Here is a 70,240-nt window from a genome sequence, read left to right as displayed (position 1 = left end):
ATCTCGATTAGGAGTCATATGCCACGTTGCTTCTGAATCCATTAGCCAGACCTCAGTGAGCTCTTCTCTATCTGTAGAGATTGTCGCTGCTTCACTATATAAAACCTCTCCATCTTCTGAGGTGCTTGCAACACATCCTTGAGGTTTTGATGACTCTGCAGTATTCTCTATACCCTTTTTAAACCAACAATCCCTTTTGAAGTGCCCTTTTCTACCACAGTTGTAGCATTTCACAGTCTTCTTGCTTCTTGATTTGGACCTCCCTTGCCTTTGACTCCCACTAGAGCCACACTCCGTTGATCTCCCTCTTTACACCAATAATGCCTCTGCTTGGTTTGAACTATTTCTGTCTCCTTTATTTTTGCGCCTATTTTCTTATTCCAAGATGGCGGCTGCAACATCATCAAAGACTAAATAGTCTGTGAGGATATTATTGGTCAAGTTGATAATGAGTTGATCATACGAATCTGGAAGACTTTGAAGTAGAAGCTCTGCACGTTCACTTTCCTCTATTTGTTGACCCAACGTAGTGAGTTGTGAAAATAGAGTCCTTATTGTGTTGATGTGGTCAGTCACCGCCGTGGTTTCTGCCATTCGAAGGGTATAAAGTCTCCGCTTTAAGAAAATCTTATTGTGTAAAGACTTGGATTCATATAGCTTTGTTAGAGTCTCTCATATCTCTTTAGCTGTTTTCTTCTCAACCACACTTGATAATACTTCATCAGCTAATGCTAAATGTATGTTAGCAATAGCATTGCCATCCATCTCATTCCATTTTGCATTATCAGTGATCTCCGCGGGTCGATCCCCAATTGCTGCCAAACAATTGTCTTTCCTTAAGATTGCCTTGATTCTCATTTTCCACAATGAAAAATTGCTCCCCTTGAACCTCTCAATCTCGTACTTTGCTGCCATTTTATTCACCGTGATCTATTCAGCTATCACCATTTCACAGATCTATAACGTATATAGAACTAGTATCGTGTAAATAACACTTCACTAAGTAAGTTCCCAGGAAAGATTGGAGGGGTCACAAACGGTCCCGCTTAAAACCTAATCTCCTTAGACAGAACTTCCTAGCCTGTATTTATTCACCGCACTGATTTTCTATAGACGCCAACAGTATCGTATGTAAACAGTATCGTATGGGTGACTAGTGCCGTATAGGTGAATAGTGCCGTAGACGTGAATAGTAACCATATACACGAATGACTTTTGTGTATTAACAACACCAACCAAGAAGGCTCTGATACCACTGTTAGGATACTGGCATGCAAACCTGACAAGATAAAAGGCACGAGATAGGATAAAATGAGAAATGAGACACACAAGAATTTACGTGGTTCACCCAATTGGGCTACATCCACAGGCAAGTATAGAAGAATTTTACTAAGTAATGTGGGAATTACAACCTCTCTCAGATAATAGGAGAACAACTAAGAATCTCTCTATTATTAGGAGAAAACACCTCACTTACTCTCTCACAAATACCTCACAATTTTGTGGGATTACTGATGCAACCATATTATTCAATAGTTTCACCCACATTTAACTAGTGTTTTGCCTATGTTTTATATATAAAATGCCTTGATATTCTTTGTTTTATGTTTTGAAGGCACTTTTGGATGAAAGATGCAAAAAGGAGTAAATTGGAGATAATTGGCAGATTTGACCTTCAGTCGATGTTTTGTGCAGAGCATGAGCTCTAGAGGTTGAAATGAAGTGATTCCAGTGGAATTAAAAAGGTAACATCCATACCTTTCTAGACATCTAAGGCAAGAAAATAAAATAAGGAAGAGCATGGAAATCGCAGCCTTCAAAGTCAAATCTCGCAATCTGCCAGTGTTGACCTTCGGCCATTCCAACTTGAATATCTGGAGCTACAGAAGTCCAATTGATGCAAACTCAATTTTGTTGGATTCATGACTCAAAGTTATATAAACGCTCAAAAGTTCAGAAAAAAACGATGTCATATGAGGGAGATATGATTTTTCAAAGATGACATCTGAATTCTGCCAGCAAACAGGTTTCGTGAAGAAACGAGTCCAAATGACATTCCGAAGCATTTAAACCGATATCCAAGTTTTTATTTCAGCAATTTAGCTCCTCTAAATCAAAGCTTGAAGATTTCATGCAAGGCTATTTCTCCTTTTTAGGAAAATAGTTATTGAAGTACTTAAATGTAAACAATCTACTTAATGGAGGACTATTTTGTAAAATAGAGACCTAGGGTTTCCTAGGATATAAAAAGAATGAGAGAAGAGAAGGGGAGCAGCCAGCCAAGGAGAGAAAAACGCCCCCTTCCTCTAAGAAACCCTAAATTATGCATTCTTCCTTCTTTTTGATTAGTTGTTCAACAAACATGCAAGGCTAAACACTTTTTCTTGGTTGCAAGGACACGGAAACCTTCGGATTTCAAGAACTGTGAGATTTATTTTACCTTTTCTTTTCAGTTTATATGATGAATATGTTTGTTCTCTTATGCTTATTTTTCCTATGATTGTTTATTTTAATTGCTAGAGCGGACTCTAAGTTATTATTGTAGACAATCTATTGTTAAGTTTGATATCAAAACCGGAGTTGTGGTATATGAACTTGTGAAGCAACTGAGTTTAATAATTGTGGCGGATCTACGTTATTAATCTTAGGGAGAACATTCAATCAAATCAAACATAGACTGCGGACAGTTATGTTTTCTTGATTAATCAACTTATCTAGTTCTTAAGGCTGCCATTGAATTAAATTACTAGTGCGGACACTGTGGTTGTTTGATGGTTAGGGCTAGTTATACGGCGGATCCGTTAACTAACCAATGTTAAGAAGAGATAAATATTCAGAATATAAATTGATGTTTCGTTTCCATGATCAGTTCTGATTTCTGTAGGTGGATGTGTGCATGTGACCAAGGTTTGTTCTCTTGATAATTTTCTGATTTTATTAAATTTAGTTTGATAGTTTTCTGTTTTCTTTTGCTTTAGCCTAGATAACGTCCAACCCCCCCCCAATTGCATATCATCTAGCATAAAAATCTGACTTGAATCTTCCTCGTGGGATCGACCCCTTGCTTGCTCTATACTATCTTGTGTGTTGTGTTTGAAGCTAGGGTAATTAATTTGTGCGACCGCGACATCGCAACAATTACTCTCTCTTCACTCTCCTTTTCTCTTCTCTTACTTGGTGTGTAAAATAACCTTGAAGGCATTGTCTATTTATAGGCAAGAGTGAGGGGACAAATGCCATAAATCATGGCACCAATTATGCCACAAATTATGCTATAAATCATGACACCAATTATACAACAACTCCTCTAATATTTGTCTTCCACACCAATTAATTAAGTGGTAGCTTCACAGCATTCATTAACCTAATAAAAAGAAATGTAAAGGAAAATAAAAAAAAGACAGAGATGGCTATAATAAATGGAAGTGTATTGGAAGGAACGCCATTTGAATTCTAATTGGATATAACAGATCAACGGCGTTGGTATTGCTAGAAATATTTGAAGGAGAAAAGTAAAAATAGAAATATAGAAAACATGGTGAAAAATAAATCTCATTTATATAAATATTACTCTCTTAAGAAAGGAAGTCTCAATGGATTTGAACTTGGATTTATAATACTCTAAATATATATTTATACTAGTCTAAGATAATTCAAGAAATTTAAAAAATAAATATTTATTTAATAGTTCAATGTATAAATCTAGAAAATACCTTTAAAAAATAGAAAACAAAGACTTCAAAATTAATTCCAACGTTAATGACCTTACACAGTGCAGTTCTGAGGTAGATACGTTTGTCACCGGGGACAATATCGAGAATATAAGAGTACACGGCATAACAATAGAGAAACAAAATATCAACACCGACAACATTAAAAGCAATCTATCTTGGTTCTAACTCTGAAACCGAGCATTCGTTAACTGAACATGGTTTGCTGAGGCTGGATGAACAGTTTGCTCCAATCACATCCCTTTCAGTGAAGAAACCTGGTTGCTTAGGCTGAGGCAGTACATCATCATTACCTAACATCAAAACTACATTTGACATGGTTGGCCTAATTTCTGGATTTTCTTGCACGCACAATAAACCCACGTGAATTGATCGTAGCACTTCTGATAAATTGCATGTTATAGCTATTGAATCTGCAGCCAGTTCCAAAGACCTGTTTTCTTTGAACAGTATCCAAGCCTAATAAACAAAACCATGTTATTATAACAGATTTGGTATCTAGAAATAAGAAAATATTTGCATTGACTCCATCTCCCCATGACTCTTTGATCCAAAACCATCATGCATATCATTTTCAGACTGGATTAGTTTACAGACTCTTACAAATATTTAAAGCATTTGAAGTGTCCGAGTGTCCAAAACATGCCAAGCACCTGCAACCTAACATAGGTGCTCAAGAGTAAAATGAAAAGAAGAGTAAATAAAATAGTTTTGAAACTTACATGCCCAAGAAGGTTGAGATGGTGGTCTGGATGACTGAATCCTCTGTTCTTGTTCCCACTCACTATCTCTAGCACCAATACACCGAAGCTGAAGATGTCTGATTTTACCGAGTAGAGTCCATAATTTGCATACTCAGGGGATATGTAGCCGCTGCACTCATTCATGGAATGTTAAGAGGTGTATGTGAAAAAAAAGAGATAAAAATCACATGTCAGAGGAGACACTTACTATGTACCAGCCACTTTATTAGTATTGGCTTCAATTTCATTTCCTCCAAAACTTCTAGCCAGGCCAAAATCTGAAATTTTCGGGTTCAGCTCATAATCCAATAAAATATTGCCGGCTTTCAGGTCTCTATGAATTACTCTTAATCTTGAATCCTGGTGAAGATAAAGAAGTCCACGAGCAATACCATTGATAATGTTGTAGCGCTTAGGCCAATCAAGTAGAAAGCTTCGTGTTTTTTCTGTCAATTATTTGCCCAAGTCAAATCATTATAGCATCAGATTCCTAAATGGATATGAAAGGTACGAAAGAAAGGAAATGAAAACTTAAAAATCAAAGAATGTTCAAATAAAATCACAAATTGGTTTGCCATTTTCCCAAGAGTTTTGAAGGAAACACAACAGATGATTGTTTTGGAGCTTATGGCTCCCCATTTGTCCCAGTAATTAACTTGTATCCCCGACTCATCTAGTGTGCTTTTTTTTCTTCTTAAGCCACAGCTCATGGCCTTGTTCACTGAGATTTGGTTACGGTGCAATGACTGCCCTATATTGCCATTATATAAATGGAAAGAATTTGTAGCGGTTTTGAGAGATTCATACCGAAAATAAAAAAGTCCAAGCTTTTGTTAGGCAAGAATTCATAGATCAACATCTTTTCATCTCTTTCGATGCAGCATCCTAGAAGCTTCACTAGATTCCGGTGCTGGAGTTTCATAATATAATTGGCTTCATTTTCTAACTCATCAAGACCTTGTCTCGAAATCTTAGAGAGCCTCTTCACTGCTATTTCTCGTCCATCTGCTAATGTTCCCTGCAAACAATCACTCAGTATCATAAGCAATCATTTGTCTTGTGAAATTCGGGAATCACAGTGTGATGTTCCGCACTACTTGCATCTGTTGTGACTATAAAGTTTGAACACTTTCCAAGCAGTCATTGTTTTATGTTTAAAGGCTGTCCGTGGTAGAAGTTCCAAGCAAAGTAATAACAACATATTATAAAAATCAGAGCTGCCATCAGTTTGTGCCATGAAAAATTGAAGCAACCTAGTTGCATGATTGTTTTTAGATTAGTACCTTATAAACTGTTCCGAAACCCCCTTCTCCAAGTTTATTGTCGGTAGAGAAATTATTTGTTGCACAAGCCAAGGTACTGAAATCAAACAATGGAAGTTCCAGATCTTCCTTCCTCTGCATCTTATTTGAACTTCTTTCCAGAGCTTCTGTCATTTGTCCTGCACGCAGAACAGACTTGAATAAGAAAGAAGCATGGGAACAATATTTTTGGTTACAGTAAGCCACCAAATACTCTTTTAGCATTTTGACGATGCCTTCCATTTTTAAAAATCAAAATTCAAAAGAAACAAAACATCTTATCTGAAAATTGAGAGACAGAGTACTTGTTAAATGTTCATGGTGTGAATTACGTACTGTTTTTCTGATGCTTCTTCATCCAAGCATACAAGACCAAGGCTAGGCCAAGGAACAGAATCCCAGTAGATAACACAGAGCTTATTATGATCCTATTCTTGGTTTCGCCTTTTTTATTTATCCTGGCACCATCTCCAATATCTACAACATGGAAGAGAAAAACTGGAGTTAAAAGACAACAATAGGAAAGTCAAGAGGTATTAGCTACGATTTGTCCGTGTTGACAATGGTTATCTATTAGCTACGATTTGTCCGTGTTGACAATGACTTCTATTTAGTCTGCCCTGTGGATAGTGCATATTTTGATTCATTTCCAAATTCGTTCTTAGTAAAGTCTCTGTATCCCGTGTAATATAGTTACAAGGAAACACGGTTTGCAACGAGATTGAAAATGAAGATTTTTGAGAAATATACTATAATGGAAAAGATAGCTGCAGAAGCGCAGGAAAAATAAAGTGAAGGAAAATCTTCTTCTATATCTAATATGCTTGATTTCCTATTTTAGCTTTAAATTGGCAGTTACTATTTAAAGAATGACTCAGCCACAAGTTGCTAGATAGTGAGTTTTCTTGTCTTAAGATAAATTCATACCTGGTTCTGATTCGGCCATTCGTATATAAATCTCTTGCTCGTTTTCAGCAAAAACTCTAATGTCAACCAGGTCGCCGAACCAGAGCAAGCACCCACTTCCTCCGTTCCTGATGTCCAGATTTGAATATGCTGTACAGTTGCATTTCTCCAAGCACGTGTTCCTGCACTCCTCAAGATTCATCGTCTTGCTAAACCACGATGATTTTGTCTCAGGCATCTTCACTCCAGCGAGCTTTCGGAACTCATCTCCAGAACAATTTAGTGGAGTCCTTCTAACACAACCATTTGCCCAATCAGTCACGTCCCAATCTCTTGGGGATTTTGGTACAAATCCATTCAAGCAATCACACATTGGAGAGCTTTGAATATCACAGAAACCATTTGCACCACATAGTGCATATCCATCACAATTATCTGTATTTGCTGTTTCATAAAGCAACCAACTTTGTGTTTTCTCAATCCAAGTAAAGCTCGCGATATCACCATTCTGTCTTGTCACGAGCCTCCAATGCATCGACTTATCAACAAGACTTTCTCTGTAAAATATCTCCTTCTCATTGAAAACAAATTCATATTTGTATATCGGATTTGGTTTTGTGCTAGGCACGCCACTGAACCGCAGACCATCCCAGAGTCCAGATCGGTACTTCACTTGCGAACCTTCCATCACAACAATGTCAGGATATCCATAAGGAGCAAGTTTACATGTAATGTTACCTCTGGAAGGATCATCTTCTGATTTCCATGATGTCATGGACCATTCCATTCCTGTTATTCTACTCCTTCCTAGCTTCATGCCTGGCAGTATCGTATCAGTCGGATGTTCAAAACTCTGCCACAAGGAATTTTCAAGGTTGTTATCGCCCTCCTCTTTCACAACAAGGTTTCCTGACTCCAAAAGTTGAGCGGTTGGATTCCTCGCAGGTCTTGCTGTGTTGGAAGACCAAATCACGCTCCCACTGCGATCGAGAAGGATAAGAATTCCTTTGTTTGTTATCTTTAAGACCCCCAACGAATCATTAAGGGGAGTTTCTCTATTGGCAACCCAAACTACAGTTTGAACTGGTATTTTCCCATACCATATGCCCAGGTATCTGTTTTTGGACTTTCCAGGGCTGAAAAATCCTAATTCATAGGTTCCATCTGCTGAAACTATGGTATCGCCATCCCTGATGAACTGAGTTGTGTTTATGATGTCAATGGCTGTGGCCGTTACTCTATTCAGCAATGAAAAGAAGCAAAAAAGAAGTATGGGAATGTAACCCATCGTTACTTTCTATGGTTTTTTTCTGTAGCTCAGTTAATGAATGGCTTAGATGTGAAAATATTCATATTTATAGCCACAACTTCTTCACCACGAAAGCGATGTTCCATTTTTCATGTATGAGTGAACAATCATCTTCAAGGACTCCATTTTCTCATTCTTAACGAATAGAGGATTGCATTCACATGTTTATTCAGACAACTTCTCTCTCCTCACATTCTTAAGGGGGAGATTAAGACATTTTTAGATTATTATTATTATTATTTTATTATACTCAACCAATGAATCTCACTGTTCATTGAACAATAGGCAATTTTTTATATGAAAATACCTTTTTGATCCCTTAATTTTTTGAATTTCTCATATTTGATCCTTGTAGTTTTGAATATTTACATTCCAATCCAAACTTTATTTCCCTTATATTTTAGTTCTTGTGAGATGGAAAAAGAGTAGAAAAGTTCAAAAAAAAAAAAAAAAAAGAAGAGAGAAAGTTTTGAGCATCCATATTCTTACCACAAAAAAAATTGATTTTAGCAATAATAAATTTATATTGGAGAAGAGAGTTTTATAAAAATGGTTTTACTCTTTAATCATATTAAAAAAAATTAGATCGGGATCCAAAAATATTTTTCATTTGATTTGATTTTAAGTTTTTAAGCTAATTAGAGGGTGCTTTAAGATTAAAAATAAAGTTATTGAAGTTTTTATAATATTTTTAAATAAAAACTTGTTGAAAATTAGGTTTATACTTTATAGGACCTAAAAACTCACAGCCTCATTTTCTAGACATAGGATTGTTGCTATACTTCACCTGCAAAATTATTTTAAAAAATATTTTTATGAATAATTATATTATATATGAACCTAATATGTGGATTTTTTTAAAAAAAATGTTCATGAATATTCAACAAGTCATATATCTGTTTAATTTTTAGGAATAGCTGTCAGTTTTTACTCGAAAATATATCTGTTTTTGGACTTTCCCGGGCTGAAAAATCCTAATTCATAGGTTCCATCTGCTGAAACTATGGGATCGCCATGCATCCCTGATGAACTGAGTTGTGTTTATGATGTCAATGGCTGTGGCCGTCACTCTATTCAGCAATGAAAAGAAGCAAAAAAGAAGCATGGGAATGTAACCCATCGATCGTTACTTCTATGGTTTTTTTTTCTGTAGCTCAGTTCATGAATGGCTAATTAGATGTGAAAATATTCATATTTATAGCCCCAACTTCTTCACCACGAAAGCGATGTTCCATTTTTGACATAAAAGCCGAAGCTATATAGTTTTCTGTGAGGTCATATTCTTCATCCATGACTGAACAATCATCTTCAAGGACTCCATTTTTCTCATTCTTAACGAACAGAGGATTCCATTCACATGTTATTCAGGCAACCTCTCTCTCCTCACATTCTTATGGGGGAGATTAAGACATTTTTAGATTATTATTATTATTATTTCATTATCTGTGGCATCACCCTTTCCGATGGACTGAGTTGTTTTTATAATGTCAATGGCTATTGCAGCTTCTATATTCAGCAATAAAAAGAAGCACAAAAACTGCATGTTGTTTCTAAGACTGCTTGTAAGTGTAGTTGCGATTATTTTTTAAATAATTTTTTATATCAAAATATATATTATTAATATTTTTTTATTTAAAAAAATTATTTTTAATATCAGTACAATAAAATAATTCAAAATATATTAAAATTTTTAAAAACACGTGAAGCGTCGGTGTAAGCCCAGATGGAGAGCAAGGATCCATTTTTATAAAGGCAAGCTGTAGTAGTTTTTCAACTGCACATTGATGAGGGATCGTACACTTTTATGAAACTCGTTGGATTCTTGACTTTATGGTGTTGTTTGGTCACTTTCTAGGATTTTCCTTTTGCTTTGATTGGTTTTGGTTGCTGGAACATAGATAATCCCCAACAATTTGCCCTTTCTCCTTGTTTGGAATACTAGTAAGTTTTGTATGAGGAAATATTTTGAGAAGATGCAAAATATCTAAAACGTGTAGTCAGTGCAAAAATGTATTGTTTATCCTTTTATATTTTACTATGGAACAATTTTATTTTTTTTAATTTAATTCTCAATTTTTTTTTGTAAGTTTATATATTTTTTTAGCCAAATTCCAAGGAAATTAAATCAAACTATGGATAAAATTGAAAGATAGGGGACTAAATTTAGTCCTCATACTTTAAAAATTATACTTACTCGGTATCTCAATATTTTTTCAATTTAATTTTGATATAAAAATTTATTTTTATTTAGTTTTTAGTTTTTAATTTGAGAGAAAAAAAAGAAAGGCCGTTGAATTCCTATGATAGAGAGAGAAAAATATCATTTGCTTCAATTTTAGCCACCAAAACAATCGGTCTTTGTATCAAATGGATCCATTCGATGAGAAGAATTCATATTAGGTGATTGTTTTTACCTTGAAAATGCCTAAAAAACATATGAGCCTAGGATGATTTTTTGTTTATGGTTGATTTCAGGTTTTGGGATGGTTTTTTAAGGTCATTGATAGGTTTTTTTTGTAATTATTTTTTATTTATATTTAAAGTAATAAATTTTCTCTCTTTTGTTTTGTTTATAGAGTCTCTTTTAAATAATGATTAATTTTTAGTAATTTTGTATGTATTTATTTTTTGAAGAATTTTTTTTGATTCATCTATAAGTTTTTTTTCTTTTAAATAGATGAACTTTGTTTTTTAAAATAAAAAATATTTATTTTCATATAATATTTATAATATGTATAGCCTTGTATAATATTTATTTTTTCTCTTTTATTTTATTCAATCAATTTAATGTATGTATGTCTATTTATATTAATGTTTGATTGAATAAAAAACTATTTTAATAAATAAGTTTAGCAAACATAACCCGGTAAATATCTTTTATTACAAGATTAAACATCTTGATTTACACATGTCTCTCGATTTTTTTAGTTTTAGTTATCATTTATAACTAGTTTTTTTATTTATTAAAGCACATAGTTCTTAATTTATCTGATTATATATTTATATAAAATTATTTTTTATTTAAATATTTTTTTAATTACAAATACGCAATGAAAAATTTTCTATATATAAGTTTTTTAATTAAAAAAAATATCTAACCAATAATGAAATACAGATACAATAACTAGTTAATTAGCTATCACTTGTCATTTGACCCACTTGAATTCAATTCTACCACATGAAAGAAGGCGTTAATCACGTTGAATTTGCTGGACCTTACACAGCAGAATAAATGCAATCCGACATGTTCCTCAGTCCTTACAAATCATGGAAGGAGGCGTTGAATGTTAATCACGTTGAATTTGTTGGACCTTACTACGCAGAATATATACAATCCACGTGTTCCTGCCTCGATAATTAAAACGTGTTACAATCCAAGTGTTTCAAAATATTTTTTAATTAAAAATATATAAAAAAATATATTTTTTATTCTTTAACTCCGGGATATTAAAAACATCAAAATATACTTAAAAAGAAATTACCAATTTAACATATTTTTATATAAAAAACAACAAATTAAACCGCAATAATAAAAGTCTCAGGACAGCATGTTTCTCGTATAGAATAAGGAATACATTTAATTATCATTGACAAATATTCTTGTACGAATACCTAACCTATAGGTCCTGCGATATTTCGGATCATGAGTAATATATCAATAGATGGCGTTAATGCTGTTAAATATTTGCATGTGTTAATTCTAAAAGATGTAATTTAATTAATTAAATTTTAAATTTATTTTTCAGAGATTAGGATAATTAAAAACTTACATGACTGTTAATTTTAAAATTTGTAAGATTAGTCGAGGTATGCACAAGATAGCCCGAATATCCACATTAATTTTTTAAAAAATTAACATGTGTCACTTGCTCACAACATGAATCTTTCACTTATATATTTTTGGTCTATAAATGTTTTTGAGGATTTTATTTTGGTCCCTATATTATACTTTGTTTTGCAGAAGAGTCCTTCATTGAAAGTTTTTTGTCATATCTTACAGTCATATACAATTTAGTTCATAAATGATTTATCTAAGTTAAATCCCTACATATCAAATTATAAATTTAGTTAAAATTAGTCAAATAATTAAAATGAATTGATGAATAAGGCATGATTTAAATGGATTTAAAAATATATACTCATTGAAATAAATAAACAAAATGAAGTAAAAACAATTCTCATATCATAATATCAAATCTTCCAAGGCTATTGGCTTGATAATATTATTTATATCGATCCTATAGGTTTCTTTGGTGAAATACGGTGCCTGTAGCAGAGCTCTAGTGTTCAGCCTCAAGTTCTCCTTGCTCATCATCTATATTTGTATTTTATTATTATTTGCGACCATTGTGCTTTTATATTTCTTATCACGTCAGATGGTAATCTCCGAAGTACTTAGATATACGTTTCGGCTAATAGTAGAGCACTTTAGTCTATTTTTGATAAATTTGGAAATTTTCATGGAGTCACTTCATTAAAAAAAAAAAAAAAACTTATTTCGAATCCATATAATAATCTTAAAAAATATAAATATTTAAGATTTCTTCGTGCCAATTAGAATCATATAGAACTCACAAGATTAGTGACCCACATGACATTCCAAAAAAATTTCAACTCAAAAAAAAAATTTAGAAGACAATTATTTTTTTAAAGAGGTAAAAAAAAATCAATAATTGAGTTAAACCTTGATTAATATGATAAAACAAACTAGGCAACAACAAGAAAAATAAATTAAAAAATAATTAATATTGCCCCTGACAAAGCTGGGTTAACAGGCGAAACACATGATCTGGTACATGAAATCATAATAACCTTATAAAAAAATAATATCAACAAAAATCAACTATAAAAAGCACATGAAAAAAAAAATCAAAGTAAACTTGACCTTACCTTTCGAACCTGTGACCTAAATAGTTAATGAAAGTTCCAACAAAAACAGGATTACAAACAAAACAAATAATAATCAAGAAAATAACAACCAAAGCTAACATAAAGTAAAATGAATTGAAATATTAAAAGATGCAATTGAAAACATTATCTAATTAAGAGAATGATATAAAATATTGAGGGATGAAATTAAAAATATAATTTAATTAAGAGAATAATTTTAAAAAAATAAAATTAAAAGTACGAGTCCAAATATGAAAGATGAAAAAAATCAAAGAAGGATTAAATTGAAAGAAAATTCTAATTCTATGGATAATCTAAAATAAAATAACTAGTAATAAAAAAAATAGCGATCAATTTGAAAATTCCCGAGACCATGGGAACTATGCCTCTTCGCCTTGACACTATTCATATATAGTGTTCATTACATATAGATATACCAATGAAATGTGTCTGTCACTATATTTTAGAGACCATGAGACTTGTTCACTTCTCAATGCGGTGATAATTAATGATTTTCTAACTATTCATTTTTTTTTCCAACAAAATCATCGACAAAATAAAAAATCGTTGGTAATATTTGAAAGGCTTTCTGAAAAATTCCGTGCAAGTTAAAAATTTGCATTTGACTTAACAAACGGAGTCGCTAAGAAAAATATTTAAAATATTAATATTTAATTGCCCTTTGGTAAAAACTAAAATAAAAGAATGGAATCATAATAAACAAGGCTTCATCTTCTTCTTTCTTCTTCTCTCACACACTTGTTTCTCTTCTCATCTCTTCTTCCTCTGCTTCTCATCCAAAATCAAGCATTGTCTTCTCTTCTCATCATAAGGTATTCTTGGGTTTATTAACAATGTTTTTTTTTTATTTTGCTTTTTTTTTTTAATTAAGAGCCTACATAAAGCACAACATTAAGGTAAGAATTTTTCATTCCTTATCATTATTTTTTTGTGTTTTTGTTTTTTTGCATTATTTTTGTTCAATTTGGGGTTCTTAATAATATTATGAATTAAAAAATGACATGAATTTTAGTTATTATTGAAATACTTTTTTCATTGTTTTGTAGAATTTTAGTACTTATTTTTCAAATTTGTTGTTCAATTTCAAATAAATGTGTAGGATTGATTTTAATTATTATTTTTAATTAATTACATTTAGAATAATTTTTTGTAAATTTAGGATTAAAAATATTATCACTTAGAAATAATTTTATTTAATTTTAGTTGTTATTGTAATAATTTTTGCATTGTTTTGTTGAATTTTAGTAATTGTTTTTCAAATTTGTTCAAAATTCAAATAAATATGTAGGATTTATTTTAATTATTATTTTGAATTTATTCCATTTAGAATAAATTTTTTAAATTTTGGATTAAAAATATTATCACTTAGAAATAATTATGTTGAATTTTAGTTGTTATTGTAATATTTTTTGCATTATTTTGTTGAATTTTAGTTTTTTTTTCAATTTTGTTGTTCAATTTTAATATTTAAATGTGTAGGATTAATTTTAATTATTAATTTGAATTTATTCCATTTAGAATAATTTTTTTTAAATTTAGGATTAAAAATATTATCACTTAGAAATAATTGTGTTGAGTTTTAGTTATTATTGAAATAATTTTTGCATTGTTTTGTGGAATTTTAGTAATTTGTTTTCAAATTTGTTGTTCAATTTCAAATAAATATTTAGGATTGATTTTAATTACTATTTTTTATTTATTCCATTTAGAATAGTTTTTTGTAAATTTAGGATTAAAAATATTATCACTTAGAAATAATTTTGTTGAATTTAGTTGTTATTGTAATAATTTTTGCATTATTTTGTTGATTTTTTTTTCAATTTTGTTGTTCAATTTCAATTAAATGTATAGGATTAATTTTAATTATTATTTTGAATTTATTCCATTTAGAATAATGTTTTTTTTTGTAAATTTAAGATTAAAAATATTATCACTTAGAAATAATTGTGTTGAGTTTTAGTTGTCATTGTAATAATTTTTGCATTATTTTGTTGAATTTTAGTTTTTTCTTTCTTTCAATTTTGTTGTTCAATTTCAATTAAATATGTAGAATTAATTTTAATTATTATTTTGATTTTTTATGTTAATTTGAACTGTTTATTGAAATTACTAAAATTTTTTTTATAAATTTTTATTTTAAAGAAAAATTTAAATGAGAAAGATTTGATAATAATATTGTTAAGAGGGTTTAAAAAAATTACATCGCAATTAGATAATATGGAATTCATAAGAAAATTAGAAGACATGTTTCATTGAAATTTCTAAAAATTCAAAGAAATTATAGCACGATGCTCATTTTATAGATGCCTTGCTGGAAACCTGTAGTGTGTAAATAAAGATTTATTTATGTTTAATTATTTTAGTTTGTATTTAGATTTAAAAGATGTTTTGTCCGTAACTGGTTTGCCAAATAGATGAAGAACCAGTTTCAGGTATAGATCTTAGTGGTGAAGAGACATGTATGCAATATTTTGGTATTGATGGCTGTACAACGTATAAAGATAGAGCAGAGGCAAGAAAAAGAAAATCCTCTGTTCATATGTCTTGGTTGAAAAAAGAAATTCAACATATTCCTAATGACATTGACATGAACAACCCAGATCTTGTCACAAACGCGAGAAAGGAAAGGTTCGTTGTTTTATGAAGATCAACTTGGTCACAGCAGACCCTTGTTAACTCGAAAATTAATTCGTTTGTTTCCCAACCTAACTTGAACAAGTAGATAACTTATTGGTGGTTATGGCAGTATGGCTTCATGGCTGTGAAAACTACCTAGATTAAAATGTGTTTTCCAAATGTAATCTATCATCATCTTTCACTCTTCAGGAATTTGATAGGCTATCAGAGAACAACTAACAGTAACCAGCTTGGGTCAGGACCTTCTTGCATTAAAGATAACATATCTGATCACTTTTACGAGGCTAAATATTCATGTAAGATTCCAAGTTCAAATATAATTTACAATTTCAAATCATTGGAATGTGACTCTTCAAATGATAGTGTACCTATTACAATTTTAGTTCCCTTTTTGTTCTGATAATACCAGTTCCTACAACAGGACACTCTCCCTTGAATGGATGCTCTCTAACAATCTAAAAGTAATGGTGCAGTTGGCTACTAATCATACATTATCTCATAAGTATAGATTAGATGGGACTTGAGAAAATATACATTCAAGAGAGAGGGTAACCACCACAAGAAGGAACCCGTCTTTAAGTCATGTGTTCAATCTCTAGACCATCCCATCAAAGCAAGAATTATGTCAAATATGCCACCATTCATCACAGCCCTAATTAGCTTCTGCTTTTCTGGTGTATATGGTGGATATCTGACAGATGCATCTCCACTGAAACTTCTGTACAGAACTGCCTTCTTGTGACTGAAAGCATCAAAAGAAAATTTACCATGGTATGATCCCATTCCACTCTCCCCAACTCCTCCAAAGGGTAAACTGGAAACTGTAACCTGCAGAATTTGAAAGTCTAGCTTCAAATAGACAATTCGGTCGTGCATAACAGTATTACTTACTGTACAAATTTTGGAACTGCTTCTAACTATAAAAAATTGAGTCCTATTCCCTCCCCTTTTCTTTACAGGAGTGAGTACAGTTGGACTCGATGCAGAGTGGTACTGTCTGTCAGCACTAACAACACTGCAGACTATTTAATAGTTTGGGGATCTTACAATCTATTTGAGGAGACAAGTGACTTAGGCTGCATTTCAGCATCAATACACGATACTAAATTTTTTTGGAAAGCGCATCATTATATGTGGGTCATAAGTAAGAGATGAATACATACATGCAGCACAGTGTCATTGATGACCATTCCTCCAGAGGACACACTTTGCACAAAGTTATTCTTTAGCTTCTCATTGTTGGTGAAGAGATATGCAGTAAGAGGCTTTGGTTTTGAATTTATCAGATCAATACTGTCTTTCACATTTTCAACCTATCAAATCACAAATAAAATGATTAATAGTTGAAGCGTATTGTCTCTGATTATATCAAGCATGATTGCATAGTGTCACTCTTTACTCACAGTGATAATAGGAAGCAATGGCCCAAATATCTCTTCCTGCATCAGTTGAGAGTCTCCAGGAACATCTAAGAATATTGTTGGAGCAATCTTTCTGCAATAGAAGGAGAAGTCTTGAAGTCATGTTTTGTCCTATGTATCATTGTTGAGTTATATTCTAGAAGCATCAGTCTGCCAAGAAATGTATCAAACCCACAATTTCTTCTGATTCCTTTGTCCTCCAACAACAATTTTGTTGTAAACCTTGTAATCATCCATGAGACTTTCCAAACGTGAAAAATGATTTGAGCTCACAATACAGGATATGTCTTTTGATTCCATTGGATCTGTTCCAAAAAATTCCTCTATCCCTTTCCTTAGTGCATCTATCTGTTCAGCAGGCATGCATCAAGAATAAATCAGTTGGAACCGACCTTCTGTTAAAGCGAACAGAAAGGGTAAGATTTAACTAATAACATCTAACATATGAAGCAAAATTCTCATTTATATTGTAACTAATGACAAAAAAATGGAGTAAATGATGAATCAAATGATACCCTTGTTTCTTAAAATGGATGTAATTTTCTTGACAAAATAGATAATCGTACCAACTTTGGGGCAAACTCTTTTGTTGTTATGATATAATCAACACTAATGCAAGCTTGTCCATTATTCAATTGCCACTTGCCTGCAATGATCCTCCTTACAGTAACCTTCACATGAAACCAATTAATTCTGTAGGGAAAAGAATCCATGATTGATGCATACTCAAGCTATGAACTTCATGTTCTTACTTGTAAGTCAACATCAGAATCAATAACAGCTGGGCACTTCCCTCCAAGTTCTAGGACAACAGGAGTAAGGTGCTTCGCTGCAGCAGTCATGACAATGCGCCCTACTCTTGGACTCCCTGAAAAGTTAAAAAAGGGCCACTTTAGCTAAATGTCAGATGTAGAGACCTTTCTTCATAAATAATGGCTGGCTAGCGGCATCAAGTCTTAGACTTTGTACTTGCACAGTTGTACCTAGTATGCAAAATCAAATGGACGATATTAGGAGTAATGAAAATTCAAAACATTTTTTATGAAATGCCTTTGGAACAACAGTCAAAGATACATTTTCCTTAAATTTTTTTTATGCAACATTTTGGAAAGTCATGAATAATAGCAGAGGTATTCTGATACAAGAACTAGTGCAAGGAAAAGTAAATGGAACAACAAGAATTTCAATAAAAGAATCTTCATGGAGGCACAAAGTGAAAATTATGTTGCTGGAACTTGTACGAGTTCGGGAATCAGGTTTGGGGCTTGAACTTGGTTTTTCTGAAGTTACCTAGACTTTTCCGCTGATTTCAAGTGTCCAACTGTAGTATCCTTTGTCTGAGTATTCTTGTGCAAAATAGGTACTTTAGACTAAAATAAAGATTGAAGTAACAAATGTTTAATGGATTGTCTGACATCATCCTATTTACAAGACCTCTAGATAGTGTTTTCTGTTAGGGTTAAGTTAAATTATGTTTTCCACTTTTTGATTTGATAGGAGGTGTTATTAACACCAGCTGCAGATTGTAATGCATGCCAGTGGAGAAATGTTGATTGGTTGTCAATCCATGAACCTGTACAGTCAGAGCATTGCAAAATTAAAATATTCTAGTGTCGAACCTGTGTAGAATATTTTGTCCCACTTCTGATCAAGCAATGCAGTTGTTTCAAGAACACCTCCCTCGACTACTCTTACAGCAGATCTGTCTAGATATTCCTCAAATAATTTTAAAAGCAGTGAAGAAGTAGCTGGAGCAATTTCTGAAGGTTTTAATACCACAGCATTTCCAGCTGTAATAGCCCCAATGACTGGTTTAACTGACAACGCTGCAAGATTGAAAGAAAAGCTAATAGAAATCAACAATAGAAAGTGCAATAGTTATTATTATTATTATTGTTTTTCCTATTTCAAGGACTTTTCATGTGATTAACATTATCTTGAAGCTAAATGGTATTCTCTAGCTTCCCAAGCTAAACTCATTTGTGGATTGATTTTTTTCATTATGCAAAACCGAGAATCATGTTTTTTGTGAAGAGTATGGATGCATGAATAGAGCATAATTTTGTTAAAATAATTCTTATTTTCTTCTTACAAAATGGGTAGTTCCAAGTTGAGATGACCAACACAGCTCCGAGAGGTTCTGACACAATTTCCGCTGAAGAAGGATAGGTTGCCATTGAGGTTTTGGCCTGAAATATGAGGGGAGATTGGAATTAAATTAGCTTAAACCCGATCTTACATGGATATAGTCACAACAGCACTTTACATTGTCAATATGGGAGTGATTTTTACTGCAATTCAGTTACCTTTTCTGGCTTCATCCACTGTTTCAATTCATTAAGTGCCTCCTCGCAAGATGATTTTACCATAGCAATCTGTATCACACGTTGTGGGGAAAGATATGCAATGCATAAATGAGTTGAAAACTGAAGATATAATATGCAATTTTTTGTACCGTAAACACATGCAGATATTTCATCTGTGGTGATGACTGAAGTTGAACTGCGCTTCTTACCATCAAGACACGGTGTTTCCAAACACAAAAATGAGACTATACGAGGAATGCAAGCAATTTAGACATAATATTGGAGAAATGGACAATAAGCAAATAGATTTAAACCTCAGAAACAAAGGCTTCATATTCAGGCTTAGAGAGGTCCTTATAAAGGGCTTCACAAATATCCTTCTCCCTTTCCACAACCATCTTTTCAATACCCTTCAATTGTGACACTCTCCACTCGTAACTCTTTGTCTTGCCAGTTCTGAAGCTTTCATTTAGTTTCTTCACTAGCAAAGCAGCTTCATTCGCATCAAAAGTTTGCTTCTTCTCCTCCATCATTACCGGTAGATTTGCAGAAGAGCTTTCGAAAATTCAAAAAATAAAAATACGGCATAAAAACTCGAAAAATTAAATTCAAATGAGGCAGCTGGGAAAGTAAGCAAGCATACGAGAGGCAAATACAGAGTGATTTACGAATGGGGCTGGAGAGAGGGAACGAAAGGACAGCTTCGTGCTCATGATTGGTCTTCCACGGAGAGCAGTGGGTGAAAGCTCTCCTCGCACCAGTATCAACAACACTGTTCCACAAGGCGGTAATAAAAGGTGATGAGCCAAGAAACATAGCAACTGTTTGAATCTGAATCCTAACTCCTTTTTCTTTGAGCGAGTATTAGTGAATTACACCTTCATTTATCTCATTGGTCTAACAGTATCTATATGTTTGTAATTCAATTCCTCATTTCCTGCCTTCGTTCCATTCACGCTCACAAACATCACCTCTTCTAAACAACATAAATAAGTTTTGGAACCTTTCACACACATGCATGCCAAGAATATACATACAGACACGCACACGAATGCATTAAAGAAGCAGGAATTCAGCAAGAGTCAAGAAGGAGAAGTACCTGAGATTTTGAAAGGGCTCAACACAGAGGCTTCTCATGATGGGGGAAGCTTCAGTACTGGGCTAGCAGAATAATGATAGTTAATGGGTTCATTCAATATCACCTATAAAGCATAAAAAACATGGGGAAACGGTAGACATGTGGAGGTTTCTCAGCCATGAAAGAAGAGGATAGTTTTGCAAGTTACTTGCTGTCCATGTATCTATCACGGCACCACCACAGCACTTGGTTGGTATCTGGCACCGGGTGGAATGGAAGGGACCACATAGTTGGAGGCCCAGGGCAATTATTGAACCCCACCTCAAGCTCCCTTTTGCTTTTCTATGCTAACTTTGCTAGATTTGAAGCTGAACATGAAGTTCAGTTATACTAAACAATTATTGACATTAAGCATCGCGGAATTTAGGATTAAGGCACTAAGGAAGGATAGTGGAAATCGAGGTTAATTTGTGGGGTTTTTGTTACTAAAGGTAACATCATGACAGATATCTTGAAACAACTTTGAAGCATGCTTACACTTCATCGTTGTGATAGTTACGTGTTTGTTATTTCTATTTTTAAAAGTTTTTTTTTTTAATTATTTTTTTAATAAATATATATATATAAAATTGACATAATCAAGTTTGCTTTGAATCGATGAGAATTAACTTAAGTGCCTTAGTCCGGTTGAACCGATTCATATCCCCCTGACTTTTTCATATTTATATTTCAATTTTACCCCTTAATTTTAAATGACTAACAAAGAGCTGCTTTTTCATATTTATATTTCAATTTTACCCCTTAATTTTAAATGACTAACAAAGAACTGACTTTTTCATATTTATATTTCAATTCTACCCTTTAATTTTAAATGGCTATCAAAGAACTGACTTTAACATATTATATCTCAATTTTACCCTTTAATTTTAAATGACAAACAAAGAACTGACTTTTTCATATTTATATTTCTCTTATTTTATTTCCTTTTAAAACCCCAACGCATATGTGATTCATAAATAAAAGAAGAAGAAGAAAGAAATCTCAAACACCAAATTGGAAAGGTAGGTTTACAAGGAACGTTCGAACATTGGGAAAATAGAAGGGCAATATTGCAAAATACTAAAACTATAGTAATTGAAGTGCAACAATGATGAATGCATAGGAACAAAAATAAAGTTTACCCTTAATAAAGAGAGCAGAACTCGAGGCCGGTAGTTTATGGAAGTTGGTCCTTGGTGTGGACTCTCCCTATTCCCTCGACGAAGAAACCCTCAACTCTTTTTTTCCCTCAGAAATTTATCCAACTTGGTTTTTCATCAATAACAGATTCTCTCTCTCCAAGTCGGATTTGCATCTAAACACCAGGTAAATTGAAAAATCTTTTCTTTGCTTTTTAGTGCCTGATTTTGTTCTTTGCAGCTGTTAATGGGCCATCTCGAAAATAATGGGAAACTGGGTTTTCTTACATTCTTAGATAAGTAAATTCAAGTGGGTTTGGTTGTTTTTTATGGTATATGTTATATTTTTCAGTGTTCGCAAAGTGTTTGATGAAATGACCCTGCGAGAATTGTCATTTTGTTTTGTTAAGGTTCTAGTTTTTGTAAGAACTTCTGAATGTATGATACTATGATTTTCTTTTGTCTTGTTTAATAGAAAGGCATAATGATTGTATTCAAAGTAAGCTTGTGTGTTAATATCATCATGCATATTCAAGGTAGCAGTGTTTTGTACAAATTAAATGACTAATTATATGCTGATTTCTTTATATATCACCTGTTAGTTGTCAAACTGGCTCTTGCCTTCGGAGGAATCTAAGTTATTGGAGTTAAGGAAATTTCCCATCTCATAGCATTACAAACAAAGCCCTATAGCCAGTCAATTTGCATTTTCAATCTGTTTCTCATTATAGTAGGCTTATTGTGTAGAAGAATATGCATGAAGAAGAAACAGAAGAAGAAACAAGGAAAGATTAGGGCTAAGTTATTCCATTGTTAATATGTCACACAATTTTGTTGATTTTAGATTTGGTTTCATACATTGAAGTAGCTATCATGGAAGTCTCTAAGGAAGATGATTCACTTGTGCTTCTGGACCGAGCCTCTCGAGCAACAAGAGGAAAACGGTTAGAATTTCAAACCTTTTTATGTGATTTTCTCTTTAGAAAGGTACATGAGAAACATGATTTTTTTTTAAAAAAATCCCTAATATTCAGATTTTGATGCTTTTTTTTTATGCAAGGATGACCAAGTTGATTGACGATGAACTTGAAGAGGACGAGTTGTTTTGGAACCAGGAAGCTCTTAAAGATGTAAGTAAAATTCATATCTTCAAAAAAAAAAAAAAGAGTAAAATTGTATCAGACTAAATTGGTTTCATTCAATGGTGATTTTACATATAACTATAACCAGGTCGCATGCGACCATCGTGTCAAACTAAATTGGTATCATTCAATTGTGATGTTACGAATAACTATAATCAGGTCACATGATCTCTCTTCAGGGATGGTTCGTTGAAGGTAGCAGCTTGTGCTTCTTTTATTATTCATTTTTTTCCTTTTCTTGTAGCCATGAGGCCTGTAAGTTAAAACCCACAATTTTATAAAATGTTTTCTCATATATGTAGGAAGAGGATGATGATAATTATCAAGAGGAGGGAGAGGCTGTTGATGAGTTTGATAGTGACTTTGATGAAGACGTGAGTATTTTTTTACTGTTGTACTTTGTGCATATATATTTGTCACCTCTAACTAATCTTAATGCAACGATTGTGGTTTTCAACTTTTTAGCCAACATGAAAATGTTACTACTTATTTTTGTGCTTCATATTGGTGCTAGGAGCCTGAGCCAGATGAAGCAGAAAAGGAAGTAGAAGAAAGGTTTGAAATCTATCAGCTGAAGCAAGCTATAACTACTTCTAATCTGTTGAAATTTCTAATTCTTGATCATTTTTTAGGCCGCAGAACAAGAAGCGGCTTATATTTCCTGGAAAGACTTTACCAAAGAAGAAAACAAAAAAGAAAGACCTTTCAAAATTAGATAAGCTTTCCATGAATGAAAAATCAACTCAACAACCTGCTACTCCTGACCATCAAGATGCTCCTGATGACGTGGAAGGGGAAAGAATAGTGAGGAAATCTACAAGAACCTCAGTCATTGTTAGGCAAGCTGAGAGAGATGCAATACGTGCAGCTTTGCAGGCAACAATGAAGGTCAGTTATTCGCTACTGATGGCATATTTGTTCTTTCATCATGGAAGTTGCCTAATAAGATTTTCCTTTCTTGGTTCTTAAGTTTCTCAATTTTAAAATGTACAATTATGCAATCGGGATAGATAAATATTTTGTTTTTCTCCAGCCAATAAAAAGAAAAAAAGAAGGCGAGGAGAAGAGGATGACGCAAGAAGAAATGCTTCTTGAAGCAGCACAGACAGGTTTTTCTCATGATGTGTTGTTGCTGGAACGTTTGCCTGATTGATTGAAGTTGTGAGATTCTTTGTTACGTCTCATATAATATCAATTTGAATGTTCTATGTTGTAATTGGCATTGGCAGAAATCGTGAATTTAAGGAACTTAGAGCGTGTTTTAGCAAGGGAGGAAGAAGTTAAGAAAAGAGCAATTGTGCACAAAGCTGTGTACAGTGGTCCACAGATACGATATTTTTCTAAAAATGGCAAGCTACTATTGTTTATATTTGAATCATTTTTAGATATGCAACTGTTAATATCTATTAATGTGCTGCTTGTTATTAAGGTTTTGATTATTATCATAACTGTTTTATGTCAATTTGTTCATTTCTTCCAGGTTGCTCCTATCTAGAATTCAAAGGATTGTCATTTCAGTCACAGCTTTCAACAACATCTGTTCCATGTAAGTTTATGTTTAAATGCTGCTAATAATAGCATCAATGCTAGCTTACTGAAAAAATCAGATGTAAAACTTGCAGTGGTCAGTGGCTCCACTTTCTCTGGCTTTGTTGTTTGATCTTTCTTCCATTTTTAATGTATATAATCTGAGAGAGCCCTGCTTTGATCAAAGCAGCAGGATCGATATTCACAAAACTGCTCTTTATTTTGTACTTAGATTCGTGTGATCTTCAGGCCTCTGTCAATGTTTCCTATTCACTTGGCATGATGAGCATAAAGCTTAATCAATCCTAGGATTTGATTATATTACCTCTGAATTATTTTTTTATATATGGATAGAAATTGGCTTCTCTATTTCATCTGGTTAACGTTTGAAATACAATTGGTTGTTTGGCATGGTATCAGTGCATGATGTGAGCATACCCCCACATCTGGATTGGATATTTTCCTGAATTTTGCATCAGAATTACTGCCACAAGAAAATTCTCTCTTTTAGTCTTAGAAACATCATTCTCCTGCTTTCGGCTGTTTAAATGAGATACCTACTGTGATGAAAGGTGCTGAAGACAAGTTTAGTACCCCTCTTTTGAAAGTATTCTATCTCCAGATATCTATCTAAGATCTGGAAGATCCAGACATATAAAAAGCACATCCTTGCCATACACAGTTTTGCTAAAATTATCTTTGCATATGGAAAATTGAAATTTGCATCTACTTTGTGACTCAAAACATTCTTTGCCCTTTTTTGAATGTTTTAGATCTTCAGTTTTAGACATTTGAAGCAATAAAAAGAAAAAAATAACATAAAAAGATGCGTTATGGATCTTTTTGTTAGGTTGATGTCCTTTGTTATGTTTTATTTCTGTGGTTTGATAATCCTTTTCTATACCAATCACTTGCCAGATCCAGAGAAGGCTATATGTGCTGTAACAGGATTGCCTGCCAAGTAAGAGCTCATTTCCACATTAATGGTCACTTGTTATTTGTTTAAAAGTATCAGCTTGAGATAACTTGTGTTTCTTTTATTTTGAAATGTGACAGTGCTAGGCTAGTTTGCAAATCGTGTTTTTTATTTGGTGCTCATCACCTTGAGTTTGATAATTTTGAATGTTGATCTATCCAAATAAATAAATAATGAAATGATAGAAGGAATTGAAACGGTGAAGGATTTTGATTTTTCTTTCAATTTGTCATTGGACATCGTGCACCTCTAGAAGATTTAATTGATAAACTGTTCCTAGTCACATCACCATTCCTTTTGAAAATGTTGATTGTAAACTAGTGCCTTCGATGTTCAACTTGAATGGAGTGGCATTAATGATGTGAGAACCCAATAAAAGGGGATATACTCGAGTGGCTGATCCGAACTATATTTCTAAGCAGATGGGGGCTTAAAAGAAACAAGAAAGAAATGCCATTGCCTTTCCTTCTGTGAAACTCAGTTAAGATCTAGAATTATGATCCTCAGACCGAAAAAAGAAGATTTCATAAACATATCTCATACTAAGCATATTTGATTCTATTTCAAATATAATAAAAGACAAGAAACAAGGCATTAGTGAAACTCAGTTAAGATCTAGAATTATGATCTTAAGACAGAAAAAAAAAGAAGGTTTCATTAATATAGCTTATACTAAGCATATTTGATTCTATTTCAAATATAATAAAAGACAAGAAGCAAGGCATTAGTGACCAACTTTTCTGGAATTGAGTGTTCAAGCAAGCTATAAACTGGCAGGCTGTAGGCACATGGTTAGCATCCTTTGGATAGGCATGAGTTTTTTTCCAAGTGATGAGATTCTTGACTGTAATCTGGATGCATTTAGTCAAGATGCAATTAATGCAGAAAAGCCTTGAGAATAGAAAGTATTTCAGTGTATAAAGAATGAGGTTTGAATAATTTATGTAGACAATTATGTAAAATAAAGGGTTGGTGTTTCAAGGAATTGATATTGGAATTAGGATGAGTATGTGATTTTAGGCTGGATTGAGGCCTGATTAATTGAAGAAGAAAGGTGAAGAATTAGAATATAGAAATTAGGGTGGAAGACGAGAAAAAGAAAACTATGCCCTAAGCATAAAACAAAATATTAGATCTCAATTTTATTCCATTATTCAAGTCTCTTGAGAAAGGACATTACAGATATATAGGGATTAAACTTCTAAATAGACTAGGGCCAGGACTATTAAAATAGGATCAACACAAGTATGCTTTCATTTTTTAAGATTGTCAGTAATTGAGAACAACTTATTAAAGACCACTGAAACTGAAATTCAAAATAGAAAGCTAGACCTCCTGATCAATTTGGAAATTATCAAATAAGCTTGTTTTGCTGTAATACGCAAAAGATAAAATTCTTTCCCACCCAAGGCTCAATAATTCAAACCTTAAGCCAAGATACTTACCATGGAAACATATTGCCATACCAGAGCTATGCATTTTTCTTTTCATCTTCTCTCTACTGAAATTAAAAAAGTTCACAATGAAAAGTTCACATTATTTATGCAAACTATGCTCAATGAGAATCATTGCTTTGATTCTGAATTGATGTTCCAGGTATCGTGATCCAAAGACAGGGCTACCTTATGCAACAAAAGAAGCTTTCAAAATTATTCGTGAACGGTATGGAATCCTCTCTTTATTTCTTCATGGTCAGTAGCTAGAAAATTGATTGGATGCTTTGCTTATCAGCTCACTTCTTGCTAAAGAAAATTCTTCAAAGCTGATCCTGATGCCTTTCATGATATCTTTGTTGGTTTCCAGTTTTATGGATGAAAATAACAATATCAAGAAAATGGCCATGGGTGATCTATTTGATTCACTAGTTGGGACTGGATTTCATGGCAAGAGGAAGCGATTGCCAACTTCAAATAGACGCAAAATGTCACATTTCTCCCGTTTTGCTAATTTTGGTATGACTTCTATTGTTGATATTGAATCTTCAGAATAGAGCCACGGAATATGGGGAATCAATATTGTTGTATTAGTTTTAGCAATAGCATGCCCATTTTAGCAACAGGCTTGTATAGTTGTCCGGCTTAGAGAAAGGATGGCATTAATGAGAAAATCCGAGCAATTATTTCAGTTTGGACCAAACAAAAGGTTTTTATTTTTATTTGTTGTGGTCAATTTAGCTGTAACACTTAACTGTGGCAAGTAACCTGCGCACTTCTCACCTTCTAGTGAGTTTCATCTGATGCAAGCACAGCACAGGGATAGTCCTCCCAAGAAAAGCACAAATTGTTTCTTCTGTTAACCAAAAAGAAAAGGGCAAATCATGGCATAAGATCACTGTTGAAACACTTGTATAGTTTGTCTAAAAGTTGCCGTTGATGTCTTGTGTTTTGTATTTTACGTACAAGAATTACTTGTGACAAATTTAGAGAAGTTTGGTGGCTCATTTCTTGTTGCCTCAATTTGCACTTGTTCGATTTGATGCTAGATTGTTTCAATTATACATGCAATGCTATTATTCATGGTTCCATTACTGTTAAAATGAGATAGGATAAATTAAAATAACTTTTAGGTATTGTGAAATTATAAATAACATTTAAAATTTTAATATATTTTAAAAATATTATTTTAATAGGACAAAAAATAATTATATATTTTAAAAATGTTACAGTAACCTTCTATTGAGTTCTATTGTACCCAAAATGCCTTTAATTACTTTTTAGAAAGAAAAAAAAACATTAACTAAATTTGAAAAATTTTAAAATTAGCAAAATATTATTGAAAAGAAAACTTAAAATAAAATTGAATGAAATTAAATTGCGAAACAAATACATGTACTAAAAAAAGTCATGTCCTATTTTTTAATATATTTTTTTTTATCTAATTTGTAAGTTCTTAATCTGATTATCTTATTTTCTTTAACAATAATAAAGGGTATTGGGGGTATATAAAACTGCAGAGGAGATTTGTGTAGCATTTTTTTAAAAGCCAAAAAAAAAAAAACCTAAAGAATTCCCTGTCAACTTTATAAATCATGATTAATCTCTTAAACTCATAATTCATTAAATTTTAAATTTGGATTGAATCAAAAAACTAAACACTCAACCAATTAAATTTTATAGGATGAAATAATTAAAAAATCAATCCAAAAAAATCTTATAGGATAAAACAACAATAATAATAATTATTATCATAATTTTAAAACTCGACATGAAAATTGACTCAGGGCAAGCTCCGAATCATGAGTTAGGTTGATTATTGATCTTGATCAATGTAAGGATAAAAATGATTATTATTATTATAGTTTTAAAATCTGATTTGAGAATCGTTCTAGAGCAAAGCCCCAATCACGGGTCGAGTTGACCTTTGACTAGGGTTAACATAAGAATAAAAATTATTATTATAATAGTTTCAATACCCAACTTGGGAATCAACCTAGGGTAAGGCCTGGATCTCGGGTCGAGAGAATCAATACAGGTTGAACCAAGTTAATGTATGAGTAAAATTTGTTATTATCATATTTTTAAAACTTGACTTGAGAGTTGATCAAGGGAAAGATCCGGATTACCGGTTGAAAGAGTCAACCAAGTTAACCAAATTAAAAAAAAAATCAAAGCAACCTTGTTTTGATAAAAAAAAATTTCAAAAAAAGTCAATAAATTTTTTATCTGTGTTTATCTCAAGTTATCAGGGTTGCAGGTTCACCCAAGTTTTTGACCAGATTAGAACATATAAATTCTTCCTCTATTTTTTTTTAAATCCAAATCGGTTCAGATTGATCTTGTTCTATCTAATGTCTACTAAACACAAAATAATACAAATTATCAAGTACAATCCAATACATACCAAACGCAAGATAAAACAATTGTTTGTCAAGTCTAGTTCAGTCTAATCTTGTATATTCCACTTAATTATCTCATATACCAAATACTATCTTACATAATATAAGTTTATATTTTATATAAAAAACCTTCATGGTTTATGCTTTTGAATTGAGATAATTATTTTATATAATATTAAAGTTATTGTTTTGCTAAATAATTATAAATTTAAATCTTACAAGCACCTCATTTTTTCTTTTAATAACCTTGTATAATGGATTAAACTTTTGAGTTGAAATATTATTTAACAAGCAACATTGCACCGGAGCTGAAGACATCAGATTTTACTGAGTAGAGTCCATCAATTAAGTATTCTGGTGTCATGTAGCCAAGGCAAGCAACAATTGAATGTTAAATGGCATTCATTTTCTCCAAATCTCCTTGCTGGGCTGGCTTTCACATCTCTTAATTATTCTTCGCAATCCCGCTGCTAATGTGGTGGCGCTTCGGCCAGTCTAGTAGTGCGCTCTGCCTCGGATGCGTAATTGAATTCAAGAATTCTTTTGTTTTTATGTTTTAAAATTATTTAAAAAAAATTGATTTTTTATTTTATTTTTTACATTAAATTAATTTTTTTTATGTTTTCATATTATTTTGATATACTAATTTAAAATATAAATTTTTTAAAACAAATTTAAAAACTATTTTAATATATTTCTAAATAAAACCGTTACCATGAAACAAAATAAAATGGAAGTAGTTTTCATCAAATTCATAAACATATATGAGAGGAGCTCTCGAACTCAATGCGCAAGGTTTAGAGAATCTCAAACCAAAAATTAGGTAGTCCAAGCTCTTTTTAGGCATTGACTTGCAGATTAGCTTCATTTGATCTGCTTCAGAACATTCACACCCTGTCATCTCCAATATGATGGTTGCCAATTTTTTTAGGTCTGGTTTGAGGGCATTAAGGATTTACACCTTAGCGTGCTCTTTGAAGTCTTCTATGAATCTGCACATGATATTTGTTATTAAAAAACCTGTTGTAAGGTTTTATTCATAGTTATTAAATCTAATTTGGTTACTAATCTAGTCAAGGGGTCAGGACCCAAGTTTCATGGATGAACTCGAAAAAATAAATAAAACATTTAAAAATTTAATATTTTATATAAAAAAAATTTATGTAAATATAGGATATATATATTATAAATAATGAAGTTTAAAATAATATTTTAAAAAATTTTATCCCACATCAAAAAGATATTATATTAAGCTTTTAAGTTGAAACATTTAAATTAAAAAAGTTTTTTTTATCCCATATTGAAAAAATAATTTTTTTCTTGGGAACATAGAGTATATATATTAATGGATTTCAAATCCAACATTGAAAAAAAATATTATATTATCTTTTTAAGTTGAAGTATTTAAACCAAAAAGTTTTTTATCTCATATTGAAAAAACATAATTTTTTTCTTGAGAACATAGAGTATATATCATAGTTTTTAGACCCGCCTTGGTCCAAGGCCCGTGTTCCGGGTTTTGACCGGGTCACCAGGTTTTGACCGGGTCACCGGGTTTTGATCGGATCAATTATTATTTTTTTTAAATCAAAACGATGTCGTTTTAGTAAAAAAAAAAAAAACACAAAAGTCAATGGGTTGCAACCGGGTTTTTGGTCGGGTCTTGCCGGGTTGCAACCGGGTCTTGTCGGGTCAACCGGTCGGGTCAGCCGGGTCACACTAAGTTTTTCCTTCTCCTATTTTTTCTTTAACCTGGCCCGGTTTCAGCCTCGGATCGACCCGCCGAGTTGGACTGGGTTTTAAAACTATGGTTTTATTACAAACATACGACTGTCATGTTTTCCATAGACCATATAGTTTCGAAAATTGCAGGAGTCATAATTTTATAACACCAATATCGCAGAGACGAATTTGCTTATGAAAATAAAGTTGCAAGCATCAAGAAACAAGAATCTTAATACAAAAAGAAAACCAAGAATCTATCTAGCCTCAGGAATTCTGATAGTGAATTCATTGACCGAGCCTGATAAGTTCTGTAAATATGAAGAATTTGCTACCACCAAATCCCTTTCAGCAACCAAAAACCTGGTTGTTTTGGCTGAGGAAATGCACCTTCACCACGCAACATTAGACATACAGCTTCTATGAATACGCAATCACATCCATGAAAAAGTCATCAGCACAACCATCCTACCTTGCATCCAAGAGTGAAATCGAGCACTCGTTTTCTGATAATGATTTGCTCTGTTTTGGTAAACTTTCTTCAATAGCATCCCTTTCAATGAAGAAACCTGGATGCTTAGGCCGAGGCAATGCATCTTCATTACCTAACATCAAAACCACATATGACATGTTCGGCCTATCTTCTCGATTTTCTTGCACACAGAGAAGAGCCACATGAATTGAACGTAACACTTGAGATCGATTGAATGATTCAATTATTGATTCCGAAACCAGTTCTATAGGCCTCCCTTCTTGGAAAAGTCTCCAAGCCTGATAAATTAAAGCATGTTATTAATAACAATTAGTATCTTGAAGAAAATGTTTCAACTGCCACTGTGTTCCCTTTTAGGATCCAAATCCAAGCACAGGGCATGTCTGACATGCTTAACTTTGTCTGACTCGATTAGTTTACAAAATTTCTTCCTTCTTTTTTTTTCCCCTCTCTCATTTCTTTTTTCCTTTTGTATATTTGAAGTGTACTGTCAGTAAACATGCTCATGCATCTGTTGGAACCTCATACAGGTACCACAAAGTAAATTAAATTGAAGAACATAGTTTTGAAACTTACATGCCCTAGAAGGTTGAGGCTATGATCCGGATGACAGAATCCTCTGTTCCTGTTCCCACTCACTATCTCTAGCACCAAGACTCCAAAGCTGAAGACGTCTGATTTTAGCGAGTAGACTCCATGATTTGCGTACTCTGGAGATATGTAGCCACTGCACGTATTAGTAGAATGTTAAGTTGCATTTTGTGGAAAACCTATTCGTAGGATGTTAAGTTGCATTTGCGGAAAAGGCAGATAAAATATTACTATGATGGAGCATTCACTTACTATGTACCAGCCACTTTATTAGTGTTGGCTTCGATTTCATTTCCTACAAAACTTCTAGCCAGTCCAAAGTCTGAAATTTTTGGTTTCAGTTCATAGTCGAGTAAAATATTGCTGGCTTTCAAATCTCTATGAATTACCCTTAGTCTTGAATCCTGGTGAAGATAAAGAAGTCCACGAGCAATCCCATTGATGATGTTGCAGCGTGTTGGCCAATCTAGCAGCCTGTCCTTTGTTTCACCTGCACAATCATCTGCTCAAGTCTGTTCACTATGGTTCATATCAGATCTATAAATATATGTGAAAGAAAAACAGAACAGGTGATGGTGATTAATACTTGATACAGTTATAATCACAAATTGATATGGCAGCCTCTTCGCCACCCACCTGTTGTCTAAAATGGTTCGAGGATGCTCATAGCTTCTGTTCCCAAATTAATTTAGCTACCAAGCTTAGTTTTAGGTCATTGCTCAAAGCATTGACTCTCAAACTAAAATGTATCTGTTCAGGTTTTGAGAGATTCATACCGAAAATAAAAAAGTTCAAGCTTTTGTTAGGCAAAAACTCGTAGATGAGCATCGTTTCATCTCCTTCAATGCAGCATCCTAGAAGCTTCACCAGATTCTGATGTTGAAGTTTCACAATACACTTAACTTCATTTTTGAACTCATCAACTCCTTGTCTTGAATTATTAGAAAGCCTCTTCACAGCTATTTCTCGTCCATCTCTCAGTGTTCCCTGCAAATAATCAGTCATTAACATAAGCATTGTCCTGTGAAAGTTGGAAAGCAAGGTATGATGTGGCAAACTACTTGCATCTGTTAGGAAATTATAAGTCGAAACTCTTACCAAGTAGTCATTGTTTTATGCTTGGAAATAGTCAGTCTCATGGTCTAAGTTCCCAGTAAATACAGTGGTTTTCAGAGTTTGTACAACGAAATATGGAAGCTGTCACTTTTCGTGATTAATTATGGATTAGTACCTTATAAACAGGTCCGAAGCCCCCTTCTCCGAGTTTATTTTCAACAGAAAATTTATTTGTTGCACGAGCCACGGTAACCAAATCAAACAATGGTAAGTCCAAATCATCTTTCTTATGTGGATTTCTTTGCAAAACACCTGTCATTTGCCATGCGAGCAGAGATTTTAAGAATAAATAGAAGCAGGGGATCTGATCTATTCTCTGTTACATTAAAATTTCGTTGACATGTCTATTATAACGAGCTCCTATCAATTTGTAGTTGTAACTTATTTGTAGATGTTCGTAGATTGAACAACGAACCGTTTTTTTGCTGCTTCTTTTTCCAAACATACAAGACAAAGGCTAGGACAAGGAAGAGAATGACTGTAGACAATGCGGTGCTCACTATGATCCTTCTCTTTACATTGGATTTTGTATGAATCTTCAAGAAGTCACCATTATCTATACCATGACAGTGAAAAACTGGAGTTAGAATGACAATAACAGGAAATGCCAAGATCCCATTGTAGTTTTTTGGTACTGGAAGCATTTCAATAGCTACCATGGTAATTCTACTCACGGCAGAGTAAAAAGTGATATATCAAGTCATTGATCTTGTTGTTCTTAAAGTTCTTTAAAGCCAAGCAGTCTATGCATGTCATGTTATCATGGTATATACATACAAACATACAAAGGAACTCTCATTGCATCATGTCACAAGTTGTTCTATAAAACCATGATACGATAATGAGACAAAAGAAGAATAAATTTTGCTTTTGATTCATTTGATTTCTCATTTCAGCTTTTGCTTGAACTTGAGTGTTTGATATTGTCTCAGTGATGCAGCGGTAACTAAAAATAAAAACATACAAAAAACATAATTTTTTATGAGTAAAAAAAACTGTAGATATAAATTTTAAATTCATAAATTTATTATCTCTAAAATAATAATATTGAAGTCTACTTTCTTAAAAGGTTTACAAAGCCTTAAATAGACCAGAAATCCACTTCAATTAGGAAATAAAAAAAAATTACAAAGGAAAAAAACATAAAATACAAAAGAAGCATGAAATTCAAAAATAATAATAAAAATTACAAAAATCACCAAAACCAGGGTGTGGAGGCGAGATTTTTTAAATTTAAAGATACGAGGTTGGAGTAGTTATTCCATGCTCATAATTTTTTATGAGCAAAAGAAACTGCAGATATAAATTCTAAATTCATAGATTTATTCTCTCTAAAATAATAATATTAAAGTCTACTTTCTTAGAAGGTTTACAAACCCACTTCAATTAGGAAATAAATAAAAAATTACAAAGAAAAGAAACATAAAATCCAAAAGAAGCAGGAAATTCAAAAATAATAATAAAAATTACAAAAATCACCAAAACCAGGGTGTGGGGGCAAGATTTTTTAAATTTAAAGATACAATGATCGGAGTAGTGATTCCATGTTGCATTAAGGAAAGCATTCTCCGAAAACTCATGTAAAAATTTGAGCGCAATCCAATAATTGAATTAAAAGTTATGATCTTTTTGAGCTGTTATTTTGATTTAACGTGACCAAATCTCCTTTTGAGTCTAAACCTATCCCACTAGTTTATAAATATATTTACTAAACCATTTACGTAATATGTCTATGATAAATTTTTATTTAGTTATGATAAACCTACACCTAAATATTTAAAATCATCTATTATCGCAAGCCTGATTACATCAATTAGCCTTTTGTGATTATAGTTTTAAGAAAACACCTTTAGTTGTGGTTTTTAAAAAACAGTATTTAAACACATTTAGTTGTGGTTTTTAAAACACCTTTAGTGTTGGTTTTTAAAAAGCAAGATTTAAAAAATCTATGTTTGATTAAAAGAGATAGATTTTTGCATGCAAAAACATATCTTCATACCAAATTTTCTAGACTGAAGATAAATTCATACCTAGATCTGATGCCGCCATCCGTATGTAAACATCTTGATCGTTTTCAGAAAGTATTCTAATATCAATCAGGTCACCGAACCAAAGCAAGCACCCACTTCCTCCATTCCTGATGTCCAAATTTGAATATGCTGTACAGCTGCAGTTCCTTAAGCACGTGTTCTTGCACTCCTCAAGATTCATGCTCGAGTTAATCCAAGATGATTTTATCTCAGGCAATTTCGCTTTAGAAAGCTTTTGAAACCCATCACCAGAACAATTTAGTGGAGTCTTTCTTACACAACCTTTTGACCAATCCATCTTGTTCCAATCTCTTGAGTTATTTGGTACAAATCCTTTCAAGCAATCACAGAAAGGAGAGTTGTGAATGCTACAGATACCATTTGCACCACACAGTGCATACCTTCCACAATTATCAGTATTTCCTATCTCGTATAGCAACCAACTCTGTGTGCTCTCAATCCACACGAAGTTGTGGTTTTCACCATCGTGAGTTATCACGATCCTCCAATGTGTTGATTTGTTAACAAGATGCTCCCTGAAAAATATCTCCTTCTCATTGGAAACGAATTCATATGTGTACAAGGGATTTGGTCTTAAATACGGTGTACCACTGTACCGCACGCCATTCCATGGCCCTGACCGGTGCCTCACTTTCGAATTATCCATCAATAGTACCTCAGAATATCCATGAGGAACAAGAATACATGTAAAGTTACCTCTGGAAGGATCATCCGGTGACTTCCATGATGTCATGTTCCAGTCCATGCCCGTTATTTTATTCCGTCCTAGCTTCATTTCTGGCAATAGAGTATCAGTTGGGTGTTCAAAACTCTGCCACAAGGGATTTTCCAGGCTGCCATCACCTTTCTCCTTCACAACAAGGTTTCCTGAATCCAGAAGTTGAGCTGCTGGATTAGTTATTGGTCTCGACGAGTTAGAGGACCAAATCAAGCTCCTATCATGATCGAGAAGGACAAGACTTCCTTCGTTAGCAAGTCTGAAAACGCCTGAAGAATCATTAAGGGGGGTTTCTCTGTTGGCAACCCAAACTACAGTGATGACAGGTATTCTGCCATACCATATCCCCACGTATCGGTTTTTTGATTTTCCAGGGCTGAAAAATCCTAATACATAGGTCCCTTCTGCTGAAACAATTGTATCACCATCTCTAATGGAATGAGTTGTGTTCATGGTATCAATACCTTCGGCTGCTTCTCCTATAAGCAATAACGTTAAGAGAAAAGTAGGGATGTAATCCATTGGAACCCTCTTGATTTTCTTGCTGCTCACTTTCTTGTTCTATAATGGGCGGCTTTAACGTGAAAATTTATTCATGATTTAACATAACAGTAATCTGAAATGATATTCCATTTGAGCGAAAAAACTTTATTTGCAGTCAACATCGACATGCGGAAGGATAGACGAGAGTACAGGAGATCAAAGGTGACGAGGAAAGAATATTTTGTACTTGTTCATCGTCTGCAAGTGGTGATTGGCTCAAACAAATTAAACAAATGATTAAAGAACCTACAGAATTAAGAAGAAATCCTTCGTTGCTTGACTTTACGATGTCTTCTGCTGTGGCTTAATTACCTCTGTTCACGCTCACCCTCTTTCAGTCTTTCCAGGATTTTCTTCTGTTGAGAACCATCATTGTACCCGAGTATTGCCGGGGTAGGTTCATAAAATTTACTTAATATTTTAATTAATTTAAAATATTTAAGTCGAAGAAATTAAAATAAATCAACTTGTAGATATTTTTTAAATGAATGAGTATTTTGTGTAAGTAATTAATATCATGCTCAATTTTGAAAATAAAAATAATTATCCAAAAATAATATAAATTAAAAATGATAAATTATTAACTATCAAATCCTTGATATTTAGAATCTTTTCTTATAAATGTTAATTTGTCTTCAGTGTTGATATTATATTTTAAAGAAAAAAAACCAATTTTATATTAGTTGTTAGTGTCATTAATTTTTTAAAAACCATGCATCTTAATTATATTGATGAATTATCATTTATTAAACCTCAATTATGGTAAAAACAAAATTACATTTAATCATTATTTTTTTTAAGGCTCTATGAAAAATCATTATTTTTTTAACAAAAATTATTATTTTCATACTAATTTGAGGAAAAAATAAAGAATAAAATAGGAAAAATCATTGAGTTGAATAAAAACAATTATTATTGTTAAAGAATAATATAAATTATATATTAGAACCTTACCTAGTAGCTAAAGTTATGGAGTTGAATTGGTTTTTTGACATGGTACAGAGCTTTGATGACTAAGCAGTCATGAGTTTGAATCTCACCATCCATGTTTATTTAATAAAAAAAATAAACATAAGATAATGTGGGTCTGTACAAGTTTCAAGTTCAAAGAGTTTTCCCTTAAAAAGATATATTAGAGAATAATATAAATCATATCTTGAAAACTTACCTAACAAGCTTTTAGGTTAAATTGTTTATTTGACAATCATTAAAAATAAAAATTATTTTGTTAGGTTGTGTAAAAAAATAAAAATAAAAACCATTAATTAATTATTCAGTGGAACATTGATAATGAAAAAAATAATAAATAATTAAAAATATAAAATGTTTGTTGTTTATACTTTATACGCTATCTTCTGTTAAACATCTATCTACAGGGCCGTAATAAAAAAAATACGCATGCGAGGACGGTTGACACACTTGATTATGGGTTATATATTCTATTCAACTTCAAAGAAGTTTATGACTTTGGGGAGTTCAGTGCAACTATTTTTCAAAGAAGAAAAAACTTTTGCTTTATCATCTTAGATAGACTTCTATTATTGTCAAAAAGATTGACTATCAATCATTAATTTTTTACAGGGCTGAATGAAGAATAACTGTTTTTCACAATAATTATTATTTTTACATAAGTTTTGAAAAAATAATAAGAAATTCAAAATCATGAAAAAAAATCATTATTTTCTGGTGATGTTATATAAAAAATAAAAAACAATCATTAATTACTTGATTAAAATTTATATTGAGAAATAATAAAAGATTAGGTATTAAAGGAAAAAAAAAAAAGAAGAAAGTTGGGTCGAGCATGCACTAGGCATCTGTGCATGGGTTTGGTGGAAACTAGGCTCGAGCTCCTAGGCTAGTCATTCCCGGCCTAGGACGTTTAAAAGATTTCTAAGTAAAAGGGGGGTGACATGTCGGTCATGATGAGTAATGCATCGGCCGTAAGCCACCACCAGCGGTGGCTCTGCAACTCTACAACTACCGCCTGCAACTTCTGAAAAAATAGTGGATGATGTTTTTGCCTCCCACACTTGATTTCTACATTATTTTTATCTAAAAAAACGAAAAATCATTCTAAAAACATGTAAAAACCTATTTTGAAAGTCTAAACACGTTCTAATGAATCTTAGAAACCGCGCCTACCATCTGGAACCTAGTATTGGTACTCAAGATTAAAGCGAAATGTAGAATCGAAGTAACATGATTTCACAACTTACATGCCAAAGAAGGTTCAGTTGGTGGTCTGGATGACTGAATCCTCTGTTCCTGTTCCTTCTCACTATCTCTAGTATCAATACACCAAAGCTAAACACATCTGATTTCCGTGAGTAAAGTCCAGATTTTTCATACTGTAACGGCTAAAGTAATCTAAATTAACACACACGGAAAAAAAAAACAAATATAATATAAAAGAGAAGGAAGTCAGAGTTCTCATTAATATACTTAAATATAAAAAGATTATATATTGATTAAACTAAAAATAATATTCTATCCTTAATAAAAAAAATAAAAAAAATATATTATTTAACATCTCTCTTCAAACTTACTATATGATATTTACAAGCATCGAGAGTTTGACAATAAGAGTTCGAATAGTAGTTATTTTTGCAACAGGAGTAAATGCTTCCTCATAATCCATACAATATTGTTCAACTAACTTAGCTTTGTATTACTTAATAGACCCATTAAAATTAGTCTTGATCTTATACACCCAACGATAACCAACAACATTCTTACCAGAAGGTAGATGAATCAAATCCTAAGTATCTGTTTTATGCAAAGCAGAAAGTTCCTCATCCATAGCTTGCTGCCAAATAGGATCAAGAATTGCCTATTTATAGGAAGAGGCTTAGAGAGACAATGAATAGAAGTTAAAAAAATAATAAATGAGAATGAAGCTTCAAGTATGCCGAAAGGTAAAGTGTTAGTACCTACAGATCTATGAGTACAAAGAGGTTGAACATAGAGAGAGATACTTGAGGTACTAGGAACGTGAGATGATAAATTATCAGAATTCTCAGAAAAGGAATTTATACAAATAAGATCAGGTCTAGTCAGGCTATGAGTAGTGGATGAAATAAAAAAGAAAGGTATATTCTTAAGAAAGACAACATGACGAGACACATAAAGTTTTTGAGTTATTGAATCAAAACAAAGATACCCCTTTTTACCATAACCATAACCTAGAAAGACACAAATAGCAGATCGAGAAGATAACTTACTGCGTTCTACATAAGGACGAAGAACAAAACAAATACAACCAAATAGTCTAAATGAGGGATAATCAAGGACATACCCATATAACTTTTCAAAACAAGATAAACTTGAATTATGAGAATATGAAATTGTATTAATCAAACTTACAACAATATGGACAACTTCTCCCCAAAACTTACTAGAAATAGAAGCAGACAATAAGAGAGAATGAATAGTTTCGATATGTGCCTATGTTTTCTTTCAACAACTTCATTTTACTTAGGAGTATCTGTATATGAAGTTTGGTGAATGGTTCAATCTAAAGCAAGCAATTGATAAAAATTATTAGAGATGTATTGCTCATTCAAATCACACCTAAAACATTTGATTATAGTAGAATGTTAAGTTTTAATAAGAGCTTGAAAGGCTGTATTTTTCCATTTACTTTATATTATTTTATCCTCCTATGTAACTTAAGTATTAGAGTGTTCCATTTGTATATAGGAGACTTTGTTTTGTAGGACAACATACAAACCAACCCAAGATCACAGCCTAAGAGAGCCCATATTAAATCTAAGGTTTTTTCATTACTTTATTAGTGGCGTTGTCTATGAGAAACTGAACAAAAGCAATTTAAATTCCTTTCACTCAAAAAAACTTATTTCCATGGCTGATAAAATTAAAAGACATGGGAGAATAATTGATCTTCCCACTATAGAAACTCCCTCAGATCTCTATTTATGTGGCTATTGACATCAATCTTTTTCTAAATCTCACTTATATGCTCCTCGTTTAAAAAAAACCCAGACACGAGACAAGATCAATAACTACATGAACATCACTACCACCAAGTGGAAGACTCTTTATTGTGTCATTGAGTGTCACACGCTTATCTCTCCAAAGATTGTGTCTCCGCAAAGGCCAACCTAGACAACAATAATGCTCTTATAGATCCTAGAAAGCATGTACAAAATTTCATATGAATACTATAACTTGTAAAGAAAAAGAGTTATGTTAGGTGTAAAATTCCACCAATGATATTCCATGGATATGCTCAATTGTGGTATCATAACCTTAAGCATAACTTTATCCTTAGTCATCATAATCTTTGTATTAAGCTCATGTCTTGTTTTAGCACTTGTATGCTAGCTAAAAAAAACATGACTAGGCTCTTTACCATCATCTAACGAGAAGATGAAAGCTCTAGAATATATCTCTATATATTAAACGAGGAAATGTTAAACGTTAAAGATTTACTTGAACTCATTTTTGTTGAAACCCTGATTAGTTGAGCCCACAACTACTCTTTATAGAAACACTTGTATACTCTTCCTAATAGGACTCTTCTTAACTAAAACAGACAATGAAAAACATATTTGAGTAGAAGAAGCAAGTGTGATCAGACAAGGACTCTCTTGTTTTTTAGAGAAGAGAATTTTCATAGTCCCATCACTTTTTTACTAGGGCATCAAAGAGGAACACCAAAGGATCCATTTATGATTGCATGACATTCCTTGAACTTTTGACCACACCTCTTAGCACTACACGTGCTGAGGTGTTTGCTACCATTCAGGGAAAGAATTTGATGTGATACCCACTCCCAACGAAGAGTGACACAAATACAAGGAACTCTAACAATTTTTTCTATGCATGCAATATTTTTTCTATAAAGGACATGGATCACTTTTCTAGTTGATGGTTATTTAACTATCAATATATTTACCAATAGCAAATATGACACAACAACCCTCTACTTTCTAGAAAAATGTTGTCATCAATGTCTTTATTAATAGAAAGCATGATCCAACACCTGATGACTTAATTCTCTATGAAAATATTTTTCTTCTCGATAAAGTAAGTTTAAAGACTAAGTATATAAATACTCCAATCATAAATAAGAATAAACAAGATAAGTCTTAAACTACATTCACAACCGTTAAAGGCAAGATCATACAATCTCATCATCAACCTCTTAACAATTCCACGAATCACCATTAATCATCTAATAATTTCATGAATCATTAACAACCACCCAACAATTCTGGAATCACAAACAACCACTCAAAAATTCCTACAACATACAATTTTTCTTACTTTCGCTTGATAATTTTCCATTTACTATACATTATTTTTCCCTCCCACGTCCTACTAACTTAAGAAATGGAGAATTTCATGTGCCCATAGAAAACTTGTTTTGCAAGACAACTCAAACAACCGCTTTTATACTTTGTTTTAAAGCATGACCTTAAAATTAATTAGCTTGCATGCTTGGCACATGGATATTTTTTGCTTAATTAGGATGTCAAAATCGTATTTTGAAGGGCTAGATAATCACTTTGACTGAATTCACTATGGTATGGTAATCAGACTAATAGTGAAGAATGGAGGCCAGGGCAGCGAATGCCTTTTATGCTCTAGTGCAACTCAATTTCTGAATGTGACATGAAGGTAATTAACCTAAACCTCCATTTCTGTAGACTTTATGTGATGTTTTGTATTAAAAAGAGTTAGGAAAAGGCTACAAAGCCCTTGGTGGCTTAAAGAGAGAGTATAAATAAATAAGGGTATTATAGTAATTGAATAAACATAATAAATATAAATAGAAAGGAAAAAAAAAACAAGAAGAGACCTGCAAAATTTTGAGAGAGAGAGTTGGCAGCAGTGAAGGGACAAATAAGAAGAAGAAGAGAAAAGAGGGGAAAATAAGGGAAAAGGAAGAGATTGGAAGAAATAAGTTTAAAGGTAAGATTTAGGTTGTTAAATGTATAAATATGTGTTAATTAAGCTTTAATTTTGGTTTTGATAAATGTTAGGGTTTTGAAAATTTGTGTTTTGGGTTAATTGATGAATTAAGTTGAATGTTATGGGTTGATTGTTGTGGATATTTGATTATTTGGTTGATTTTGAGAGATTGAATTGAAAGATGATGATTTTGAGTTATGAATTGTGTAAATGGTGAATGTTGAGTTAGAAATTTGGCAAGAACAGTAGGTAACCTGTGAGAAGTCTGAGTTGGAGGTTGAAGATGATGAAAATTTAATTTGGTCCCTCAATTTTGGAAAATTACAGTTTAGTCCCCAAACTTTGGAAAATTTGCAGAATGGTCCCTGGAGCCTATTCCGAGATTCTGAACAGAATAACATATGAATTGTGGACAGAATTACTGTATAGATAAGAGAATTTAACACTTTCAATTTGGTCCTCTAATTTGACAAAAAATACAATTTGACCCTAAAAATTTGGTAAAATTCTAGAATGGTCCCTGGAGTATAATGAGATGATCTGGACAGAAATGAGGATGAATTATGGACATAATTTTAGTATATTCATGGATTTACGATAAATTTTAGTTTGGTCCTCCAATTTGACAAAAGTTGCAATTTAACCCTTAAGAATATGATAAACTACAGATTAGTTCCTAGCTGTAATATTACCTTTTTCAGATTGGTTTGATGAATAATTGAGGGTTATTTAGTGAATTATTACCAATTTTATTAATTGTTTTATTATGGATTAGATTTCGGAAAAACCGTTAAATGTTGGGTTTTTAAGAAAAATAACTAGTTAGTTCAAAAACATTTAGGGTTATGGAATACACCCTTAGATAAGTGTATTAAATAGGTTATATATTCTTTCGAGTCATTCTTGAATATGTCTCCTTTATATTCAGATAATCCTGATATTCTACCGGCGGGACGTCAGTAGGATTTTCTTCGATATCAGCTTTGAGTTTTGTTGCTTTCGAGTCAGGTGAGTGGATAATTTTTCATATGCATGAGAAATAGTATAAATATTTGATTTGTTAATATGAATTGAATCATGCTTCTTGATAATATATATGTTGATTATTATCCTTGTTATGATAAAGCATGATCAATTATTGAATCTGAATTCTTGATATGAACCAACATATATTTTGAATTGACTTCTGAATTGATAGCTCCTCATTTGATTGATGTCATGAGTTGAGCTTTGAGATATGAATGTCACGACCCGAATCCCGGGTCTGTGACCGGCAACGCAGGAGCGGTGCCGGAAGGACACCCCGCCCGTGCTAAGCCTCAAAACGAACATATCAAAAGAATAATTTATTCAAAAATATGCAGCATTTCATAATCTTCAGAAATATTATATTTTTCAAAACTGATGAAACCAAAAAAAATAGTTTAAAACTCCTCATCAGTAATTAAAACAAAAACAATAATCCATAATACTCATTACATTGTCAAAAATCCAAACTTAATTAAAACAATGTAATAGTGGAGCGCCTAAGACATCGAATCAAACAACCTTGAAAGATAAGCAAGGCATACCGACCCAAAATTGAAGAAGCAGGAACACTCAACAAGGTTCACCTGCTATCAGAAACTAAGAACCTGAAATAATATTAAAATGAGGGGTGAGTTCAACCAACTCAGTGAGGGAATAATATTTAATATACATTTTAGATATTTTAGATATTAATAGTTTGCAAAACTATTATTCTTCATATACATATACATATACATATACATACTAAAACATATTATCATAAAGTAGTGGAAATTTATCTTCATATACATATACATATACATACTAAACATATTATCATAAAGTAGTGGAATACATGTTAGAGATCAGATGACACCCGAAGGTGACCAGATGACACCCGAAGGTGACCACTGTGGGATGATCAGTCGCCACAGGCTGATGCCTCTCTCACCAGCTAGGTATACAGAATACTATGTGCACATAGGCTAACTACTCTCCGTTAGCATGGAGTTACTGACAAGTCCGATATCAAGGCATAATAGATATTTACAGAATCATCAGAGAAACGTATATCATATCAAATAGAATCTAGTTCGACAGATTGTGAAGTCCGATATCAAGACATAATAGATATTTATAGAACCATCAGAGAAACGTATATCATATCAAATAGAATCTAGTTCGACAGATTGCGAATGCAAATTCAAGAATAAATGAGTACTCGGAAAATAAGCAACATATATAAATATTCAAGAAATTAACTAGTTGTACTCATTGTATAATCAACATACATATTTACTTATCATATATGCATATTAAAGATTATCCCACTCACCCGGAAAATATAGAACTAAAAGGAATGTCAGATGAAAGACCCGAAAAACCTATTGAGGATCGTTAGGAAAACCTATAATAAATATATGAAATATACTCAAAAGCAACTCAAAGCAACACAAATAAAAGATTCCAATGCATAAATGAAAACCAGGTTTAGTCTCCTAGGTTTAGGGACTAAAACAAGAATTATCCAAAACAGGGATCAAAACAAAATTTTACCAAAACTGGACCAAACTGTAAATACATAACCATACTGAAATTTATCCATAATTCATCCTTATCTTTGTCCAGAATCTCGAATTATGCCCCAAGAGCCAAACTGTGATTTTATCAAAATTTTAGGGGTCAAATCGTAATTTGTCAAATTGGAGGACCAAACTGAAAATATCATATATTCCTAATTATACTGGAATTTTGCCCTTAAATCATCCTCAGTTCTGTTCATAACCTCAATTTATGCCCCAGGGACCAATCTGTAATATTTCCAAAGTTTGGGGACTAAACTGTAATTTTCATAATTTGAGGGACCAAACTGAAAATATTCCAAATCAATTATCAAAATGAGATTAATCATCCTTAACCTCATAATAACACTGTCCAGAATCTCAAAATACAATTAGGGGTCAAATTATAATTTTCCCAAAGTTTAGGGACTAAACTGTAATTTTCACAAATTGAGGGACCAAATTGGATTTTCGTCATCTTCAACCTCAAACCCAGAATTTCACAGATTACCTACTGTCATCACCTGATTTCTAACACAATTTCACCATTCAAATAAAATCATAACTCAAAATCATCATCTTTACCTCCAATCTCTCACAATCAACTAATTAACCAATTACCCACAACAATCAACCCATAACCTTCCAATTAATTCATCAATCAAACTCAAAACACAATATTCAAAACCCTAACATTTATCAAAACAGAAATTAAGGCTTAAAGAACACACATTTATACATAATCTTACCTTTAAACTTATTTCCTCCAATTCTCTTCTCCTTTCCTTATCTTTCCCTCTTTTCTCTTCTTCTTCCTCCCCTTTTCTTCTCTTCTCCCGTCAGTTTTCACTCATAAAACACAGCTCTCTTCTTCTATTTTCTTTTCTATTTATATTTATCAACTCTTTATTCAATTACTACAATACCCCTTATTCATTTGTACTTATTTTTAGCCTTCAAGGGCTTTATTGCCTTTTACCTACTCATTCATTTACAAGACATCACAATGAATATGTTTGTTAGATTATGATTATGAACCCATGGTATGTCAGTCAGAATACCCATGCTAACAAGGTAGTGTTAATCTTTATGTACATCATATCTGAACCCTAGTTGGTTGGGGAAGTCACCAACCTGTGTGGACTGATCATCCCACAGTACGGAGCCTCATGCTCATTGTATTTTGATTTTCTGACGAACTTTACCATTTGATCTTCTTGTTATGGCCTATTTGAGAAACGTTCATATAAGAACCTAGAGCCATACTTGTATATATATTTCTCATTGCTGTATTACCTCGTGTGTGTATATTGAACGTTATCTACTCACTGAGTTGTTGAACTCACCCTCTCATTATTATTCTTTTCAGGCTTATAGCTTGATAACATGTCATTTTGTTGGACCTTCAGAACCTGCTTTTTTATTGTACTTTGTACCTTTCCTTTATGTTTAGTTAGTGCTCCAAAACTCTGAACTTATATAAACTCTTGTATTAAGACAATTCAATTCTATTATGAAGTTGATTTTATTATTAATGCTGCGTTGAACTCTGATTGAGTTAGGATAAGTTTGTGTGTAAGTTTGGGTTCGCATAGGTATGGAACCTTGGAGGGGAACCTTGTCTATGTGCCGGTCATGGATCCGGGATTTAGGTCGTGACACTTTATTTTCAACTTTTTTTATATTTCTGGATAGAAAATAAGAGTAATCTTTGATTCTACCTTTGACTAGCTGCGAACAGTACTTGTGGGCTGAAGTGATGGATTTCAAGATTCACACTTAATAGTCTTAAAAAACAAAAAAAGAAAGTAAAAAAAAAGCAGTTCCGTCTTGATGTGAACAGTACTAAATGTAATCTATCTCGCCTCTAATTGTGTGATCGTGAATTGATTCACCGAACAAGATGTATTCTGTCTTGAGGAAGTATTTGCTTCAGCCAAATCCCTTTCATTAAAAAAACCTGGTTGTTTTGGCTGAGGCAATGCACCTTCCCCGCAGAGCATTAGAACCACAGATGACATGCTTGGCCTGTCATTTGGACTCCATTGCACACATAAAAGACCCACATGAATTGAACGAAGCACTTCAGATAAGTTGTATGATTCTGCTACTGATTCAGGAATTAGTTCAAAATGCCTGCCTTCTTGAAATAGTCTCCATGCCTGGGAATGAAAATCAAGTTATTGATAGGAGATTTGGTGCATAGAGTTAAGAAAATGTTTCGACAATCATTTTTTTTCTAACTTACATGGCCAAGAAGGTTGAGGTCGTGGTCTGGATGACAGAATCCTCTATTTCTGTTCCCACTCACTATCTCTAGCACCAATACACCAAAGCTGAAGACATCAGATTTTATTGAGTAGAGACCATCAATTGCGTACTCTGGGGATATGTAGCCACTGCAGGCAACTATCGAATGTTAAATCCAAGTTTAAGGAATGGGCATAGACTGCTAGAGTAGGAGATACTTACTATGTTCCTACCACCCTACTTGTGATGGCTTCTGTTTGGTTTTCTCCAAAACTCCTCGCTAGGCCAAAGTCTGAAATTTTGGGGTTCATATCATTATCTAATAAGATATTGCTGGCTTTCAGATCTCTGTGAATTATTCTTAGTCTCGAATCTTGGTGGAGATAAAGGAGTCCACGAGCAATTCCATGGATAATGTGGTAGCGATTAGGCCAGTCTAGTTGTGTGCTCCGAGTTTTGCCTGCCCATTTTAATGTTTACCCAAGTCAATCAAATTCTGGCTCTCGTCAGATTCAAGAAAAAATATATATGGAAGGAAGTATGAAATTAAATTTGCAAGGTTCGGAGAGCCTCAAACCAAAAATTAGGCTGTTCAAGCTTCTGTTAGGCATAAACTCGTAGATTAGCATCCTTTCATCTGCTTGAATGCAGCATCCAAGGAGCTTAACTAGATTGCGGTGTTGAAGTTTTGCAATATGCTTAACTTCGTCCTTAAACTCTTCAGGTCCTTGTCTCGAATTCCTTGAGAGCCTCTTCACTGCTATTTCTTGCCCGTCTTTCAAAATTCCCTGCAAATAATCATTCCTTACTTTGAGAAACCTTTCTTTGGATGTAAGATTTGAGAATTTTTGCAAAATGCTCCGTGCTACTTGAATTTTTCTTTGTTGAACTAAAAAGAGTTGGAGTACTTCCTTAGAAATCAAAGTTTCATCCATGGAAAATAATAAATAAATAAAGTCCATTCAGTCCAATAGGTTGAAGATAACTACCGAGGTGCCAGGGACTCCCAACATGAAATTCAGAAGCCATTGACAGATTGTTATATCATTACCTTATATACTGGTCCGAAACCCCCTTCTCCTAGTTTATTTGTAACAGAAAAATTCTCGGTTGCAATAGCCATGGCACCCAAGTCAAACATCTGCAGTTCTTGATCTTGCTTGGTGCTGTTCTTGTTCGAGCTTCTTTCGATAATACCTGTCATGTTTCCTACAAATTAGACCTTGAAAAAAAACCAAATCCTATCCCCTCTTTTTAGTTAACTGACCTTTCATTATTTATTTTAAATATAACAAGTTCATTACGACTTTTTTCCCCATGATGTATCCAGGTCAAATCTCAGTATAAAAAAGGCCTTGAGGATTTGGAAAGTGGGGGTGAAGATTTGAATTACTTACCGTTTTTCTGCCGTTTCTTCTTCCAAAAACACAAGACCAAGAGCAGGCCAAGTAAAAGCATTCCTGTTGGCAGCGTTGAGATTATTATGATCTTCATTTGTTTCTTTTTATTGGATTTATAGTTATTCTTCGTATCATCCTCGTGATCTAGATACCAGTTGAGGAGCAAATCCAAGAGTTAAAAATCAACAACACGAAATTTCAGAAACTCAGTGCTGTATTTTTTTGGTTGGTAGGTGTGGTTGGATAAAACAGACAAACAATATGAATCCATCCCCTGCAGCTATCTATGAAATTCAGAGTATACTGATTCATGATTTTACAACATTGACTGACAAATCCATTTAATTTTGTCAGAGAAGTTACGAAAACAGCTTCGGGTCAAGTCAATTAGTCCACTATTTCATCATATATATGTGTGTGTGTGAATTGATTGATCTAAGGAAAAACACAACAGAAGCAAACTCCTGCTACAGAGCAACAGAGCTATACAGAAGGAAACAAGTACGAATAAGATCAGTTCCCTGTTGTGACAAATAGCAAACAAACCTGTTCTTCTTATAGATGGTTTGATAGATAGGAGTTTTCTGCAATTTATGCTTCACAGTAAAAAGAATAGCTTGAAAGATGCTATTAATAGAAGAGTTTTCATAATTGTCACTAAATGATATGTTAGGTGACATGGAATATCCTGTGGATGCGTTTACAGATTAGTTAAATAAGGCAAAGCCCGAGAAGAATTCGGAAATTCTAAACAATTAGTATGACAAAAACAATCATCATTTTGGATTCGACCGATGGAACATGCTTAAATTTTTCACTATATGGGGCGTCATTAGGCATGTAACATGAACATGGTCTGTCTCCTATTCATATCCTATGGTGTTTTCCCCATTTCTGATTAAAAGCAAGAAAAGGAAAGGAATGCTTCCCTAGCATGTTGTTTTCTATCTAACCTTTCACTTCAGTTACAAAGGTTGGGACTTAACTGGTTTCAATGCAGTGCACTTAACTATCAGTATGAGAAACTACCTTTTCAAGTCAGAGGATAGATTCTTACCTAGTTCTGACGCAGCCATCCGTATATAAATGTCTTGCCCATTTTCATTTAATCGTCTGATATCAATCAGGTCACTGAACCAGAGCAAGCATCCACTTCCTCCTTCTCTGATGTCCAAATTTGTGTAAGCTATACAGGAGCAGTTCTTCGTACACATGTTTTTGCACTCTTCAAGATTCATGCTTTTGCTGAACCAGGAATTTGCTGTCTCTGGCAACTTCACACCAGCGTATTTTCTAAACCCATCTGTTGAGCAATTTAACAGGGTCCTTCTTTCACAGCCACCCGACCAATTCATCATCTGCCAATCTTTAGGAACTTTCGGTATAAATCCTCTCAGGCAACCACACATTGGGGAATCGTTAATATGATAGCTACCATATACACCACACAGTGCATACCGGTTACAATCATCAACTTGTGCTGTAAGATAAAATACCCAACTGTGTGCGCTACTAGACCATGTGAAGCGCTGGATGTTGCCATTTTCAGTAAGAATTACCCTTGAAAGGATTGATCTGTCAAGAAGCTGATAGCTATAGTACATCTCCTTTTCAGTAAAAACAAACCCATAAGTGTACACAGGGTTTGGCTGCATTTGAAGACAGCCACTGAATCGAATACCATTCCAAGGTCCAGATCGATACATCTGAAGTGAATTCGCTCGCAGAACCTTTTCAGGATATCCAGCAGCTTTCAATCCATATGTAAAGACACCTCTAGATGGATCATCAGGTGTCTTCCATGAAGATAAGTATCGATCCAGGCCTGTCATTGTATTCCTTCCAAGCTTCATACCAGGCAGTAAAGTGTCACATGGATAGTCAAAACTCTGCCACAATAAATTTTCCATGCTACCGTCACCCTCATCTTTCACTATAAGGTTTCCTGAATCCAAAAGCTGTGCAACTGGATTCCTTACAGATCTCGACGAGTTGGTCGACCAAATGATGTTCCCGTTATGATTGAGGAGGACAAGAATTCCCCGGTGGGTAACCCTTAAAACACCAGACGAATCGGTGACAGGGATTTCCCTGTTGGCAACCCAAACTACAGTCCTGACAGATATTTTGTTGTACCAGATGCCCAAATAACGGTTTTTGGAGCTGCCAGGGCTAAAAAATCCCAGCCTAAAGCTTCCATCAGCTGAGACCATGGCCTCGCTATCTCTGATAGATTCAGTTGTATTCATGGTGTCAACTGCAGAGGAGATTGTCATAATTAACAACAAAGTGGAGCTAAAAACAAGTATGGGAATGCCATCCACAGGCACCATCTTTATTTTATCTTTTTGTCGCATAAAACTTTTTTATAGCATCAATCCTTAAGTAAACTATTCTCCTCTCCCATATAATTAATTTTGAGAGCGAGAAATCTCAAACATGTGTGGTAAATTAGAGACCTGTCAATGCCTCAACAACCAGGAATTTTCAGTACGGTTTCTGTTATAGTCTTCGAAACTGATCTCCATCCTTTGAATAATGAGAAGGAAAAAGCAAAGTTCAAATAATAAAAAATGAGGGATCTCTCAATCATGAGGGAGTTTTCAAAGCTTTTCAATTTAAAATTGGTAAATTTCTTACTAATCTGCAATTAGTTGACCCTGGAGCAATGAAGGTTCACACTCAAATTTCTTAAATAAATGCTAATTGACGATGTAAAAGTCATTAGAAAGACAAGTTTTGTATCTGAATGTAATCCAGTATTCTACACGAAACCTGACCCAGTGGTCAACATGGAAAATTGGTATAAATTGCGGTTTCCCATTAACTAAATGCAAGAAGTCTAATCATATTCACATGTTTACGTAGCCGGAAAATCCAAGAATTGGCTTCTGCGCAAATCCCGTTTCCAAGGAGGACTTCACATGCATGTTATCTCTATTTGAAATTGAGTTAATTTGTATCTGAGTCTTATTTCTTTGTTTTTGGTAACACATGCATCCCATGAAAAGTGATTAATTCTCGTTCTGTTTTTTTACAGCCTTGCCGTGGCTAATGGACTAACTTGACTGATTTCCTTGACCAGGTATATGCTTACATTTTTACATGTTTATTTTTTTTATTTTATTTTTTGCGTTTAACATTCACTACACTGTTTTACCAAATTAAGACTTTATCGAACAAATTGGGGGAGAGAAGAAGAAAGTATTTGATTTACCTAGATTTGCATGCAGAGAAGAAGATTCTGATTTGCATGCAGAGAAGAAGAAACTCTAGATTTTTTAGGTGTAGTGTTTTATCCTAAAACGATTTTCTCTCTTTTTTTCCATGCAACAAAGAAAGAAATGAAGAAAAAATAACCCTTATGAAGGGAATTGAATACTCCTTTTGGTTTGATAAAAACTATCCTCTACAACAGGACAAAATTTTTGTACAGTACAAAAATACATCAAATAATTTCATTAAGAAATTATGTACAGTACATTTCTTGTCTAACATACCAAATATTCCTTAAAAGAATAGCATCCTACTAGATTCCGGTGCTGAAGTTTCACAATATAATGGTATTTAAGAATATAATAGTAGTTGTTTTTTAAAATATTTTTTACTTGAAAATATATCAAAATAATAAATTTTTATTTTTTAAAATTATTTCTGATATCAGCACATCAAAATTTAATAAACTCCTATTTGGATTGCAATGCCAAACAAGGTCTTGAATTCTTATAGAGCCTCTTCACAGCTATCTTGTCCATCTTTGAATGTTCACTGTAAACAATCACTCAATACCAAAAGCAAATCATATATTGTCCAGTGAAAATTCAGTCTGTCGGAACTCTGAACTTAGAAAACTTTCATAATTTTAATTGTTTTAGTTCTATGGTTCCAGGAGTTTTCATCATGAAATTGCTTGAATGTTTATTGATTGGTATCTTATAAACTGTTCCGAACCTCCCCTTCTCCCAGATTTGTTGACTGAGAAATTATTCGTTGCAAGAGCCAAGGTTTCCAAATCAAGCAAAGTTAAATCAAGATCTTCTTTCCCAGGATTGTTATTCAAAGTTCAAACCTCTCTCAATACTACCTGTGATTTTTCCTGCAAGCAAAACTGCTGTAATTTAAAAAGGAAACAGGGGACCTCTGTTTCTGTTAACTCAAATTTCTGAGACATCAAATTAAATGAGTTCTTTACAAAATTATGGCTGACTGGCTGTACCTTACATTACCACAATCAAATTGGAAAATAAAATAAACTGCCTATTTGAAAATTGAGCGGAGTTTTTTTTTTTTCTGGGATAGAAGTGCTGAGCATTTCATGATCTTAAGAACTTACCCTTTTTCTGCTGCTTCCTTCTCCAAATAAATCATAACAAGACTAGGACAAGGAATAGAATCCCTGCTGACAACACAGTGCTTACTACGATCCTCTTCTTCACATTGGATCAAACATTAATCTTTGCATCACTTCCATTATCTACATGACATAAATAAAATCAACACAAATAACCACAAGTAAAAATAATATCACCAATTAGTTTGTTTCTCTAAAAGTTTTACCCTTGAGTTTTGAGTTATAGCCTACAAAGATTTTGGGTTTTGCTTTTTTACGTAACTTCTTTCTCTTAACCTGTGAAATATAAGAGAAACACGAATAAGAATACGGTTTGTTAAGAAAATTAGAGAATATCTTCTTTCTCTTTTGTCCTTATATTTTATGCTAGAAGAGCCAATTATATTTATTTATTTAAGAACATTTGAGATCCAGAATATTTTTAGTAGGCAAGGCTAACTATTGGCTATTAGATTTCGTTTTTAAGCTAAAAGAGTTTGTTTCTTGAGCTAATTTAGAGCCGTAAAAGTTTGAGAATCAAACAAAATAATATACAGTTCTCTAAATTTCGGCTGCAGCTTGTGCGTAGGCCCGCCCCTGATTACAAGGGAACGAAGGATTTTCCTTTTGTTTTTTAAACCCCATATACCGTCCAACGTGAAAAATCTTTAACGTATTTTGTGAATTAGAGACCGGGGAATTCCTTAATTAATTTCAATTATTTTCCTGTGTTTGGTCTCTTTTTTGAATTAGAAGAAGTTAATACGATGATTAACTGATTCCTTCTGTTTCAGCGTATTTCTCTCTCGGGCTACCTTGTAGTAGAATTTACTTTCTGTTCTGTTCCTAGGCATGATTTTCATTGATATAAGGATAAATTAAGTGCTTCAATTTTTCTCATTTCTCACAATTAGGTGCACCAACTTTTGTTTTTTTTTAGTTTAACATGGGTGTCCGGGCCAGCTTGCACGCACCTCGACTAATCTCACGGGCCCTGAAGTTAACGACCATGTAAGTCTTCAGTAGCCATCATATGAGCAACCACAAGGCTCGAACCCGAAACTACAGAAAAAGCAAACCTCTTGGTTCCAAATTTTTATCACTAGATCACCACCTACTTTTGTTTTTATAATTAAATCAGCTTGCTCATTCCTTAATTACAGCACTAACTAAACCAAAGAACACATATTTCATGATTTTTTTTCTTGTACAATTACGATGCATGCAATGTGAGGGGGGAAAGATTCCATGTGTAATGATCAGCAAACAATCCCTGATTACTGAAATTTTCTTTGCTTCCCTAATCCCAATAGCTTTGAAATTGTCTGTCTTCTTTCGAATACGAGCAGTTATTAAATTTCGTAATTATTAAGCTGTTGTTAATTAATAATTAGCCCATCCTTAGTCAACAATCTATGAAAATTGACAATTGTTAAGCCCTGTATTCAAATGCTACAGTTAGTCTCCTTTAAGCGACATATATTGCCGTGAGGCAAGGGGTGTAAGCTCTTTTTTTTTTTTAATTAACATGGATGTCTGGGTCAATTTGCACGCATCTCGACTAATTCCATGGATCTTGAAATTAACGACCATGTAAGCTTCCAGTGGCCTTCATATGAGCAACCACATGGCTCGAACCTAAGACTAAAGAGAAAGTAAACCCTTTAATCCCAAACTTTTATTACTGAGCCACCTCCTAGATGGTTGTATAAGCTCATGTTGCATGGCTTGGATATTAGCTATAGGAGTATCAACGTAAACATGGGTGGAGGCATGTTAAACTTGGGTGGGCTGTAGCTCAGGTTAAGATTTTATTAATATTTTTTAACTAGTTTTATGTAAAAACAAATTTGTAATTTTTTATTGAGTTATCAAAAAATTCTAAAAATTTGCGTGAAGCCTTCTAATATAATGCTTTAGTTTGGGTTAAAATTTCAGAAATTTGATGAAAAATCACAATTTAACCAGTTTTATGTTATTGGATGTAATTTTTAATTTGACCATCAGATTGAGCTAAAATTTTACGAGAGATCTTAAAATATATTAAATAAAATCTGGTTAAAATTTTAGGATGAACGGAGCTTGGTAGTGGTAACAAAAAAAAAGACCATCAAATAAAAGCAAAACGACTCATTAAGGGTAAAATGATTATTTGCCATTAAAAAATAAAACAAATCAGCTCTTCTTTTCTTTTATATGTTGTCGAATGGGCAGAAGCAGAATAGAAAAAGAAAGAAAAGAAAAGAAAAGGCGAGAGAGAAAAAGAGAAAAGTAAAGGAAAAAAAAATAAGAAAAGTAAGAGAATAACTTTGTAAACTTACAAAGTCCAACTTATAAAACACTAATCTAAAGAAGAATCAAGTGAAGGAAGGAGGAATTGAGAGAGAAAAAAAAATTTAATTACTTTGTTTTCTAGTTGACATGAGATTGTTATGAAGGATGTAACTTCAATAGTGGGTTTATTTTTACTTTCACTTCAATTTTATGTACTTTCAAATTTATTTTTTAATATTTTAGATAGTGTATTTAAATTAAAATTTTATTGTTAATTTTAAAAATTCATGTACATGAATTAATAATTAATCTTAAAAAAAATTATATATTTATTTAATAGCTCAAGGTAGGAAAAATTCATGGCTACGCTCACTTGAACGTAAAGTACTTTTCTATATTGTTTTATTTGTTATATAAAATATGGAATAGTTTTTTTTATAAAATTGTGAAAACTTCAAGATTAGATTGTGTTTTACATGGTTATAATTTTGGAGCTGTGATGTGAATAGACTTATCCCTAGCTAGCTAGTCTGGCATGGAGACTAGCTAGCTTTTGGAGTATCAAACGTAAGTTTACATATTGTTTTATTTGTTTTATAAAATATGGAATAGTTTTTTATGAAATGAAAATTTCAAGATTAGAATGAGTTTTCATGATGTGACTGAACCTAATCTCTAATCTGGTAACTTGATGGGGGTAATTTTCATAAATTTTTTATCGGAATAGAAAACCTTCAAAACTTGAGTTAATAAATTAGAGGAAGGATATAATATATAAGAAAGTAAAGAAAGTGAGAAAGCATGCATTTGTGAATGTTGTATGTTTTTTATTGTTGAATAAACTTATATTTTTTTTTTTACTTGATGACCTAAAATATTTATACTATAACATCCTTAAATTATAATCTTATAAAATCTCAAACATTTCTTTACTAATATCAAGTATTGAATAATATATTTAAGATTATAGGATTATTTTTTTTGAAAATTTCGGCAGAGTTTCCTTTGTTTTTTGATGTTACTAAGTTATCGACTAGACTTCATTCAATCACAATACTCAAATATTCCATTTCGATTTAACCATCCTAGATCATATCCCATCTCATCATACAATATTTCACATAACCATACTTCATTGTGTTTTCTCAACCTTACATCATCAATAAATAAAACATTAACTACAAACAAATATAAACTCAAAATATTTATATTGAACTAATTATTACATTAACATGCATTCATTTTTTAAACATGCATGATTATAATTACTAAATATTCTTTTCGAATAATTTATTAATATTAGTTCCTTACTCATACTTTCTAAATGTATAAATACCAAAAGCAAATATCTTAGGATACATATATTAAAATCTACTTATAACATCGCACAAAATAAACAGATTTAAACACAAAGCTCATATTTAACACTCCACATCACTTCGTGAAAAACCTATATACATAACATTAATAAGAAATAAGGAAAATAACACATTAAAAATGATGAAGTTATTATGTTCACAATTCTTCAAAATATATCAAATTGTATTTCATTACTAACTTAATACATATCAACATTAATAACCCATTTACAATTTATTAATCCTATACTTATAGGACCTCTACAACCAACACTCATTGCTTAATTTTTAATTTGGTAATTCATAATTTTACCTCAAACCCGGCTAACCATCTTCGATAACCAACAATCAAACCGGTAATTCCATACGAATTACCCAACATCCGGCTATTCTCTAATAATAGCCAATCTAATCGATAATTCCATACGAATTACCCGACATCCCAATTATAATTTCAACAAATTTCTTCTTCTACTTTTTCCATATCAATATGTCATAAACAACTCATAACTAATAATGAAACTTGGAATTTTAAAAGAAAGTGATGAATCACCTACCGTTTGCTCGTGATGGCTTAGCTTCTCCTGCCTGATGCCCTGCTCCCGAAACAACTCCTGAATCAATCAAATTGCACTACATTATTAATCCATTAATATTTATCCTATATGCCTAAATTTGAAGCACGTAATATCTTTTATTTAATTGGGTTTTGCATCAAAAATTTCATTCATTTGTCACCTCATTTTCAACATATAGTTTTAATCAATTTTCTTCTTTTAACTCACGTAAAGAATTCTTCCATGAACTATTCCTACCATTTATTTATTCATTCTTTTCACATTCTTATGATGTTTCTTCACTTATTCATATTTTGAATACTTCAAATAAGATAAAGAAAATCATTTCTCAAACATAAAACAATCAAAACCTCATTCTTTTATTTTCTCATCCTTAGTTACAAGTTCATTTCTTCAAACTTATTCAATTTCTTTCTTAATTACTACTTACATTCACTATTTCTATACTATTCTACCTCAATTCCATCATGTTTACTACTTTTCACAAAATCCCTAAATTTTCATAAGAACCCTAATTTAAAGAGCCAAGAATATAAGAAATTCAATCAAATTTAATTGTCATCGTTTGATAACTTACTCAAATAAACTCAAAACACTTTATTCAAGTAAGAATCTTAATTTTTCATGCTTACCAATCTAGGTTTCCCAATTTCTCCTCTCCTCCTAGTGTGGCAAAATTCTCTCTCTCTATTCCTCCTACTTTCACTTGATTCTTTCTTAGATTAGTGATATATAAGTTGAACTTTCAAGTTTACAAGGTCATTCTTTCAATTTTCTTATTTGTTTTCCCTACTCTTCTCTCTTTCTTTAACGTTATGTTCTGTTATTTCTTTTCATATTTTGTTTTTGCCTAGTCAGCGGTATATAAAAGAAAAGGAGAGCTGATTTGTTTTATTTTTAATGGCAAATAATCATTTTACCCTTAATAAATCTTTTTGCTTCTATTTGACAGTCCTTATTTGTTTACTAGCATTACTGAGCTTCGTTTATTCTAAAATTTTAACCAGATTTTATTCAATGTATTTTAAGGTTTCTCATAAAATTTCAGCTCAATTTGATGGTTGGATTTAAAATTACTTCCAATAACGTAAAACTAGTCAAATTGTGATTTTTCATCAAATTTCTGAATTTCTCAAAAATATCTGAAATTTTAACCCAAACTAAGACATCATATTAAAAGACTCCACATAAATTTTCATAATTTTCTAATAACCCGATCGAGAGTTATAAATTTTTTTATTTTACATAAAACTAATCAATTTATAATTTTTCACTAAGGTTTTACATATACAACTTCATCATATCAACTTATCTTCTCGTGGAGCGTGGAGAGTAATATTATAGATATCTTATGATAAATGGAGTTGTAAATACCTCATGATAAGTTATTAATTATGACACCATTAGTAGAGAGGGTTCGAGAGCCGGATGATGAAATCCTTTCTAAAGCATAGAATTGATTTCAATTATTATTTATTTATTATTATTATTATTATCAACAATCCTCATGTTTGTAACCAACACACTTGCAGGTAGAAATGAATTCAAAAATTTAAACAGATGAAAATTCTGTACTAATTGAAAATTCCAATACAAAGCACAAACAACTTTCTATACCTAATATATTCAACAATCACTAGCTCCTGTCGTCATCTCCACCCTGCCGTTTCAATTACCGGCAAACTACACAAGCTTGGAACCACACTATGTAAAATACTCCTACAATCCTACGACCATGCATCAAGGAGAAATTCGCTTCTCTTTATCTCTTGCCATTTAAAACTAGAAAGAGAGGGAGGGGGTTTTTGTTTGTTGATTGTGTGTTTTTGTGATGCACCTCAGCTGGGTTTTGATCAGAGTAAAAAATTGCAGACCTCTAAATTCTTTCGTGCAGTGTGGATTTGACTTTCTCTTGCTTATTCTTTTGAAACTATAGGAGGTTCTGTAATTATTATTTTTATTACTATTTTATATCAAACATGAAAAGGAGACTAAATTGAAGCAATATCGGAATTGATTTACAAACTCGAATGAAATCATTTAATTCCGTTTGTATGTTTGCCATTAAAAATTTAAAGTGGTAAAATTTATTGATCCAAATCCAAAAGCTCAGCCCAACGAAAAAGCTCAAGTCCAAATAAATGAAGACCCAAATCACTAAATTTAAAGTCCAACCCCTTAGCCCATGTCATTGAAGGCTCAAACGCCAAGAGAGAGAGACGACGAGGCAAGAACAGGACAACGCCTTCCAGTCCCAGTTTTCCGATCACCGGGAAAGGCTGCAAGCAATCTTCAATTTCTCCTTACAACAACCCATGAAAGCCTTTGGTTTTCCAGGATATAAGCTCTCATGTGTCACCAACTGTTTGGCAAATGTCCTCAACGAAAAACTCTGCCTTCTCTTGGTTGATATTTTGCTTGCATTAACAGTATAATCAACTAGTCTCTGAGAATGGATACGCAAGTACGGTCTCAATGCAGACAAAGAATGGAAATGAAGGTAGTTAACAACTCCATGCTCTCTATTTCCTTAGATTTCATCCAGTACTGGCATATGGTTTCTGTGTTTCTGCTTCTATTACATGTACCATGCGCAAGTCATTTATGTTTACTCCAATTCAGCTGCTTTCAATGCTTTTTTCAAGTCCAGTATACAACAAGATTCTTAAACTTTCATTTTCGCACGTATACGAATTATACTGAGAAGCACTATAGTTTCTATGAGCATAGCAAGAAATATATCGGGGAAAAATAAAAATTCTATCTTGCCTCTAAAAGGGTTATCGTGGAATCATTGACTGAACATGATGTGTTCTTTCTCGATGAAGAATTCGCTTCAACCAAAGCCCTGTCAGTAAAAAATCCTGGTTGTTTTGGCTGAGGCAATTTAGCTTCACCACACAACATTAAAACCACAGATAACATGCTTGGCCTGTCGTTTGGATGGCATTGCACGCATAATAGACCCACATGAATTGACCGTAGAACTTCAGGTAAATTGCATGATTCTTCTATTGGTTCAGTACTTAGTTCACAAGACCTGCCTTCTGTAAATAGTCCCCATGCCTGATAGCAATAATCATGTTATTGAAAGGAGATTTGATATGTAGAATGAAGAAATTGTTTGGACTTTTTCTTAAACTTACATGGCCAAGAAGGTTGAGGTTATGGTCTGGATGATAGAATCCTCTATTCCTGCTCCCACTCACTATCTCTATCACCAATACACCAAAGCTGAACACGTCTGATTTTATTGAGTAGAGCCCATCAATTGCATACTCTGGTGACATGTAGCCACTGCAGGCAAACATTGAATGATGAATTGCATTGGCAAGTTAGGGGCATAAACAGCAACTGTTGGAGGTACTTACTATGTTCCCACCACCCTCTTTGTGTTGTCTTCAGTTTGGTTTTCTCCAAAACTTCTAGCAAGGCCAAAGTCTGAAATTTTTGGATTCATGTTGTTATCTAATAAGATATTGCTTGCCTTCAGATCTCTGTGAATTATTCTTAGTCTTGAATCTTGGTGAAGGTAAAGAAGTCCACGGGCAATCCCATTGATAATGTGATACCGCTTTGGCCAGTCTAGAAGTGTGCTCTGTGTTCGATCTGTCAATTTTTTACTCAAGTCAATGCATTAAAGAGACAGTCTCTAATTAACTTTTTAATGGTATGGAGAGTTTCAAACCAAAAAGAAGGAAGTCTAAGCTTTTTTTAGGCATAAACTCGTAAACCAACATCCTCTCATCTGCTTGAATGCAGCATCCCAGAAGCTTAACTAGATTCCTGTGTTGAAGTTTTGCAATATGTATGACTTCATTCTTGAACTCATCGAGTCCTTGTCTAGAACTCTTCGAGAGCCTCTTCACTGCTATTTCTTGTCCATCTTTCAGTAGTCCCTGAAAATTATCATTCCTTGCAATTAGCGAGGTCAGTTTGTATGTAAAATTTGAGAATATTTGCTTAGTGCTGCATGTTACTTGCGTTTATTTGAACTCAAAAAAATTGGAACAGTAGGTAAGGAATCACTTTTCATCCATAAAGGGTAAGTTCAATCTATTGAATAGGTTTGAGATAATTATTACCAGATAACTACAATGGTGGCCAGGAGTTTCATATATGAATCATAGTGGCCATGAAGAAATTGCATGATGGTTTATTGTATTATTACCTTATAAACAGGTCCGAAACCCCCTTGTCCTAGTTTATTGGCATGAGAGAAGTTGTTGGTGCTGCAAGAAATTGTACCAAAATCAAACAGCTGAAGTTCTGGATATTCCTTCTTGCAGCTATCGTCTGCACTTCTTTTGAGAATACCTGTTTACAAAATTGAGCAGGAATGTAAAGGAAAGAAACAATCGATCTGTATTTTTTGATGAACTTGCATTTCATTGTCATTCGAGAATAATAGTGATTGTGATTTGTCCCTCGGATTACTACAGATCACAGTTTAGTGTAGAAAAATAACAGTGGGAAAGGAAAATAGTTAATTTCTGTAGATTGAACAACTTACTGCCTTTCTTCTGCTTCTTTTTCCATAAAAACAAGACCATGACTAGACCAAGTAGCAGCACTCCTGTAGTTACCACAGAGATTACTATGATCCTCATTCGTTTTGTTTTATTGGATTTGGAGTCAATCCTCACATCAACATCATGATCTGACACAGGCAGTTGAGCAGAAAAACTGGGAGTTATAAATCAACAATAGGAAAATTCAACTAATCAATATTTTTTAGTTAGTCAGTTTAATTCGGAGAAATCCCACTAGCTGGACCTGTCTGCTTCAGTTACCAACCTAATTCATAGTAAACAATGTCGATGAATATTTTAGTTATCAGGATGGACCTCTAAGGAAGCTGCATGATTCCAATCAATCTTGTTCTGTTAGAAGTTACAATTACATTTACTGCTTTTGGTAAAGTAAATCAATTCATCATGTTGCCAGATTATATGCTTAGCTATTCATATTTTTTGTATCCAATTCTCATATGCACTATGAGGTTACTTGGTTTTGTGTGCTTACACAGTCTCTCTTCAATGTATAATACTTGTCAATTCCCTGCTTCAAAGGATGAAAAAGAAAGCAAGAAAATTTGCATCTCTTGCATGCTTACACAGTCATTTTGTAGCTAATCTACTTTATATGTATTAGCTTTCAATGTTTTTAGAATCTCAGTATTAGAGTCTTTTTAGGTATGAGATAGCTTCGTACCTAGTTCTGATGCAGCCATCCTTATATAAATGTCTTGCCCATTTTCATTCAATTGTCTCATATCAATCAGCTCACTGAACCAGAGCAAGCAGCCACTTCCTCCTTCCCTGATGTCCAAATTTGCATAAGCTGTACATGAGCAGTTCTTCATACACATGCTCTTGCACTCGTCAAGATTCATGTTCTTGTTAAGCCAGGATTTTCTTATATCTGGCAACTTTACACCAGAGTACTTTTGAAATCCATCTCCTGAGCAATTTAATGCAGTCCTTCTAGCACAACCATCTGACCAATCCATCATGTCCCAATCTTTTGGAACTTTTGGTAGAAACCCTTTCAAGCAACCACATACAGGGGAGCTGGTAATATCACAGCTCCCATATGCACCGCACAATGCATATCGGCTACAATAATCATCAAATAGTGCCAGATAAAACGCCCAAACATCTGTTTGATCGTTCCAGGTAAAACGCTGGAAATTGCCATTTTGAGTTAGCACTAGCCTTGAAAGAATCGAGTTGTTAAGAAGCTGGTATCTGTAATATATTTGCTTGTCATTGAAAACAAACTCAAATTTGTATAGAGTGTTTGGCCGTAATTGAGGGACCCCACTGAAACGTAGACCATTCCAGGGTCCAGACCGATACCGCACAATTGAATTCTCTGTCAGAATTTGCTCAGGATGTCCACTAGGATCATTTCTAAAAGTGAAGTTACCTCTAGATGGATCATCAGGTGACTTCCATGATGACAAGTACCGATCAAAGCCTGTTATTAAATCCTTCCCCATCTTCATCCCAGGCAGGAGTGTATCACACGGATAATCAAAACTTTGCCACAAGGAGTTTTCCAGGTCATCATCACCGTCTTCTTTGACAACAAGATTTCCTGAATCCAATAGCTGTGCAACTGGATTTCTTGCAGACCTTGATGAGTTTGTAGACCAAATGATGCTCTCATTTTGATTGAGAAGTTCTAGAATCCCCTCGCCTGTAATCTTTAACACACCTGATGAATTGATGAGGGGGATTTCCCTGTTGGCAACCCAAACTACAGTCATGACAGATACTTTGTTGTACCATATTCCCAAGTATCGGTTTTTGGAGCTTCCTGGGCTGAAAAATCCCATTTTAAAGCTTCCATCAGCAGAGACCATACTGCCTCCATCTCTGATAGATTGAGTTGTATTTATGATGTCAACTGCAGTGGATATCGTTGTGATCAGCAACAAAATGGTGATATAAAGAAGTTTAGAAATGCTGTCCACAGATGCTCTCATTATTTTTCCGACAATGAACTTTGTTAAGGCAATGCTTGAGTAAACTTGTTTCTTTCTTTTAAATTGATTTTGGCGAGCAAGTGATGAATTAGAGTAGTGGGAATTCCTCATTTTGTATGATTTTCAATATTTTTCTCTTATTGTCTCTGAAATTGACCCTCCATCGTTTGAATGAGAATAGTAAAATAAGACTACTCGATGCTGACGATTTGAATCCCTGTGTACATATCCATTTGTCTCTCATCAATGCTTTCTTGCAAAGGCCAAACGTTTCCTCTGTGATGCGTGGTCGGTTTATTTTAACATCCATTTCTGTAACGAAAAATAAATTAATTAATGTCTTTCTTAATAAATAAATTAGTAGTCTTTGTCTTTCTTCTCGACCTTTGAAGAGCTGTTAAATTTCTTGCTAAAATGTCGTTAACTATATTATATTATATTATATAATTATATAGTAGTTGTAAATTAAACACAGTAAAATTTTCCACCGTATAAATGCCGCTGTCCCTACTCTGGAAATTTGGTTGCCAGGAAAAGCTGCAGCATTGATTATTCAATTATAGCCCAACAGGAAGTCCATTCTCGTGTAACTAGTCAATCTACCGGTTAGAAGCGTCCGCATAACCTAGAAAAACACTAAAAAATTAGGCGTAATTAAAAATTTAACTGAATTCTCATTTAGGATTTTCATTTTATTGTATTTTTTAAAATTATCTCATAAAATATTCTATAAATATTAAGTTAAATTGAATAGTCAAGTTTAGGTAGCTAGATGTACAATAGCTTGTGAATTATTTTTTATTCGGTATTTGGATATATTAATGACACAACAAATAAATATAGTTTATAATTTTATTTTCATAAATTGAGAATAATTCAGAATTTAAATTGAATAAACATCGATAATTTTTATTTTATTTTGAAATAAATTTAATGAATAATTCTAGTTTAAAATTAATTATTTTGAATAAGTATGTTCAAATGAGTAAATATGTATTTCTATTTGATATTTAAGTTCATCAAATGATAGAAAAAATAATAATACATTTAAAAAAAGATCTTACAACAACAACAATGTAAAAACTAACATAAAATAATCTAATTATATTGAAATATTTACAATAATATCATAAAAATAAAAATTATAATAAAATACGTAAAACCTTTGCGGAAAAAAAAAAAATTTACGGCAAAGATAAAAACAAGTTTTGTTCTGTGTTCACGACTCAGGTGCCCGAGGAGTACTCATAACCTCTCACTGCAGACTCTTTCCGGGTCTTGCACCGCTCGTTACGCGCTTTTACTTGCCTTTTGGACCATGTTCTTGGTCTTAACATTTTGTCCACCCAACCCATTGAAAGCGTCTGATCACTATTTTGCTTCAGCAAGTGTTCGACGAAAATCCTCAACGAGAAACGGTGTCACGGCGTGCAGAGATTTTGCAATGCAAATACTAAGTACCAAGGCATCCATTTTAGCCTCTCAAATGGGCACACACGCTCCTTAATGCGAACCCAGAAAGGAATTGAAGCTAACTCTACAGACTACAAATGTGCCACTATAAAGGTAAATACCTTCAAGCTCCAATTCTTGAAATTTGTGTTTGCCTCTTATTGTTGCCATTTCCAGTGGTGGCATGTGATTTTTCTCTTTAGATATATGCAAGTATAATTTATTTTTTACTCCATTTGAGATCTCCCTCCTTGCTTTCTAGATGTTAACGTACATGCCTAGTAGGCTAGTTGAAGTCTTATAATATTTTTGCTCTTTCTTCAATTACTTTCCTGTGCACTTAATCCAAATGTCTGACAATTTTGAGCTTCATTGCTGATGCATAAAGTGGTGCTTGAACAAAATACATTATTTTTATGCTGATAAAAAGAAGAAGAAGAAGCTAGAAGCAACTAAAAGTTTCTACAAATACATGGCAGATACGAATCTACCGTGCCTCTAACAGTGAGACCGAGCATCCGTTTGCAGAACATGGTTTGTTCTGACTTGATGAATGGCTTGCTTCAATAAGATCCCTTTCAGTAAAAAAACCTGGATGTTTAGGCTGAGGCAATTCATCTTCATTACCCAGCATCAAAACCACCTGTGACATGTTCGGCCTATCTTTTGCATTTTCTTGCACACATAATAGACCTATGTGAATCGACCGTAGAACTTCAGATAATTTGCAAGTTTCAAATATTAATCCCCCAACCAGCTCCACATGCCTGCCTTCTTTAAACAGTCTCCAAGCCTGATTTTTGAAATTTAACCACGTCATTTGAAAGAAAGAAACGTGGTTTCAGAAAACAAGAAAATGCAACAATTATGACACTTACATGCCCAAGAAGGTTGAGTTGGTGGTCTGGGTGGCAGAACCCTCTGTTCCTGTACCCAGTTACTATCTCTAGCACCAATACACCAAAGCTGAAGACATCAGATTTTAGCGAGTAGAGTCCATAATTTGCGTACTCTGGGGATATGTAGCCACTGTACGTACACAGAATGTTAGTGTTAGATTGCATTTGTGGGCAATAGAAATAAATTAGATATGCTTGATAGACTTACTATGTACCAGCCACTTTGTTTGTGTTGGCTTCAGTTTCATTTCCTCCAAAACATCTAGCCAGGCCAAAGTCTGAAATTTTTGGATTCATCTCGTAATCTAATAAAACATTGCTGGCTTTCAGATCTCTATGAATTACTCTTAATCTTGAATCTTGATGAAGGTAAAGGAGTCCGCAAGCAATCCCATTGATAATGTGGTAGCGCTTAGGCCAATCTAGAAGTAAGCTTTTTGCTTCATCTGCCAAATTTTTTTACCAAAGCCAATCCATTCTGGTTTTTATCAATTCATAAATGTCTATTGCAAGAATAAGAAAAAACATGATGCATAATGAACTCTCACTTAATTTCTCACTGAGAAAGTCGAGAAAATTCTCCCTCACCAAGCCATTTTCCTAAGGGGCTTGAAGGAAACTCAACAAATGTTTGTTTTTGGTGCTTTTGGTTGGCAATTTCTCCTCAAAGTTGTGTTCCAATTGATCTATGATACTACATGGAGTTGGTTCTGGTGTTTGGATAATGAAAACAATCGACTATAATAATTGAGATATATTTTTGCAGGTTGAGAAATCCTAACCGAAAATAAAGAAGTCCAAGCTTTTGTTAGGCAAAAACTCGTAGATCAACATCTTTTCCTCTCCTTCAATGCAACATCCTAGAAGCTTCACGAGATTCCGGTGCTGAAGCTTCACAATATTCTTGACTTCATTTTTGAACTCATCAAGTCCTTGTCTTGAATTTTTAGAGAGCCTCTTCACCGCCATTTCTCGTCCATCTTTCAAAGTCCCCTGAAAATGATCAGTGAATATCGCAAGCAAATTAAGTCATACATTGTCTTGAAAATTTTGAGAATACCACTGTGGTCTGCTGGAACAGTTGCCAAATGGTTGTTGTTTTGCACTTGAAAAATGGTTTGTCCAGTGGTTGAATATTTCCAAAGAAATTAAAACCAGAGAAGTAGTTAATGCCGAAAAACAGCATTGCTGTTTTTCAGATTAGTACCTTATAAACAAGTCCAAAGCCCCCTTCTCCCAGTTTATTTTCGTCTGAAAAGTTTCTGGTTGCAAAAGCCATGGTATCAAAATCATACAACGGTAATTCCAGAGCTTCTTTCTTGTGCTTGTAATTTGAACTTCTTCCCAAACCACCTGACATGTTTCCTGCAAGCAGAATTGGTAGAAATAGAAAAGAAACAAGGGATCACTAATTTCTGTTAAACTCAAATTTACTTAAGACGTAAAAGATAATGAGCTTTTAATATTTTGTGGATGTACCATAGCTTCCTAAAATCAAATTGGAAAACGAACTAAAATGTGTTTTTCGAAATTGAAGGAGAGGGATAGAAGAGCTTAGGCTTTCATATGGTGTGAATAACTTACTGTTTTTCTGCTGCTTCCTTTTCCAAACATACAAGACCACTGCTACGATAAGTACCAGAACTCCTGTAGACAATGCAGTGCTTACCACGATCCTTCTCTTCACATTGGATTTAGCATTAACCTTTGCAGCATCACCATCATCTACAGAATCGCAGAGAGATGGGGAATCAAAAGACTAATTAAATGCCAAAAAAGGCCTAGTCTTCGTTAATTAGGTAGCATGGCTGGAAAATTTACATTAGCTCTGGTCAGGCAATCCTCCATCATATTACCAAGTGATATGTCTAGGCGTTGATTTTATTATATTTCAAGATCTTCTATGCCAAATTAGATAATGAGCTATGAATGCTAAGTTATCATGCTATTTACACAGGGTAACACAAGTATACTTATTTACAGAACACTCTCAGCGGAACATATTCTTCTCAAGCAGTTGATTTCCCATCTTAGCTTTTGCTTAGCTTAATATTTAAACATGATTTTGGAAGATAATCTTAATTTATAACATACTACAAGTTCCTATAATCGATAAGTAATAGATACTGCCTTTTCTAGTCTGAGGATAAATTCATACCTTGTTCTGATGCAGCCATCCGTATATAAATGTCTTGCTCATTTTCAATGAAAATTCTACTATCAATCAGGTCACCAAACCAGAGCAAGCACCCACTTCCTCTATCCCTGATGTCCAAATTTGAATATGCGGTGCAGCTGCAATTCTTCAAGCATGTGCTCTTGCACTCCTCAAGATTCATACTCTTGTTGAACCATGATGTTTTTGTCTCAGGCAACTTGGCACCAGACAGCTTTCGAAACTCATCTCCAGAGCAATTTAGAGGAATCTTTCTAACACAGCCACTTGACCAATCCATTGCATCCCAGTCTTTTTTAATTTTTGGAACAAATCCATTCAAGCAATCACACACTGGAGAGTTGCTTATACTACAGATGCCATTCGCACCGCATAGTGAATATCGTTCACAATTATCTGTATTTGCTGTGCCATAAAGCAGCCAACTTTGTGTTTTATCAACCCAAACAAAGTTGGCGATATCACCATTCTGACTTGCCACGACCCTCCAAAGTTTAGAGCTATTAAGAAGATGATATCTGTAAAATATCTCCTTGTCGTTAAAAACAAATCCAAATGTGTATACGGGATTTGGTTTTAAATGAGGCGTCCCGCTGAACCGCATACCATTCCATGGACCAGACCGATACTTCACCCTCGAATCCTCCATCACAAGAATCTCAGGATATCCATAAGGAACAAGTATATATGTAATATTACCTCTGGAAGGATCATCAGGTGACTTCCATGATGTCATGTACCAGTCCATGCCTGTTATTCTATTCCGTCCTTGCTTCATGTCTGGCATGAACGTATCACCTGGATGTTCAAAACTCTGCCACAAGGAATTTTCCAAGTTATCATCACCCTCCTCTTTCACAACAAGATTTCCTGAATCCAAAAGCTGTGCAACTGGATTCTTCGCAGGTCTGGATATGTTAGAAGACCATATCAAGCTCCCACTCCGATTGAGAAGAACAAGGATTCCTTGGTTGGTAAGCCTTAAAATTACTCCTGATGAGTCATTAAGTGGAGTTTCTCTGTTGGCAACCCAAACTGCAGTCTGCACAGATATTTTGCTATACCATATCCCCAAGTACCGGTTTTTCGATTTACCTGGGCTGAAAAATCCTAATTCATAGGTTCCGCCTGCTGAAACAATGGTATCACCTTCTCTAACAAGCTGAGTTGTATTTATGGTATCAATTGCAGTGGAACTTTCTATAATTAACAACAAAGAGGAGCAGAATAGAAGCATGGGAAAGTATTTCATTGCTACTCTTTTTTCTCTCTTTTTTTTTAATCATCAAGCTTGGATGTGAACAAATTCTTTGCAAAAAACAGCATATTAATTTAGGACCAAGTACAGTTTGTCTGCCCGAAACAGTTCCATTTGTTAGTGGTAGGTTTTAATTATTTCTACATGACAATGACAAGCAAAATTGATAGTGGAGTGAATGCTTGTGGGAAGAGGTGGTTTAATCTAAAGCCAACAGTTTAATTGATGTTTATAATTTTAAGGAACTCTTTAATTGGTTGCTTGACTGTACAGGGTCATTAGCGTTGAGTCAAAATCCACTGACTCCATATAAATCAGTGTGAACTTCCGTTGACCTGGTGACCCATGTCTTCTTTTTAGTCAATCCGGAGTCAAGTCAATTATGCTTCTACATAGTGGATCTGTTTTAAGTAATTTCTTTATCCTCATCTTGTTTGATCAAAGATTTTAGGAACCTTATCAACACTTGATTTCCAGGGGTAGCATGTATAAGAAAATAAACTCAATGGAAGAGAAAGGGATGAGAGCATAAAGATTGAGAATAATTGCCACACACAAAAGTGTCCTTCTATTCTATTGTATGCAGTATAAATATTGGTACATGGGTTAGACTTTTTCAGTCTATTTACATAAACTCAGCAATGTAAGGTAAGTCCAATTAATTACATGTATTACAAAGGGATTGCCAATTAATCATTCTATTTAAGGAATGTTGTTGCTTGTGATTAAGAGACTTCCAAGGTTGATGTAGTGGAATTAGCAAATTGCATGGGATTGACAGATTTGATAGGATTTGCTGGTGTAATATTCTTTTTACCCCTCTCAAGCGTAACGGAGCAACACAAAGATTGAGCTTGGACTTGAGAAAAGAGAACCGATCACAACTCAAGCCTTTGGTGAATATGTTAGCAAGCTGATGAGAGGAGGGAACATAGAAGGTATGGAGAGATTTACGAGCAATTAATTCGCGAACAAAGTGATAGTTAATCTCAATATGCCGAGTGCGAGCATGGAAAATTGGATTGGC

The 70,240-nt window shown here is 33.4% G+C and overlaps 6 protein-coding genes and 2 long non-coding RNA genes across 13 annotated transcripts; 2 read left to right on the top strand and 6 right to left on the bottom strand.

Moving 5' to 3' along the window:
- Nucleotides 1-3,720: 3,720 nt before the first annotated feature.
- Nucleotides 3,721-8,075, bottom strand: LOC133699736 (G-type lectin S-receptor-like serine/threonine-protein kinase At4g27290). The gene is made up of 7 exons (XM_062123155.1): nucleotides 6,703-8,075; nucleotides 6,112-6,252; nucleotides 5,758-5,915; nucleotides 5,282-5,492; nucleotides 4,683-4,920; nucleotides 4,454-4,604; nucleotides 3,721-4,190 (listed from the first exon to the last, which is right to left on the bottom strand). Exons 1-7 carry the CDS (start codon nucleotides 7,967-7,969, stop codon nucleotides 3,885-3,887), a joined length of 2,472 nt encoding a protein of 823 aa, XP_061979139.1. The 5' UTR covers nucleotides 7,970-8,075; the 3' UTR covers nucleotides 3,721-3,884.
- Nucleotides 8,076-15,812: 7,737 nt separating this feature from the next.
- Nucleotides 15,813-20,523, bottom strand: LOC133704928 (aldehyde dehydrogenase family 3 member I1, chloroplastic-like). 4 transcript variants are annotated; one of them, XM_062129996.1, is made up of 12 exons: nucleotides 20,365-20,523; nucleotides 19,909-20,037; nucleotides 19,580-19,820; nucleotides 19,266-19,334; nucleotides 19,052-19,148; nucleotides 18,579-18,785; nucleotides 17,712-17,827; nucleotides 17,526-17,630; nucleotides 17,135-17,307; nucleotides 16,942-17,032; nucleotides 16,702-16,851; nucleotides 15,813-16,366 (listed from the first exon to the last, which is right to left on the bottom strand). In XM_062129996.1, exons 1-12 carry the CDS (start codon nucleotides 20,400-20,402, stop codon nucleotides 16,127-16,129), a joined length of 1,656 nt encoding a protein of 551 aa, XP_061985980.1. In that variant the 5' UTR covers nucleotides 20,403-20,523; the 3' UTR covers nucleotides 15,813-16,126. The 4 variants fall into 4 exon arrangements, with proteins under 4 accessions (XP_061985980.1, XP_061985994.1, XP_061986003.1 ...); XM_062130010.1 differs by having other exon boundaries at nucleotides 19,934-20,037; nucleotides 20,365-20,381; XM_062130019.1 differs by lacking the exon at nucleotides 18,579-18,785.
- Nucleotides 20,524-21,547: 1,024 nt separating this feature from the next.
- Nucleotides 21,548-27,286, top strand: LOC133704952 (SWR1 complex subunit 2). Of its 3 annotated transcripts, none has more exons than XM_062130041.1 (12): nucleotides 21,548-21,708; nucleotides 22,390-22,465; nucleotides 22,582-22,651; nucleotides 22,966-23,037; nucleotides 23,178-23,218; nucleotides 23,296-23,551; nucleotides 23,697-23,772; nucleotides 23,893-24,012; nucleotides 24,144-24,209; nucleotides 25,109-25,151; nucleotides 26,763-26,828; nucleotides 26,970-27,286. In XM_062130041.1, the coding sequence occupies exons 2-12, from the start codon at nucleotides 22,395-22,397 to the stop codon at nucleotides 27,154-27,156; spliced, it is 1,068 nt and encodes a 355-aa protein (XP_061986025.1). In that variant the 5' UTR covers nucleotides 21,548-21,708; nucleotides 22,390-22,394; the 3' UTR covers nucleotides 27,157-27,286. The 3 variants fall into 3 exon arrangements, with proteins under 3 accessions (XP_061986025.1, XP_061986017.1, XP_061986013.1); XM_062130033.1 differs by having other exon boundaries at nucleotides 22,387-22,465; XM_062130029.1 differs by having other exon boundaries at nucleotides 21,549-21,708; nucleotides 22,366-22,465.
- Nucleotides 27,287-30,858: 3,572 nt separating this feature from the next.
- LOC133678889 (G-type lectin S-receptor-like serine/threonine-protein kinase At4g27290) lies at nucleotides 30,859-36,214 on the bottom strand. The gene is made up of 7 exons (XM_062101397.1): nucleotides 34,954-36,214; nucleotides 33,339-33,479; nucleotides 33,039-33,175; nucleotides 32,584-32,794; nucleotides 32,060-32,297; nucleotides 31,793-31,943; nucleotides 30,859-31,494 (listed from the first exon to the last, which is right to left on the bottom strand). The coding sequence occupies exons 1-7, from the start codon at nucleotides 36,212-36,214 to the stop codon at nucleotides 31,192-31,194; spliced, it is 2,442 nt and encodes an 813-aa protein (XP_061957381.1). The 3' UTR covers nucleotides 30,859-31,191.
- A 5,868-nt stretch (nucleotides 36,215-42,082) lies between these two features.
- On the top strand, nucleotides 42,083-43,187 carry LOC133704974 (uncharacterized). The gene is made up of 2 exons (XR_009844171.1): nucleotides 42,083-42,175; nucleotides 43,104-43,187. It is a non-coding gene; the product is annotated as an uncharacterized LOC133704974 (long non-coding RNA).
- Nucleotides 43,188-43,595: 408 nt separating this feature from the next.
- Nucleotides 43,596-45,659, bottom strand: LOC133704969 (uncharacterized). The gene is made up of 3 exons (XR_009844169.1): nucleotides 45,495-45,659; nucleotides 44,520-44,591; nucleotides 43,596-43,809 (listed from the first exon to the last, which is right to left on the bottom strand). It is a non-coding gene; the product is annotated as an uncharacterized LOC133704969 (long non-coding RNA).
- An 840-nt stretch (nucleotides 45,660-46,499) lies between these two features.
- On the bottom strand, nucleotides 46,500-50,730 carry LOC133704918 (G-type lectin S-receptor-like serine/threonine-protein kinase At4g27290). The gene is made up of 7 exons (XM_062129984.1): nucleotides 49,453-50,730; nucleotides 48,393-48,539; nucleotides 48,047-48,192; nucleotides 47,573-47,783; nucleotides 47,218-47,455; nucleotides 46,994-47,144; nucleotides 46,500-46,907 (listed from the first exon to the last, which is right to left on the bottom strand). Exons 1-7 carry the CDS (start codon nucleotides 50,726-50,728, stop codon nucleotides 46,602-46,604), a joined length of 2,475 nt encoding a protein of 824 aa, XP_061985968.1. The 5' UTR covers nucleotides 50,729-50,730; the 3' UTR covers nucleotides 46,500-46,601.
- An 8,706-nt stretch (nucleotides 50,731-59,436) lies between these two features.
- On the bottom strand, nucleotides 59,437-69,357 carry LOC133678868 (uncharacterized). Its single transcript, XM_062101378.1, has 14 exons — nucleotides 67,938-69,357; nucleotides 67,364-67,504; nucleotides 66,987-67,144; nucleotides 66,562-66,772; nucleotides 65,988-66,225; nucleotides 65,759-65,909; nucleotides 65,372-65,673; nucleotides 62,150-63,534; nucleotides 61,449-61,595; nucleotides 61,107-61,252; nucleotides 60,624-60,834; nucleotides 60,307-60,544; nucleotides 60,082-60,232; nucleotides 59,437-60,001 (listed from the first exon to the last, which is right to left on the bottom strand). Exons 1-14 carry the CDS (start codon nucleotides 69,205-69,207, stop codon nucleotides 59,696-59,698), a joined length of 5,055 nt encoding a protein of 1,684 aa, XP_061957362.1. The 5' UTR covers nucleotides 69,208-69,357; the 3' UTR covers nucleotides 59,437-59,695.
- Between the last annotated feature and the right edge of the window lie 883 nt (nucleotides 69,358-70,240).

The sequence above is a fragment of the Populus nigra genome, chromosome 1 (genome assembly GCF_951802175.1).
Source record: "Populus nigra chromosome 1, ddPopNigr1.1, whole genome shotgun sequence".
NCBI classification, from domain to species: Eukaryota; Viridiplantae; Streptophyta; class Magnoliopsida; order Malpighiales; family Salicaceae; genus Populus; species Populus nigra.
This window is presented reverse-complemented; position numbering and strand designations above follow the sequence as displayed.

Bases quoted from the DNA above. Each gene is read 5' to 3' on its own strand.
- LOC133699736 (XM_062123155.1), bottom strand. From the start codon at position 7,969: ATGGGTTACATTCCCATACTTCTTTTTTGCTTCTTTTCATTGCTGAAT. The intron at 6,253-6,702 runs GTATGAATTTAT...TCCATGTTGTAG, and splicing joins AATGGCCGAATCAGAACCAG to ATATTGGAGATGGTGCCAGG. The intron at 5,916-6,111 runs GTACGTAATTCA...TTCTGCGTGCAG, and splicing joins GAAGAAGCATCAGAAAAACA to GACAAATGACAGAAGCTCTG.
- LOC133704928 (XM_062129996.1), bottom strand. From the start codon at position 20,402: ATGAGAAGCCTCTGTGTTGAGCCCTTTCAAAATCTCAG. The intron at 20,038-20,364 runs GTACTTCTCCTT...CTTGTGGAACAG, and splicing joins GAGCCCTTTCAAAATCTCAG to TGTTGTTGATACTGGTGCGA. The intron at 17,631-17,711 runs GTAAGAACATGA...TTTCATGTGAAG, and splicing joins ATTCTGATGTTGACTTACAA to GTTACTGTAAGGAGGATCAT.
- LOC133704952 (XM_062130041.1), top strand. From the start codon at position 22,395: ATGGAAGTCTCTAAGGAAGATGATTCACTTGTGCTTCTGGACCGAGCC. The intron at 25,152-26,762 runs GTAAGAGCTCAT...TTGATGTTCCAG, and splicing joins GTAACAGGATTGCCTGCCAA to GTATCGTGATCCAAAGACAG. The intron at 26,829-26,969 runs GTATGGAATCCT...GTTGGTTTCCAG, and splicing joins TTCAAAATTATTCGTGAACG to TTTTATGGATGAAAATAACA.
- LOC133678889 (XM_062101397.1), bottom strand. From the start codon at position 36,214: ATGGATTACATCCCTACTTTTCTCTTAACGTTATTGCTTATAGGAGAA. The intron at 33,480-34,953 runs GTATGAATTTAT...GTCATGGTATAG, and splicing joins GATGGCGGCATCAGATCTAG to ATAATGGTGACTTCTTGAAG. The intron at 32,298-32,583 runs GTATGAATCTCT...ATGATTGTGCAG, and splicing joins CTTGAACTTTTTTATTTTCG to GTGAAACAAAGGACAGGCTG.
- LOC133704918 (XM_062129984.1), bottom strand. From the start codon at position 50,728: ATGGTGCCTGTGGATGGCATTCCCATACTTGTTTTTAGCTCCACTTTG. The intron at 47,784-48,046 runs GTAATGATATAA...GATTATTTGCAG, and splicing joins GTTTCGGACCAGTATATAAG to GGAATTTTGAAAGACGGGCA. The intron at 46,908-46,993 runs GTAAGTTAGAAA...TTTCATTCCCAG, and splicing joins ACCTCAACCTTCTTGGCCAT to GCATGGAGACTATTTCAAGA.
- LOC133678868 (XM_062101378.1), bottom strand. From the start codon at position 69,207: ATGAAATACTTTCCCATGCTTCTATTCTGCTCCTCTTTGTTGTTAATT. The intron at 67,505-67,937 runs GTATGAATTTAT...GCGATTCTGTAG, and splicing joins GATGGCTGCATCAGAACAAG to ATGATGGTGATGCTGCAAAG. The intron at 65,674-65,758 runs GTAAGTGTCATA...TTCAAAAATCAG, and splicing joins AACTCAACCTTCTTGGGCAT to GCTTGGAGACTGTTTAAAGA.